A 68,991-nucleotide genomic window follows, 5' to 3' on the forward strand; every position below is an offset into this window, starting at 1 on the left:
GGACTTTGTTAAGCCTGCTTGGTGCCCTCACTCCCATGCTGTTATTTTTAGGGCATAAACCGTTAGATTTTCGTCAAGAAAAAAGACCAGACTGGAAAAGGCTCTGAAGCCTTTCCTGACGGGGAACAGCCAGTTACAGTGTGTGCCCAGCCTCCCTTCAAAGTGCAAGTGGCTAATCTTGTCTCAATAAAACCAGCATCATGTCAGGGTAATCAGCAGATGTCAACACTTTAATGACACTGGCAGAGTCCCAGCAAGGTCCGGGGGTTATCTCAGTTGCATCGTATTCCCACGGGAAAGGTAGATAGCAAGCTCCCTCCCTCAGGTACCCACCCGATGGCTCTCAGACGCCCTGGGGCAGGCACAGCACTGCCGGCACTTCTGCTGCTGCTCCCACTGGGCTGTTCATGGGCTCTCTGCTGCCTGCAGCCAGCCCTCCTGGGCAACCTGCCTGTCTGCACTGGGAGGGGACAGGGTGAGACGGCATGGGATGGGGTGGGGTGGGGTTGGATGCCTCGCTCGGCATGGGATGGGATGGGATGGGATGGGGTAGGGTGGGGTGGGATGCCTCGCTCGCCAGTGGACAGCATAAATCTCAGCTTCCCAGGTGGAGCAGCTCTGTAAACCACAGCAGCTTCAGCACCAGGTTTATGGGCTTACTTTTACAACAGGCAAATTGACAGATTAGGCTGTGTACACAGATTGTGTAAACTGCTGTCGGATGCTGCCCTGTGCCCCTTGGCAGGCGCCAGCGGGTGCCCAGTCCTCCCCGTGGGAACAAGAGGCAAACAGGGGGGACCTGCCAGCAGCACAGCCCAGGGCAAGCCTGGTGTGCTCCCATGTACCCCGTTCCCTCAGCCTCCAGAGCAGGCCTGGAGGAAAGCAAGGGAGGGGGAGCCCATTGATTTAAGATGTGAGAAGGTCAAAAGTTTTCTCAAGCAGACTTGCTATCACAACACCGAACACTTCATCCCCCTTTTTTTTATCTGCCCCAGTATTTATTGTCCATGAGCAAATACTTGTGTTTTTATAAATTCCTTTAGAGTGAATCACCCTTCTCCTGTTTAAACCAGCAAAGACCACATCAAACAGTATCACTCCATCTAGAATTAATCATTAATTTGAAGTATTTGACAATATTTTGCCAGCATTATTTCTTCCTCTCCCCAATTAATAAAGGTTAAGCCTCAATACTGGCACTTTTGCAGGACACTTGCTACAGAGCGATGTAACTGGGAGCTCACAGTCCCAAACCCACTGTGGGCAGCAAGGGCAGAGAGATGAAGGTCTGCACCAGGTTCTCAGGCTGGTGGAAGTGTCCTCACTGCTGCCTGCACATAGTGTGGAGCAAGCAGCTGAGCAGCCCTGGGATGCTCCATCCCACACCTGGGGAGCCTACATACATAGGGTTGGTGTCAGAAACCTTTTTCACTTGGAAAATGCAGAAAGATCTTGTCTTCAGGATTGTAGGAGGAGATGAAGACTTCCTCTGCCTGCTCTCACTGCAGCCTCCATGAGCACAACTTCAGATCACGCCAAAATGTTCTCAGATGAAAGCATGTGGCTTCTATTCACTTGAGATGGAACTCAGCCTTTAAACACCACATTTTGTACTTTGGTTTTGGTTTAAGTCTCAGGCATGTGTTTTGCTAGGACACTGCATTTCATTTAAAAATTAGTCTTGACAAGGCTTTATGGTTCGTGAATTCCTGCACGCCAAGTCCTGCAACATGCATCCCACTTCTGCTGGCCTCTTCAGAGGCACCAAATTGGGGTGGGTTTCCTTCCTGCTCACAAACGAGCCATGAAATGACCTTGATTTTCCAATGCCTTTGTAGCAGGGCATTTTCCTGAGACTTTTCTGCTTCTGTTGTAGTCTTTGGATGGTTTGCAATGCAGTTTGCTTGGATGCTCTGCTAGAGAGCATGGCTGGTTGGTAAGTCCTGTGGCACTGGTTCTTGCTTTCAAATGGATGGGTAAAATGTAATGTGTAAAAAACACAATGGCACATAATGAAGGCAGAATACAGCCTGCTAAACACAGATAATACAGAGGATAAGGAAAGATCAGGCATTATAAACTCGCCACACTGACACCACTCAGGCAGGCTGAAAGAGCTCTGGGTCTCTGGTATTTCACGAGAACATTTGGCTCTTAATCTGGTACTCAAGGAAGCTAAACAGGAGCAGGCTTGGGACCTTTTGGCATAGTTTTCACATTGTAACACTTCACAAACTGTTCTCCAGGTGCCTACAGAAGACCCTTCTAATTCACAGGTGTTTTCAGCTCTGAGAAAGCAGGGACAAGCTCCTGGGCATGCAGCACAAGCAGTCTGTCTTAGTTCTTTCCTTGTCCTTTCCTGTCTGTGGCATCCAGCGTGTTTATATCACAGGGGACAGGGAAGCCAGCACCATGTACTGCACTCCTGGCTGCAGCTTGTGCTGCTCAGGAGTGTGATGACGATAGTGCTGGGCAAGGCAGGAGAGCTGTTTTTTTACCTCTCCAGCAGCAAGATTGCAGAGGCTGGATGACCTGTTGTAAAGCCAGGGGCAAGGGTTGCTTGTCTTGGAGCCAGTCACCCGCCAAACACTCCCCAGATTTACACCAGAAGAACCCTCTTTTATTGTGGTGCAGCAAAAGAGAGAGCAGGGCAAAGCAGTCTGTAACAAGGGGCTGGCCCACCGTAGCATCCCTGCAGGGAGCATCCCTGCCCACTCTGGCTGCTGGCATTTCTCCACCAGGTTTATCACTGTATCAGCCATGTGAATACACCTTTTTTTATGGCATGAGCCTTTCAGTGGACTTTTTGAAAGACAATGATGGGCCTTTGAAGGTTTGGCCGATCCTGTTTCCTGTATGCTCCTGAGCCTTGTATACATTTAAATTTGACTTGTTAACTTTATAAGGTACTTCAGACTTGTATTGTACTGAAATTGGCTGGGATCTCAGTATCTCCCTTATTCCCACGTACTTTATTCTTAGAAATGCTTTGTAGTCATGTTATTGCTGTTGTGAGGTTTGGCTTTAACAGCCTCCAATAAAGATATGGGCCTGCAAAAGGGCACCAGTAGCCCAAGATTATTCAATATCAGCAACTGAAGTGCAGGTGCCTTCTGTTTGCAGGGCCTCTTACTCTAGGCAGCAGCAGCCAGCCCTGGCTCCAGCAGCAGGCAGGGCTCCTCACTCCCTGGAGAACAGGACACAGTCCGGCACAGATTCCTGCAGCCTCCCGTGGTGCAAGCAACAGCTACTGAGCACACGTGGCCAGCAGCAGGCTGCAAAACCCCCCTTTGCTGGGTTTATTTGCTTCTACTTCTGCTTGCATCCTCACACTGAGACAAGCCCTCACCAGTGCCCAGGCAGGAGCACTAATGCCTCCCTTTCATCACCAATACTCCCAGCTCACCTCTTCTGGTACTCTCTATGCTTTTCACAGCCCCACAGCCATGCTCCCATCAGTTGGCACTGATGTGAAGCTCCCCAGTCTACTGCAGACATCCCCCATTTTTGGCTCTATATTCTCTCTTTATATTTTGTAATATTAAAAACTTGCAACTGCATAAACCTAGCTTTGCTACTGTGCTCTCTGTGTTGCTCCTGGGGGATTCCTGCCTTCCCCTGTGTCCCCAGGCAGCCTGGACACATTTCTGAGGCAGCCGATGACAACACTGCCCTTCATTGCAGGGAAGGAAGGACAAGGACCTTGAAATCTCATTTCAGGATATTTCATCATGTGAAAATAAATGTCATTTCATACGACATTCCAGATTACTTATCAAATAATGATCTGCCTCTTAATGTCTAGACTTCTGGAATCTGTGCAAATTAAATGTTGTACTTGCAAATGTATTTATTCATTACACTTAGCAATTAACGCATGATTTAAGCAATTGAACTTTGCTAAATTATCCCCTTGTTATATAAAACAGCAACATCCTCTAAAGGATAATATTTTCTATTACAGCAATTAGTAACACATCAATTCTTCACTAGCTCACAAGAGATCTCATATTAGCCCATATGAGGATTATTCTACAGCATGATCTCTGGCACCAGGGCATGCACACAGCTCTGGACCAGCACATGTGCAGCCGTGCACCAGGCAAAGCTAATGGAAAATGAACAGGAGTTTTCCAAAAATCCCACCCCATGCTGACACCTGTCAACGGCCAAAGGGCTAATGGAGAGCTTTGGCTGCACATCAAGTGGGAAAGCAAAAATAAGGGAGAAACCACTCCATTCTAGCACACACCTTGCACTGCTGTCAAAGTGTGCTAATTGAGGATTTCAAATCCCCTCCTCCCACTGCCTGCCCTGAGCAGAAAAACAAACAAAAATCCACCGTCCCTGTGTCCCCCTGGCACGCTGTCCCGGATCACCTCACCTGCCGCCACGGCTGAACTCTGGCGCAATTCAGGTGGCTGCACAAGACTGCCCCAGGCAGGAGGCAGGGTGGGATCCAGCTCCCCGGATCCTCCTGGCCATGCACCTTAGCACCGTGCCCTGGCGCCCCACCCACGTGTGTGAAGCCATGTGTCTGCATGAGGTGGCTAATCCAAATAACATGTGATCATCCTGATACTCTTGATATAGCTAAAGGACTAATTTGAGCTCTGTTGTCACCTTGAATAATGAATATTGATGTTAGGAATACAGGATTCAGATTATGTACACATTTCAATATTAGCAAGATAGGCTAATTCTCTCCATAATGCTGCCAAACTAAAACAAAACTGAAGACAGCAGGGAGATCAGGCACCAAGTACAAATGATTCATTGCACCCTGGATTTATCAGAGTCCATCTACTTACACATCAAGAAAGACGCTGGCTCTGCAAAGGCTCCGTTCTGCAGTACGAAAGCACTGCACCATGAAGTATCCTGTGTTTTCTTGAATAAAAGGATACAGGAATAATGGAAATGGAAGAGCTGGCAAGTTATGACCAATCCCATCTGTTAAGGGGAAATGCCTGGTGTCCCAAGGACTCCAGGACCTGGTCAGACCAAGGAGGCTGAGACCTCTGCCCCCACCCTTGGCGGGGCACACGGCCCCTGGCCTGGCTGTCCTGCCCACACTGCTCTCAGCAGAGCTTCCCAGCGCCAGGCAGGGCTGCCTATTGCAGCACCTCCCAAAGGTTCCAAATATTTTCTTGCTGCATCATCACGGTTGCCAGGGTTCTAAGGATAACATGAAGTTTACGCAACACACTCCCTGCTGCAAATTCATGGCATGAAGAGAAGAGATGGTGATCAGCTGGTAAATTTAGCAGAAAGCTCAATGGCAGTGATCAGTCCAGGCTGCTCGCTTGGACTGATTAATATCAAGGAGAAGGAACTGTGTTGGAAAATATGATTGATCACTCTGCAGAAGAGCACAGACACTATGGCCAAGGGCTGGCCCTGTGGGATTCACGAGTCTGCAGTTGGTGAAGGTTGAGTCCCCAGGGAGCCACAATCTAAGGCTCCCACCTGCCCTTAGCTGCAAGTGCCAGCAGGGCCAGGGGAAGAGGGCAGAGAGGGCACAGAAAAGGGCTTGTGTGCTGGGAATTTGAGGGCAGGCTGATGCACCCAGCCACAGGCTCCCTGCGCAGAGGACGGCTGGCAAGACTCCCACCTCGCCACGCTCCCGCCCACGTCTTCCCAGCCCCTGGCTGCGCCAACCCAGCTGCGCACAGCTGGGCTGCAAACCGCACTGCTGGGCTGATCTGACTTAAAAGCCGTGTTCTGGAAAAGCCTGCGGGGTTTCCTGCAGCCACAGCATGTCAGGGATCACAGACAGCTCAGCACACTAGTGCTGCAGCAAGACAGCTGGACACTGGACTCAGGATGTGGAGCTGATGCACACCCACACCTTCATTGGCTCTCTTGAGGGTTCCTTCTGCTCAGTGTTTGGGACAGGGACATCTGTGCCAGTGAGCCCTCATGCCCTCTCCAGCCCCAACACTGCCAAACTCACAGTATTTTCGTATATGTACTCCTGCTTCATAGCTTGCAGTCTTTCCATTGCCTGCAAGCACGCAAGCGACCACAGCTCCATCACAGAGACCAGCAGCCTCAGGCAGCAACACAAGTGGGATCCTAATAAATAAATAACTCTGCTCTCACTGCCAACACCTCCCACCACAGAGGGAGAGAATGAGAGCCGAGATGCTCCTTCTCCCCTCTGGAGTGTGGCAGTGACTGCGCATTTATTTCTGGTTCTCAGAGGGATGCAGGCTCAGCTATCTGTCCCTCTACCTAGAGGTCCTGTATCTTGCCAAGGATACTGACTCTTGTATCTGGAGTGGGACTGCCCTGTCATGGTCAGTGGACTGCAAACCAGTGGTCTGGTGAACTCTGGGATGTTGCATGAAAAGAGCATCTCTCAGAGAAGTGTAAAAGGCAGCTCACAGCCTCTGGCTGGTAGCAGCAGTGCCAGATACCAGTCCAAGCCCCACAGGAAATTTAGGGATGTTCCCAGAGCTTGTTCCCAGCTGCAATGCCTGCCAACACCCAGCCTTGGTTGCCAGCAGAGGACCAGGCTGGAACTGGGGCTGTGGAAAAGCACAAAGGGGAAAGCTGGGGCTGCACCATCTCATGCCCATTAGCACATTGTGGCTGCTCTAGCCAAACCAGCAACCTCTGAAGTAACGCCATGGGTATCAGGAAGGGAATTCCCATCCACATGGGTGGCATTTCACAGCTGCCAAAATGCCCTCCCCGCCAGCTCCCCGGCAGCGTTTCCTTGGTTCAGCAGGATAGGAGCCTGCCAAGAGGAATCAGCTTAGCGAGAGATCCAGGTATCCTGGCTCTTGTCCCAGAGCCTTTCTCAGCACAGAGCCATGCTCCAGCCTGGGCTGAAATGGGCTGGGGAGATGAAAATGGTTCTTCATTGTTTGTCCTGACTCACTCTGGAGTTTCTCAGACTGGCACTTTGCTACTCAAGCAAAGCTTTGGCCTCTTCATCCCACAGTTTCCTGCACCATTCCCAGGGATGCCTCCCTGGTTGTGTGGGCAACAGAATGAAGGGCACGAGTTCCTGGAGGCCGGGATGCTCCCTCCACACTAGGGAGTGTCACTGCAGAATGGCCAGAGCTGCCCCAAACACACCCGGCCTGACTCACACAGTGAGGAGTAAAATGGATAAATACTTCAGCCTCTCTTCTGCAGTAGCAGCCAGGAAACAGCTGAAAGAGCTGGGCTTCTGGGGAGCAGCTGCCACACAAGCACCCACCCTGAGGCTTGTCTGACAGAGCTGGGACCCTGGGTCTCAGCAGGTCTTTGGGAAATGGGTTCCCAGTGGAATGACGGGGCAGGACCTGCCATAAAACCAAGCCGCTGCCTTAAAATGAGCTGCTCCTGCCATCGAGGGGGCCAGGCAGTGACACTGCTGCACAAAAGCTGCCCTCTTTACCACAAAGACCTGGTGTGTAGGGGAGAAACGTCCATGAAAGCTTTGCTTCATCTAGGGAGCTTTGTCAGGAAGTCAGTTTGAAAGTGACCTTGTTCAAAAGACCTGGCAAACGTTTATAGAGGGAAAATAAATCCTGAAACCTGCGCCCAAAGCTTCTGAGATCACCCCTCCCGGGGGAGCCGGTTGGGTATGGATTGCACAACAGCTTCTGGGACGGGAACTGTGAGCAGAGGCATGTGTGCAGGGCTGTCCAGGAGACACCTGTGCCAGGGACATATCCCTGAGATCCAGCACTTGTTTTCCAACCTTCAGGGTGGTGACAAATTTGAGCTGTGGCCAGGCTAGGTTTTCAGCCTGTGACCCAGAGACGAAAGGCTTGCTGCGTCATTCCTGGGATCCAGCTTGCAACACAGTTCTTACAAGCAACTTGGTTTCTATTTTCTGTATTTCCTAGGATCCTTCAAGCTTTGGAGATTAAAACACTTGGATCTCTAGAAGCACATTTTGCTCATCTTGGCTGCTTCCTAAAGGACCAGAGAGCAGGCACGGCCAACCCTGGCACTTTCTCACCTCCTGCGTGCTGCACCAGCAGCAGCATCCTATTTTATTCCTTCTCACCCCTGGGCCCATGCCCAGGACTAGTCTAAATTTTCTTGCCAACACATTTTTCCTCCAAGACGTTCTGCCAGTCAGTAAAGCCCTAATGTATTGTCTAAAGGTTCTTCCCAAATCTGTTTTGGACAATTCCCAATTTGTAATCCAAGATGACTGCTGGAGCAAAGCAAAAAACATTTTGGGAGGACGGTGGGAAAAGGGACATCCCAGTCCCTGGGGCAGTCCCTTGTGTCAGGGTTTCACCTCCCCCTTGACACCTCTTTCACAAGAGAAGGCGGGGCGAGAGATGCCCAGAGGTTCTGTTCCAGATCCCCTCGGTGGCTAAAAACCTCTTCACCGCCGCCTTCCAGCCTAAACTTGGCCTCAGCCATTTCATTTCCAGAGACATCCTTCCATGCAAATCCTCCCCTTCCTCTCCTGATCCCCGGGGAATTCACAAGTATACGTGCTTCCGCTTGGAGACCGCAGCCCTCGCACACGAAGGCATTTCACAGCAGCAGCAGCAGCAGCAGCAGCGGGCGGAGGGGACACAGGGCAGGGACACGCCAGGGCTGCTCCCACTGCCCCGCACAGCACTGGCTGATAAATCTAAGCAGCCTCCACCGAAGCAGACGCTTTCAGAGGCCCAGTCCCCCCAGCCCAGACGCGACAGGCCCCGGCAGGCTCTGCAGTGGGCAGGCACAGCAAGGGGAGCTGCACCAGGCGGTTCCCAGGTCCCGGTGTGGGCGAGGGCTGGCAGCCCCTAATGACAGGCTGTGCCTGCTGCCTGCCCCGCTCCCGTCCCGCAGAGACACCGACCTGCTGCCGGCAATTACAGGCGGTTTGCAGCTCCTCGGCTGCCACAAACACAGACATAATTGTAGCCTGTTCTCACCCCGGCCGGGAGGGACCGGGCTGCCCAGCGCCGCATTTCCTCAGCCCTTTGCAAACCCCCGCGGGAGGGACGGAGAACACCAGCTCAGTAATTGTCAGAACTTTTTTCCCCACCAATATATGCAAATGTCAGCACGAGAAGAAATATTGATCCAGCGGAGGACTTTTTAAGCCCTCCAAAAACATACTGCAGTTTTCACGCTAATTTGTCGTGTCCAATATCCCCACCAAGATAACTCTGAAAGTGCTTTTCAGCACTGACTTCCCAGTGCAGTCTCGTTCTTTTCCTCACTCGAGTTTGCCTAAACGAAACTTACATCAAATATTGTTCATCTGAAGTTAAAACTTACACGCTGAAGATTGCCTTTTTTTTTTTTTTTTTTTTTTTTTTTTAATCAAAAGGCTTGTGGCTCCATCAAGGAGCTAAAAGAAAGCCTGGATTTGTACTTTTCCGCAGTTTTTAACATGACACTCTCCCTTTTATTTATTTTTCTTTTTTTAAACTCTGAAGGCTCAGCAGGCAAGCCTCTGCAGGGACGAGGGCTTTGCACCGGTGAGATCTGCAAACATGTCTCTTCTTTCTTGAACTTTATTTTTCTCACGGTCTCTGAAAAGGCAAGATCGGGTGATACGTGTGGGATTGGCCCTGTACAGGTGCAGATCAGGTACAAGAGGAGGTGGAAAAACATTACTGTGTATACTCAAAAAAAAAAAAAAAAAAAAAAAAAAAAAAAAAAAAAAAAAAAAAAAAGAGAGAGAGAGAGAGAGACAGAGAGAAAGAGCGAGTGAGCACATTTTTGAATAGGCCAGGTCTAGTTCTTGGCAGGATGACTCAGGCCTAGCTGGCAGACTATGGGAATAGGAGTGTGAGAAAATCAGTCAAGCGGAGGGGAGAAAAAAAAAGGATTCAAGTCCCCAGGCAATTTTTTTTTTTTTTTTTTAAAGTAACCCACAAACTGTCCAAACCAGCCGGAGGTGGCAGCAGGGCGGCTGGGCCAGGGCCGAGGCACCTCCCTCCCTGCGGTCTGGCCTGTGCCCCGCGATGTCAGAGCAGCACAGCCCGGCCTGGCGTGAGGGCCGGGCACAGAACCACGGGGGGACCGCCCCGGCCCCGAGTGTGCCCTGCCACGGGCACCGGCCCGGCCCAGCCCCGGGCACCGGCCCAGCCCCGGGTACCAGCCTTGCCCAGCCCCGCGCCCCTCAGGGCACCGGCCCATCCCCGGGCACCGGCCCGGCCCAGCCCCGCGCCCCTCAGGGCACCGGCCCATCCCCGGGCACCGGCCCTGCCCAGCCCCGGCACCGGCCCGGCCCCGGGCACACCTGCGGGGGCAGGGGCAGCACCACGTGGCAGTGCCCGGGCGGGCTGGGGACACCGGGGCGGCCGGGGGGAGCCCCGCTCTGCTGTGGGGAGACCTGGGTTGCCCTGGGGAGATGTGGGCAATGCTGCGGGCACGGCGGGAGGAGGCGGTGACCGCGGCGCGCCCCGCGGTTGGCCGCAGCCCCCGCTCACAGTAGCTGCGCTCCGGCCACCGCAGCTGAGCCCGGCCCGCCGCGTCCCGGCCATCACCCCGGAGGGCCGCGGCCCCCCACGGCGCAGCCCGCCCCGGGGCCGGCGGTCCCCGAGGGGAGCGGGCGGGGCCGCGCCTGCCACGGGCGCCAATTAACCCGGTAATTAGCGCGGCGCTCCCCGCGGCCACCCTCCCCCCCCCCCCCCCCTCCCCGCCGCCACGGGCGGTGCCCAAGGGGTTAAACCGCGGCCGCCCGCCCCGCGCCATTGGCCGGCGGCCGCCGCGCGGCGCGCAGCCAATGGGCGGGCGCCGTCCACGAGCGGGGCCGCGTGCGGGCGGCGCCCATTGGCTGGGCGCGAGTGTGGGAACGGCGGCGGGGGACGTTTCACACGAGCCGCGCGCGTGCGGCGCGCGCTATATAAGTAGGGGCGGCCAAGGGCGCGCGGCACCCGCGCCCCACCGGCCCCGCCGCCGCCGCCCCGAGCGCTCCCTCACGGCCCGGCCCGGCCCCCACACCACACTGCCGCCGCCGCCGCGCCTCTCCCCGGCGGCGAACCATGCCGGCCGACCTGATGGAGAAGAGCAGCGCCTCGCCGGTGGCCGCCACCCCCGCCAGCGTCAATGCGACGCCCGACAAGCCGAAGACGGCGGCGGAGCACCGCAAGGTAAGGGCGGCCGGGCCGGGCCGGGATGGGGCGGAACGGGCAGCGCCGTGCGGAGCCGCGGCAGACGCTGACTGTCGCCTCTCTTGCAGTCCTCCAAGCCGATCATGGAGAAGCGGCGGCGAGCGCGCATTAACGAGAGCCTAGGGCAGCTGAAGACGCTTATCCTGGACGCGCTGAAGAAGGATGTAAGCGCCGGGGGGTCGGGGCGGGGGGCGCGGGGGCACACGGGGCTGCCGGGCCGGTCTGAGCCCCGCCTGTTCCCGCAGAGCTCCCGGCATTCCAAGCTGGAGAAGGCCGACATTCTGGAGATGACCGTCAAGCACCTGCGGAGCCTCCAGCGAGCCCAGATGACCGGTGAGTCCCGAGGGGGAACGGAGAGAAGGAGCTGGGGTGGCTCTGCCTGCAGACTGGGGGCATCACACACTGCCTGCCTGCTCGGTGCAGAGGGGTAGCAGGAGCACCAGGCTCTGCACCTGCATCCCCGGGGAGTGATGGAGGGAGGGTGCTGTTCTGAACCTGTATTCCTGCTGCCTGTGGCTCTGCACCTGAGTCCTGTGTGTGGGAGAGTCATGGAGTGCTCCATCTCTACTGCTGGGGGGTGGTGAGGGGCATCATGCTGTCTGCTAGTAGTATCCCCAATAAGGAGATGCTGGGAAGGTCATTTTGTTGTTTGTGCATTTCTGGTACTGGAGGGCACTGGGAGGACTTCGGTCCTAGGTTGAGTCCCCTGTGCTAGCAGAGCTGTGCTCTGCACATGGATCTGTTTTGGGGGTGTGAGAGGCACAAGAGCTACTGGAGAGACTGTGTCTCCAACCTGGGTCCCTGGTATATAGGGACATAAGGAAATTCTTGGGACTTGCCCATTCCCCACCTGGGTCCCTGGTGCTGGTGGACTTGGTAGCAGAGAGGCTGTGCTCTCCATCCAAATTCTTAGTACATGGGAACACAAGACATACTGCTAGAGGGGCTGCTTTCCCCATGTGGATTCCTAGCTCAGAAGGGCTGTGGGATGCAATGCTGGTGGGCCGCGCAGCCTGCTGACTGCTGTGTGCCTCTCTCCTCCCACAGCTGCCCTGAGCACAGACCCCACAGTACTGGGCAAGTACCGGGCCGGCTTCAGCGAGTGCATGAACGAGGTGACGCGGTTCCTCTCCACCTGCGAGGGCGTCAACACCGAGGTCCGCACCCGGCTCCTGGGCCACCTGGCCAGCTGCATGACTCAGATCAACACCATGAACTACCCTGCGCCCCCCCCGCCGCCCCCGTTGCCACCGGCCGCGGCCTTTGGGCCACCCCTGGTTCCTCCAGGCAGTGGCGTGGGGCCGCTCCCGGGCATGCCCTGCAAGCCAGGTGCCGATGCAGCCAAGGTGTACGGCGGCTTCCAGCTGCTGCCGGCCTCTGATGGGCAGTTTGCCTTCCTCATTCCCAGCACTGCCTTTGCTCCTGGTGGAGCTGTGCTGCCTCTGTATGGTGGCCCACCCACAGCTGCCACTGCTGCCTCGCCGCCAGGCCCGCCACCCGGCACAGCCGACTCGGTCTGGAGACCCTGGTGAGGGTGGCGGGCACCGGACTGGACTTGGCACCGCACCCCGTGCTGCTGGCACGGCTGTATATAGTTTATATGTTCATATTGGATTGTGCCTTTGTACCATAGCACTCCCTTGACAGTGTTTCGTGTTTTACACGAGATCTTTCTTCTTCCTTTCCTCCCTTTCCTTATGTGACACCAAAGATTGGGGGTTTGTTTTTTGGTTGGGAATTTTTTTTTTTTTTTTGAATGCTTAAAATAAAAGTTTCCCTTCCATTTTGGAAGGCCTTTGGAGAAAATTTGAGCTGTGGCATGTGTACATAGGAGGGAGCCCAGTTCCTGGCTGCCTGTGGATCTTGCTGCTCCAGGGCTGCCTTGTCCTGCTTGCCAGGCTGGAGCTGTCACTCAGACCCTGTGTCCCCTCTGTCTTGTGAAATCACCTGGCCCCTCTCCCTGCCCTGGGGCAGATGTAATTATTGCTTCTTTGGGAGCAGCTCAATTAATCAGAGTTGTTAAAAGGAGCTTGTATTTGCAGAGCTGGTGAATGTGCTGTGGGAGGCACCTCTGCTCTGTTCTGGCACCTCGGGCTGAAGGAGTTGGTGTAGCCGTGGTAAAGCAAGACACTGAGCTGCCCGGGTGAGCCTCCTGCCCTGGACCCAGAGGAGCGTGCTTCCCAGGCTGTAGTGTAAATTGCAAGTGACTCCAGTCAGTTGATTGAGAGAGCGGTGCCTGCCAGCTTCTCGTGTTACAAAAGCAGTGGCTCCACAGGACAAGCCTGACGCGAGTGCTCCTGTCTCCTGGCTGACGCGCTGCAGCAGGCGCTGGGCACCACCTCCACCTGGACTTAAAAGCATAGAGCTGTTCCCGACCCTGAGAACCAGCCAAGCTCTGCTTGATGATTAATGCTTTGCATGTGGTTTTGATAGAGTTGGGCATTTCCTCTGCTGTTACATGGAAAACACGTGGTCGAGGGAGTGATGTGGGGCTGCAAGGACTCTAATCATGAGCTGCAGCTGACCCCTGTGACTTGGGGATGCCCCGTTTCCAGGCAAGATGCAAGCCATAGATAGTGGCGAGCAGCAGTCTCAGGTTACAGCTTGCATGGCCCTTCTTAACAAGTCCTAACTCAGAGCGGAAAGCTTTAAGATGTGCCAGGATCCACTGGGGTTTCCGTCCAAATCCTGCTGCAAAAGCTTGTTGGATTTTGTCTGGATCAGCCAGGTGCTTGACTATATCCAGGTGCTGGGGAGAGTGACACCAGATGGATTAAACCTGCTGGGGTTTGACTCCCCAGCTTTGCTCCTGGTGAAGAAACATATTCACCTGATCTGAAAATATATCCTGGGAAGGGAGTAGTGGTATGTGCCTGGGATATCTCTCTGCAGGGTGTACTGATAAAGCTGGGGGCAATGGGACTTTTTTTTTTTTTTTTTTTAAGGAGCTGATCACCCTAAAATGAGCTTTCCCTTCTCTCTCCTTCTTGCTGGCCTGCCTGTATTGCCACCCTCATAGAGGCATCTCACAGCCAAGTTTTGTATGCAAAACTTTTTGTATGCTTGGGAATATCAGATTTGCTGTCCCAGGGCAGGTGTGTGGCTGTACAGGTTAAGCTTTCCTTCCCTTCCAATAGCCAGAGTGTCACCTTTCTGCACTGGAGGTACTGAGGGTAGGACTGAGCCCACCTTGTGTTCAGAGAAGTGCTCACAGGACCTGTCTCAGAATTGCATCAGACCAGCTCCTGTTGCTGGATGGCTTGTGTGGAGCTGATTTAGACCAGTAATGCATCCACCAGTAAGAGTGAATGCTGTTCCATCTGAGCAGAGTCTTCCTTTTCTGCTGAAGCAGTTGGTTTGGAAAGCACATTAGAAAAAAGAGACTTTGCTGAAGGCTAATGGAGAACATACAGCAGATCCCAGAGTGAAAGACAAGATGAACCTATTTGCTAATGGAGTTTAAATAGCCTAGTATAAAGCAGATATGGCATGCTTGGACCGGTTTCTCCAAAGCTTTCTCTGTTTACTCTATCCCACAGCCTGTTGACATGAGAGATCTGCTTGAGTTTGTGAGCTTTAAGGGGATCAGAGCAATTCCCAAGAGCTGTGCTCTTGGTGCCAGTTCACTGAGCCCGTGACAAATTGGGATGACAAATGCAGGCTGTGGGTCTGTGGATCATTGTGTGTGGGAATTCTCCTTCAGGTGCAGCAAATGCCTTTAAACTGATGCTGTGGGATGAGCAGGCGGGGGTAAGGGAGGGGTGGGGAGGGCCAGGGAAGGTACAGTGCTGAGCTATGACCCTGCATGGGGACTGTGCAGGAAAAGGGACTGGACTTAGTGCTGCCAGATGGGATGCAGCTCCAGTCGGCTTCCCTGGGCACCTTGCTGAGCCCTGTCTGCCAGCTGAGAGGATCCTGGGAAGGGCTGGGGGCAGCTCTGTCTCTCTCATGACCACTCTTGGGTTGGTCAGCACTTTACCACAATCCTGTGGGTGCATTTGCAGACCGGAGGGTGCTGAGCTGGAAGGAGCAGTACTCCAATCCCTGCCTGCAGTGCACCTGCACGGGGGTCCGTGGGCAGGGGGCATTTCCCGCCTTCCCAGCGCCCTGCCTTGCCCCCCGCCCACCACGGCGCTTACAGCCCCGGCTGCCCCTCGCATCTCCGCAGCTCCCTCCCATCTGCTGCTGCTGCCGTCCCGGGAAACCTGTCATTAAAGTCAATTAACTTTTCCCACACTCCTCGTGAGCGGTGCAAAAGCCCCTCCTTGCTTCCTCCTTGGCTCTTAAGTGCTACCATATGGCACAGGCCCCCGCGCCCCCCCACGCCCGCCCTGCCTTTGATTCCAGCCAGACAGCCGGAGCTTTATGATTTAAGCCGGGAGAGCCCTCGTACCAAGCCCTGGGCCGCTCTGCGGCCAAGGTGGTTTTTTTAGCAGGCAAGGCTGTTTTCTGGCAGGAAATGAATAGCTCCCAGATGAGCTCAGGAACCTGAGAGGTCGTGAGAAAGGAGCGAACCCCCGGCGCGGTGGCGGGCTGCCAGCGGTGTGGGGAGCGCGGGCGGGAGCGCGCCGCTGCCGCCGCACACGAGCGCGCCCGGCCCCCGCTGGCAGGCGGCGGGGCCGGAGGCCGGCAGCCCGCACGCCGCCCGCACGCCGCGGCCGAGACCCGGCCCCGGGGCGGCGCAGCCCCCGCCCGCCTGTCCCCCATCCCCGGCCACCGCCCGCGCTCCTGCCAAGGGCCCGCGGCCGGCGGCTGACCTTGGGCTGGCAGCCAGGCGTCCGGCCCGCGGGAGAGAGGGGTGGTAAAAACAGCAGCCTGGCAGCCGGGCTGGGGTTTGGGGGAGCCGGGACCAGAGTCCCCCGGGAGCAGCACTGCAAACCCGCCCGGGGGCTGCGTGCAGTGGGGCGTGTGAGCTGGCTGGGATGGCTGTGTGCGGCGGGTCCAGCCCCGTGGCTTCCAGCGGGGACACACAGCCCCGATGGTGGGGCCAGCCCTGCCAGCCCCTGGCTCTGGCTTGCACCGGCACCTCTAGGCCAGCAGCCCCCTTTGCTCTGCCGCTGCCCCTGGGGCAGGGAAGGGGACTTGTGATTTACAGGGGTGACGTGTTTTACTTAAAACAAGTCAAACAAAAGCCCGGTTTGTTTTGCGGAGCACAGGCTTCCTGGGGGGATCAGCCCAGACAAATGACTCCACTCCCATTTATTAAACATTTGTGGCCAGGCGATCAGCTGGTGCTGGGAACGGGCTGGGACAATCTTCTCCCCTTCACAGCCTCTGCAACAGGAGTGATTTCTGACGTCTCTGCCCGAGCAGAGCTGTGCCCCGGGGGTACCAGCTCCCCATTCCAGTGCCTTTCAGATATCCAAGGACAGTGATATGATCCACACAAGCCATAGCCCCTGGATCGTTTTCCTGCTCAGCCCTGCACCAGCATCCACACTGAGAACTGGGAGCAGGCTGGGGGCAGCACCATAGTCAGGGTTGTGAGGGGGCTGTGTGGCACTGAAGGGGTGCTCCCGGGGGTTGGAGGGGGCCTGTTCCTGCTGTGTTTGCCAAGGGGAGTGCAGGGGCAGCAGGGCAGGGCAGAGGTGCTGTTGCTGAAGGACAGCCTTGGAGTTAGGGCTACCTGCAATCTGTAATGATTAGGAAGCTGCTCCCAGAAGGGGTTTATTGCCAATAAAGCCAGCTCAGCACAACTGCTGGGGCATTAACCCTTATCTGCCTGGCGCGATAAGAGCCCTGGGCTTTGCCTTCTGGCCCCAAGAGAGCAAACACCCGCCACAGGGCATGGTACAGCCTGCACCATGCCCTGTCACCCTGGGGACACAGCCAACATCCTGTGTGGGTGGGACGCACCGCCCCAGCACGTGTTCCCAAAGCCCCCAGCCCCGGCCTCCCCCTCCTGCTGCCCTGCACACAGGGGTGAAGGCTCTGTACCCAAACTCCCGAGGGGTTCAGCTGTACAAAAGCAGCATCCTGCTTAATTAAAAGCAGACCTGCTGTAATGAGCCTGCCAGCACAACAGTGTGGCTCGGCCAGTGCTGCTAGAACAGAGGTTGGAACTCAGCCTCACTGCAGGACTGAGACATGAGGGGGCTCAGGGGCTTGGAGCCAGGGCTGGGTCACCCTGTGACTGCCATGTCTCTCTCCGTGTCCTCCCAGCCCTGCCAAGGAAACACAGCCTGTCTGATTCAGCCTGCTGTTGCACAGCACCTCAACAAAACTCATCCCTAAAATTGGTCCTGAAGTTGAGCCTCTGCTGGGTTCTTCCCCCCAGGTGGGGTCACACACCATGCCTGGGCTGTTGGCTCCCATCACACTGGAGCCCAGCCATGCTGATAACCAGGACCAACAGGGATCCTGCCTGCCCTGCAAGGGGGACATATCCCAGGCTGTGCCAGGAGGAGGCTGCTCCCTGCTTGGGGCTGGAATGGCACACACCCTCTGGATATGGGTGCACTGGGGTGCCTCACAAGAGCCTTTCCACTGGTGACCTTTTTTTTCTGTTGTTTTGTCAGCTTTTTTTTTTTTTGCTGCTGAGGTGGTCAGAAGTGTTGAGGAATATACTTAGTGCAAGTACCTTGGTGTGCAAACTGCAGGTAGTTCCCTGAATAGGGGGAAATGGCTGGAACTGTTGAACAGGAGCTGTGGACTGGCACCAATTGTTTGCCTAAGGACATAGAGACCTGTGGCACAGCCCAGCAGGGAGGTGGCTGGTCACCCAGAGACCCTGCAGGACCCAGTGAAGAGTGAGGAGACCCCAGACTAAATATCACCATTGGAACAAGAGGCAAATACAGAACAGACTGTGAGGGTAAAAAACCACAGGGATTGCTGTGATCAGGTCCCTCCCTGGGAACACACAGCTTGACCTGTTGTCATGTTAGTGCACCACAATTAAATTAGGAACCAGAGGTCCGGTCTGTTAGGGACCGGTCTGTTTGTTCCCTGAGTCAGGGAACAAAACTTGTCTGACTGTGTGAGTGTGGGATATATAGGGAGTCAAAGGGGATACCCATTGGCTCACTGGAGCCACCCACTGCAAAGGGGCTTTGGTCCCAGCAGTGAAAGTGCAGGGTAGTGTGAGTGTGACCCCCAGAGTGGCTCCTCAATGCTCAGACGTGAATATCCCTTTAAAAAGGGTCCTGTCAGCAATCACTGGAGGCTCCCACAACTTGTCCCACTGCAGAAGATGGGCTGTAGCTCTGTTCTCTGGAAAACATTATGAGTTCTCAAAACCATAAAACAATCTGGCTGATGTTTCTCCCTCTGACGCTGGAAATCTGGACAGTGTTTGTAGCAGGAGAGGGAGCAGGATATAGGCACATGCTGAACCTCAGTTACGTATCTTGCCTGGCTCTGGCCCTCACAGCCCTGCTGCAGCCCAGATAAACCCCCATCTCATGTGGCAGTGCTCACACACATGGGGCATCTGCTAAACAGAGGAAGTGGTACTGGACCCCAGCCCCCCTGCCCAGCAGCATCCTCACTGATACTGTGACTGATATAAAGCAAGACCAACACAGGCTGATCCTGCCAGGCTTGGGAATCATTTGGCTTTTTTCCACCTCCAGTATCAGTCTGAGCCTCAGCCCTGCCTCCTTCAGCAATAGGCTCGTGTCTGGACCTGGAAGACAACCTGCCTTTGGTCCAGCAGTGAAATGACTCCTGTTTATGGCAGGGGAGAGCAAATGGTCCATTGCACTCAAGCGTTCGACAGCAACATGTAAATGCAAAGCAATCCTGGAGACCTGCATGGCTGTGGAAGAGGGGTCAGGGCATCTGTCAGGGCTGCATTACAGTGGGTGCTGGAGGAGATGATGAGCCTGGAAGGGAAGGGGGAGCTTTGGGATGATGATGCATCAGGACAGATCCTTCCAGTATGCAGTGTTTCCAACCAAACCAGTCCCCTGCATGGTGAATGGATGCAAAAATCAGAGCACTTATCCCTGTCTCTCCATCTGCGAGGGCTCTGGTTGGTCATCAGCTGCACAAGGGTCCCACAGCAAAGACTCTGACAGGCCTGATGGATGCTTCCTTTCTCCCTGCAGCCAAGCCTCACTCCTCACTGCTGGATCAGTGCTGGAATGTCCCACAGTACAGAGCTCTGCACTTCCCTTCCCACGGGGCATTTGCTTTCAGCCATCCTTCAGCTTTTATTGTGCTTCGAAACAGAGAGGCTGGCAGCTGGACAGCCTGGGCTGGTGTTTCTGAGCAGGCTCCAAGCAGATGTTTGTGCTCACAGACAGGGCTGGTGCTCCCTGCCTTCCCCGCTGGGCTCAGCTGCTTGCGGGCAGGCTGCAGGCAGAGCCTGTGGGCTTGCAGTGCTGCCTGTTTGGGGCAGCTGCCCCCAGAGGTTTGAGAGTGGGTCTGGTGCTGGGCTCAGGCCGAGTGGGGTCATGTCTCCTCAAAGGGATGAGGCGCTGGACCACCATGGCCACCCACGGCTGAAGTAATGGATGAAGGCTGTGGGATGAGAGCCCAAAAACAGGCAAAGAGAAGAGAGGCATGGCTGAGAGCTGCATTGTACTTGCTCAGCCAGTGTCATGGGAAGCACGAGGGTCACAGAGAACCTTCTTGGGAAGCTCCTCCCAGGCTGGGTCAGCCCACAGCACAGTCACCACTCCCTCTTCTCTCATCCTTGCCCCCACTGCAGATCTTGCATGGGGTGAGGGCTCTCTTATCACTCAGTGTTTGCCAGTCTGGAGGAGCACGCTGTAGCTGGTTAACCATCACCCACGTGAAAAAGGACAGGAAAAGGTCTGACAGGATGGACTGTCCATGGCCTCCCATCCTTCACAGGGGAGGCTCAGAGCCAGCTGGCCCCGTGTGCTGGTGGTTGTGGGTTGCTCCAGCCATGGCTCTGGTGTCAGACACATTTCACAGCTCAGAGCTGTCCCTCTTGTGTTAAAGCCCGATGAGACACCTCTCTCAAAGTAAACACGACCCAGTTTATTGCTTGCTGGAGTCATTTCCCAGGAAGGTCAGGAGGGCTTTCCTTGTGGCTTGAGACAGCCTGCTAAGCTCCACTGAGCAAAGGTGTTACGAGAGCACTGTGGGTTGGGAAGAACAGCACTGGGCCCTAGAGATGCCTGCAGCCTGCTCTAAACCTTGGGACATAGTCCTGTTTGTCTTCTCTTGCTCTTCAGGGTGTTATGCTCTGGGTTCCCCCTCCCACTTGTTTATGGCACTGATGCAGGAAATTGTGATGGCTGTAATTGCCAGCAGTTTGTTGATTGCACATTTACCTGGTTTACTGGGCTGGAGACAAAAGAGCTAAATCCCCTTCCAAAGTCTGAAACTGTGTCATCCCAATGGGCAAGAAGGAAAAGGGGCTTACTTATGCATTTGCTTTTAAAGAGCATCTGGATGTAAAATAAGACAGATGCACCTCGGGGCAAGAGCAAAGCCTGCATCCCTGTGACACCAGCTCACTGCCCCCATGTGTCTGTCTGCACCAGGGAGGCAGCTGGGTACTCTCTCATCCCCTCCAGGCTTCATGTGCTGGAGGCCAACCCCAACAGGCTTCCAGATCTTCTGTCACCAATCCCTCTGCAGCCTGAGCAAGGTGACAGAAAGCTTTTCCCAAGGGCTCAGGCACCACAGACCCAGTTTCTGTGCCGGAGCCAGCCCAGCATCCCAGCGGACTGCTCCTGACAGTGTCCCTGCCTCCAGCCGGATGCTGCCAGGAGGCTTTTGAGAAGGGAGAACCCCACCCTGAGTGTGAGATCCCAGCAGGAGCTCGGCTGCAGCTGCAGCAGGGTTGAGCAAAGTGATGCAAGATGTTTGGAGACGGCCAGCTACCGGCAGGAGCGTGTGGGAGAGGAGCTGCCCTCCATGGGGCTCTGCCTGCGTGGGAGGGACCACACAGACACTTTGCTGTCCAGCCCTTCACAGCCTCAGGATGCCTGGAAAGAGAAGCACAGATTTTCCATCCACCCCCAACTGCGTACGCCCTCCAGAGCTGCTCCATCCCTGCCAAAAAATATGTGAAGGGGGCAACCTAGCCCCTGTCAGAGGTCTGGGGGAGCTGTGTGTGTGCTGCTGAGTGCTGGGGTGGGTCAGGTATTGGTCTCTGGGGTCACTGTGGCTGAGGAAGTTTTGCATGGGATGACTGAATGAATATTTGGCCAGGCAGAGCCCATGGGGGCAGCCTGGGGAAGAGGACAGCAGAGCTGAGAACACAGTGATGGGGACACCCTGACACCTCACTGTGTAAGCTGGGAAGTTCCAACAGCTGCAGCCCTGCCAAGCCTGCAAGGAAGGACCCTGCGCACAGCCACATCAGAGCACGTTCACACAGAAAGAGTAAAACTTCAGATGCCGGGTGTTGTTTCAACCCCAGAGCCTCCTCAGTAGTGGGTTGCCCTCTGGAGACCTCCCCTCTGGACACAGAATGGAAGTAGCAGCCTCAGCACTTTGTCAGAAGCAGCGAGCTTTCTGCCTCCCGGCCCTGTTGAATAGCTGCAGAATTCATTACAGCCCCGTTTCACTTCTCCCTCCAATTATCCCTCTGGACAATGGGCCGGGGCTGCAGCGGAAGGTCCCTTTCAGGAGGTGCCGGTGGCAGGACATGCTGCTGGGGCTTGGCCGAAAGCTCCTTTGCTGGGGGGCAGTGACCTGAGTCCTGCAAATGCCACTTTTTGGCCAGGGCAGTAAGCATGCACAGGGCAGCAGTGCCAGCTCAGCGCCAGGGACTGGGAGATGCTCCCTAGAGGGCAGGAAGTGCTTGAAAACAAGAGCTGGCCTCAATCGGCATAACACCTGCAATATGTATTGCAGGGTATTTCAGTCAAAAGTAAGATACTGAAGATTACTTTAATTAATTACCAGACTGTCATTTTGTCTGTACAGACACAGTGGTGATTTGGCCCTTTGGCACTGCACAGTGACTGTGAAGCTGACAAAGACCACAGGTGCTCCTTGCACTGTGGCTCAGGGGACTGGGCTACAGGTGACACCTTGTACCCGAGGTCCCAGATGTCATCTTTGCTGCACTGACCACCCAAGTCACCACTCTGCAGCCACCACGTGTAGGCCCATCAGCTTCTGAGGTGAAGAAACAGGCAGCAATCAGCACCAGAGTCGTTGGGGTTCTCTGAGAGCCTGGAGCTGGTGTTGAGGATCATGAGATGGATACCTGGGTAAGGACGGGCCTTCCCTGGTCCCTCCCTGACAGTTGGAGAGGCCCCTCGCTCCCTGAGATGCTTTGCCCCAAACATGCTCATTGCAGCACAGCTCCCCAGAGCCTTCCTTCCTCCTGCCCGGCAGAGCAGAACTCACTGAAGGGAGACTTGAGGGGGGGATTATGCTCAGAGTAAACTTTGGTGTGGGGAAGAGGAGAAGGGGCAGATGCCCAAAGTCTTCAGGCTTCGGGGGCGGGGGGTGGGGGTGGGGTGGGGTGGGATTTGCAGCTGTGCAGGCAGGGAGGTTCGTGCAGCCTTTTTTGTTGTTGTTGTTTGTTCCTTCCACCGTTGGCTTTGCAAGACTTGAGGGCTGTTTTGGAGGAGCTGACACAGGAGAGTGACTTTGCACCAACAGGTCCAATCCTGACACACTCGAAGCCATCGCCAAAGCAGTCTGTGCCCAAGCTGGAGAGCCTGCAGAGAAACCCCGGGAGATCGAGACAAGGACTGAGGACGTTTCCGATGGAGGCAGACAGGACACTCAGCCTACTTAGTTTATCAGGAAGAAGATCAAGAGGTGGCTTGATTACAGTCACAAGGACCTTGGCGCACAAGTATCCTGGCAGAAATAACAAACCAGGTACTTAAGAGCTCTTTAATCTAGCAGGGAAAGGCAAAACAAGGGCCAATTGCTCCACATTTCCAGCAGTCCAGGTGATTAACCCCAGAAGGAGAGGCAGGAATACAGGCTGCCCTCCCCAGGCTGCTGCGGGGCTGGCTGGAAACTCATACCTCAGTATCACCTGGAGCAACATATTTTACCTTAACATAAGCTACAGGAAAGTTTTGGGGATGGCAGAAAGGCTCAGAGCTGGGACAGCACTGGGTCCCCTCTGCTTGGGCTGCAGAGGGCATATCTTTTCATCTGGTGAAGTGAACACCACTTGTCCTTGGGACAAGGCAGAGAACATGTTGCACTGTTCAGGAGCAGTGGATAGGGTGACCAGGGATGCATGGATCTGGCCGGGAAACCTGCAAAATGTCTCTTCCATTGAGATTGCAGCTCTTGGTGCCCAGGGGATTTCCAGGTGCTGATCTTCCAACTCCTGAGCAAAGGGACAATTGATCCCCTCTCTGCAAGCTCAAAAACCTGACCAAAAGCTCCTGAGGCCACAGAGGAGCTGGATCACCCAGCAAGTAGCAGCACCCAGAGCAGATCCTGATAATATGCCCCTGGGATCTCCCAGTGGACCCAGATAACAAGCAGCCCCATCTCCATCATGCCAAAAGCATGGTAAAGCCGGAGGAACAGAGCCCTCCCCTTATCTCATGGAGTGTCCTAGGGTGACTTTATGATGCTTGTATCCCCAGTTGTCTCTTCTGTTTATGCTGGATATTAAGTTCTGCACCTTTAAGACTGGTTCCAAGAGCAAATGGAGAAAAGAAGTGTGCAGTTTGTTTTCAGAAACTGCACTCACTCCTCCACATTCCCGCTCCTAGGCTGTGTTGTCTGCAGCACAGACAGCAGGAGAGAGCTCTTTTTTTCTTTTTAGTTAGTTTTTAGATAGCTGAGACAGAGAAGTTCTCCGGATTGTGGCTTTTCTTTTTCTTGGAGCTGTTCAGCTCTGCTCTGGACTGAAAACCCAGAAAAACACCAGGAGCTCATACCTGTGGCTCACCAGAACCTGGGCCATGGCATTTTCCAGTGCAGGAGGGGCTGATAAGAGACTGAGTGAGCTGAAATACATCCCATGACAAGGACTTTCTGAATTTCCCATCTCTTCAGAACAGCAAGAGGTTTTATTGTTTAATATTATTAATTTTTAATGTTTGTCAATACTTTGCTTGTTAAATAAAAAAGTTTTTTCCACTTTTCTCCAGGGAAATCTTTTCCCGTATCAGTATGGTGGAGGTTGCTTGAACCTGCCTTCTAGAGGGACTCCTTCAGAGGTTTCCTCCCGAATTGGCTCTAAACCAGGACATGGAGCCATTCATATTTCTATTTAAGTCCTGTTATCCTCTCACTTTTGCAGTTTTTCTGCTTAAAAATCAACATCCTGGCCAAGGCCTTGTCACAAAGCATTGGGAAGATCCCTGGCCCGAGGCGGTGCTGTGGGGACCCTGCCTGCAGCCCTGATGCCCGGCGTGCTGCCAGTGGGGCTAAAAAAAGGCCAGCAGCAGGGCCAGCCCATGCTGGGAACGCAGCGGTGCCGCTGTTGAATAGCTCTTCCCGCACAGAGGAAGGCATGAAGAGGCGTAATCAAATAAGGGTATCAGCGTGGCGCTCCTTGAACGCCGCTCCCAGCGTGAGCCGGCGGCGGGGCCGGGTGGAGGTGACAGGTATCTTTATCCCACCACGCAGGAGAGCTCCAACGTCCCGCTGGCAGGAATTTGTCTGCAAATTTTCCCCCATTGAAAGAAGAGAGGGGGCCAGCGAGGCACGGGCTGAGATGATCGCTTGATTAAGGCCAGGGCAGGCGAGGTGGAGAGACGGGGCAGCTCCCAGGGAGCCGTGCTCCCAGCCCTTAACCTCTCCTCGGGAGACCGCAAATTATATCTGTTAATGTACCAGCCCCCTGGTATCCTACAAATGAGTCGTCTGGCTAAGTGTGTGTCAGACGTTCACAGGAGGAGTTGTTACCTTTTCATCACTTAATCATTTTCATCATCATCTTTTAATTTATCTTGCAATAAGCTTTAACCCGGTGAGTCCCGGGGAAGTGGGTGAAGAGGCTCACCAGCCCAGCTGGACTAAACACGAGCAGGAGGCACTGGATTGCAAAGAGAGTTTGAAGAACAGAGGGAAACAGTTTTATCAGCCCTCCCGTGAAAATGGGAAACCCTCTGCCATGGAGAGAGAAGTATTCCCAACCCATTTTCCCATCCCACTTCCCTGCCAGCTTGTGACGTGGATGCACAGGGCTGGGGTCCACTCTGCCGGGGAGCAGGAGCAGCCAGAGGGAGGAGGATGCTCCCCGGGTGTGCTGGGGCTGGGGAGGGAGGGAGGCACGTCACGCACTCCCCTGGGTGCCAGAAGTGATTTACACAGTGCACCCGAGAGCAGAGTCAATTAAGGTCACATTTCTGTGTTGCTAAACAACAGGCGGCTCTGGGTTCAGGCCCGCTGAAAAGGAAACAAAAGCCACCCCTTGAAACGGGGGCTTTGAGCGGGTTCAAAGGAGCACGGAACAAAAGGCGGGCTTTGTGGCTGCCCTCGCCCGCGCCTTCCCGGGCCCTTCCGCCACCAGAGACACCGTTCATGTGGCAAGGGGGAGCTTTTAATTGTCCAGCACAAACAATGCTGGCATATTTAGGCCGGCCTCATTACAGAGCCATCCGAAATGCTTGAGAAGCATTCCCACCGCTTAGCATAAATAGCAGAAACGCTCTTTCACCAGCAGAGCAGGTCCCATCTGCTCCCAGCCCGGCCTCACCTTGACTTGCAGTGGTGAGCCCATAGGGTCTGCCCCTCTGCCCTGCTGCTCCCAAACTCTGGTGCAGAAACTCAGAACTCTGCCCTGCCTCCTTGCCCTCAGCCCCCTGCTGCAGGGTGCTCCCTGCACCCACAGGAGCAGAGAGCAGGATCTTCAGGGATTTACAGAAACAGGTACTCAACTGATTTGGCTGCTGTGGCATTCCTGTCTGGAGTTTGCTCTGCTCACCTGTCCCCAGCAGCTTGGCTGTGGTTGCTGGGAACTTGAGGGGCATCATTCACACCACCTGACTGGACAAGGCAGTTTGCATGTGGCCCCACTGGGTGCTGGCTGATGTCCCCCGTGGGGAATGAGACAGGGAAAATCTTGGAGACCTTCCCCAGCTGGGCTGAAAATAACAGAGATGTTTCCCAGAGAGACCCAGACCTGACTGAACAAGGGTCTGGGCTCTTCATGGCTATGATTGTTTCAGGTTTACACCCCATTGCACTTATCAAAGCTCCCTACCAGTTCCCAGCTGGTGCGTGGGTGCCCTGGAGTGAGGCGCCCCGGCAGTGGCGGCTCCTGGCGCAGGACAGGCAGGGCAGGCAGCCTGTTTCCACAGCGTGGGTCCTGGCACAGAGCCTGGTCAGCCCACAGAGATCAAAGCCAGCAGCCTTTCCCGACCGATACCTGATCCTGGTGCTGGAAGGGAGCTGGGAGACTGCCGAGTGCCTCCTTCACTGTTCCCACCACCACGCAGCACCGAGTGCACCGTGGGCTCTGCACCTCTGGGCTGCATTTTATGGTACCGTGGTTTCTGCCAGCTCCCTCTTCCTCCTCTTTTGCCTCCCCTTTTTTGTAGGCAACCAGCTCTCCACACCCCACAGTTTATTAAAAATCCTGGGTACCTTGGAAGAGACAACACAATAGTGTACTTGTTACAGCTGCCCAGTATTAATGGACTCCCCCTTTTGATTTTAGAGTGGAACTTTTGGCAGAAAACCAGCTTCCAAAAGGGAAAATTGCTGTAAAGCTCAGCAAAAAGGGGGTGGGGAGGGAGGAGAAACAGCCTGTAGCTTTGATCAGAAAAGCTTGAAGATGAATCATGGTGATGCCCAAAGCAGATTTGCTGAAGTTTGATTGCAAAGAGGGGAGCCAGGACTGGTGCAGAGAGGGGTGGCCAGAGTGGTGATGGGGCTGGGGTGGAAGACAGCCCCAGCAGCCAGAGGTTCAAAGGCCCCTGCAGCAAAGAGCAGAATTGGAGGATTATTCACTTTCTATATTTCCACTTCTGCAGCACACATGAGAATCTAATTGGCCAGGATGAGAAATACAGCTAGACAGCTTACAAGTGGACTTGAGAAGACAAAAATATTTGCAGCTGCAAGCCATTAAAGGCAAACCCAGCCTCGCTCTTACACTTTAATTACCCTGCTGTAAGCTTTCCTCCACGTACCAGAGCTAGTGTCAGCCCAAAAACCTTTCTGATCTTAAAAGGACAAGCACAATGCTTGGCCACATCAGGACAACAGCACTTCAGCACAGCAGCACTCCAGAGCACCAAGGGTTGAACACCTTGCAGGGCATCAGGCATCAACTCCTGCCTACTGCCCCAGTGCAAACCCTGACACTGCCCCTGCAAGGCTGATGGCAGCCCTGAGTCCCATCAAAGAGATTAGCTTGGCTTTTTGTGGAGGGAGAGCATCCAGCCTTGTAGAATTGGAGCTTCCCATGTACCCTGTGCTCTGCAAGGTCCACCCAAGTTCATCCCAGCATTGCCTTGCTGTGACAGCAAGTGGCAAAAGCCTTGGCAGTGATCACCCCTGTCCTCCTACAGCCTCCCCAGTCCTCCCTGCTGCTGCTGTATTTCAGCTGAGACGTTCATTTCCCAGGGTTCAAAATCACTGGCAGGGACATTTCCTCTTTATTGGCACCTGGACCCACCCTGATGGCTGGAGGCAAAGGGTGATGGAATGACCCCATCTCCTCATCTCCACCACAGCAGCCAGATGTTCAGGTGACTCTTGGCAGTGCTCTGGGCACTGCAGGCTGCCCAGAGGGCCATGCTGCCCCTGGCTGCAGTGCAGCCACCATGAGGCAGCACAGAACTGCATGCAGGGGGCTCTGAATTCGGTGAGGGGTGATGCAAGGAGTATCACAGCCCAGCCTGCCCGGCCACCACTGTGCTGCTCCCAGCTCTTTGACTGCTCATTTCCTTTTCCGCTCCTGCACCAACGCCAAAAATGTTATTCCAGGTGCTGGCCCCAGCACTGCTCACTCCCCCACATGCTTCACCCCACTTCTCCTGAAACCTGAGGAGAGCTGAACTCTTTATGCCATTTTATTTCAATGCTCTGAGGGTTAACCTTGTGCCAGGCATTTTTAATTCTGTGATAAACACAGGAGAGGAGAGGGCCCACAACTTTGCTTAATGAGCAGTTTTTTTACTGACTGTTTTGAAGTTTTGATGCAATCTTTCAAATGCATGAACTTGTGGGGAGAGGGTGTTTGAGTCCGGACTCATTTTAAATTGAGCTTAAAGTTGATTGGCAGCACTGAAGGGGCATTGCAGGACATAGGTAAGGACCCCAAAGGGACATTGCAGGACATAGGTAAGGACCCCAAAAGATAAGGAAGGACCCTCAGGGAGAAGATCTGAAGTGAATATATGTTGTTTGTACTAGTTTGAGATGTTAAACCCAGATACCTGCATGGGGCAAGGAGAAGACTTACCTGGAAACATGCACCAGAGTGTTAATTGGGATTTCCCTGGTCTTGAGTCCCTACAACACCTCTGCTGGGGGGCTGAGAGAGCTGCCCTGCTCCTGTGGGAGACACTTCTGGGGAAAACAAAGTCCAGCAAGGAACTGCAGGAGCAGGGGGGCTCAGGAGCCCATCGCTGCCCTGGGACATTTCTGCTGGAGCCATCATGAGAGGGGTGTAAGGGGTGACGCTGTGTCCCTGGCACTGCCAAGGACTGTTGGGCACAGCACAGCAAAGGCAGAATAGAGCAGGGACAGGGGGAAGCCCTGGCAGCAGCCAGCAGGACTCAGCTTATCTCTCTACTGCCCCAAGCCTTGCCCACCTGTGGCCAAGGACAGAGAAGGGGCAGCCACAGCCATGAACGACAGAACAACAGCTGGGGAGGGTGAAGTGAAGGCTAATTTAGGATGCTGGGCACTGCTGGCTGCCAGCCCAGTGCCGCCTGCCAAAAGCCCTTTGGCAGATGAAAATCAGATCCCGGTGGGAAGATGATGCCTGGGGCTGGGCTAACAGCAAAGGAGTGATGTTAGTCCCTCCACAGGGTGCAGGCAAGTGAGGACCATTCCAGACATTGTGTCCCCAGCAGGAATTTACTGTGAACTTCTCACACCCTGGTGGAGGTTCCCTGTGACTCCCAAGAGAGAACTGGCTAGGGGACACATCTTGGGGCCAGGGAGCCAAGGAGGCTGCTGTGTGCCCGGGCCAGCACTGGGCTGCTCCCGGCTCTGCCCTGTTTGGCTGCTCCCGGCCCCTGCCGAACCCTGGGGGGCAGCACGGGGGGAACAGGGGCTCCAGATTGGAACCACATGGAAGCACATTTGCAATGAATTAGGCTGGAAGCCAGCAGCTCTTGCTTGGCTGGGTGTGCAGCCAATCTTTAGGGATTGTCAGCTCCTCCCAGGTTTCCACAGCGGATGTTCCCTGGCCAGAGTGCAGCTGGGCTCTGCGCAGAGCTGCGGCCAAGGCAGCCCAGAAGGAGATGAGCACACGCGCAGGCAGGGACCCCCGCCCACACACACAGCCCTGCTGGCTCAAGTGGGCCCCCACATGCTCCTGGCCTGGGCCAGGCAAGGTTTCAGAGGCTGAGAATGCTCTGGAGCAAGGCGGTGGTGGTGCACAGGAGGCATTATTTGGCCACTTCCCAGCCTGGCAGCCCCAGGGTGAGCATCATGTCCCCCTGCCTGCCCTGGCTCACCAGCCCCTCAAGCTGCACCCAGAATTAAGCAGATGGGGACCTCTTGCTCAGGCGTTGGTTTGAAATCACATCTCAGAATACCTGAGAAAAGGCAAGATCCAAAAGGCGGGGAAGAAAAGCTCCACCTGGCAGCCTCCTCGAGGGGTGAGAGGGTTAAGGCACTGGTGCAGAAAGGCTTTGAGTGTGCATGTCAAAGAATGACACTAACAACTCATGTGACAACCTGCCAGGAAAACTTTTCAGATCATAATTCGCATAGCGTTTGTATCATGTTCCCTTCCTGTTTAAAAAGGCAATATGGAAACCGTGCAAGGGGTTATTTGCTGGTCAGGCCGATCTGCTGGTTATGCTCCCTGTCACGCGCGTCCCTTCAGGAAGGGATGCCACCACGACAGACATGATTTCTAAAAATAACACCATCCCACACATTAGTCTCTAGTACTATTTGCTCTAATTATTCATTCCCAACTAAAGAATAATGTCTAACCATTAGCATTGAGTGCATACTAAGCCCCTGCCAGAGCAGGAAGTTGGGCTACACACCCGATGCCACCTGAGCATCTTCCTTGGTGGCATGTCCCACTGATGGCAGAAAACACAGAGGGGACACTGTCTTCATGGGCCCAGCCCAACCATTTCAGCCCTCACAAATCAGTCAGGAGTATTCCACCAACCCTGCTCCACCTCTACAGGAGAAATCCACCCAGAGTCCCTGTGCAGCCGCAAAGCCACAGCACGGTGCTCAGCTGGGTGTGTGTGGGCCCCAGCAGCACTGTGGCTCTCTGATAAGGCCATGTCTGTCTCTTGTTTCATGGGAGAGGGTATTTATGAAATGACAGGCTGCAGTGTTAATCTCTGGTTGGCAAGGGAGCATGCCAGCAGCGTGGCAGCTGGGCACAGCCGGCAAAAGCCTTCTGCTGCAGTTGGGGCAGGGAGGTGTTTGGGGAGGTTCTGGAGATCAGCCCATCTTCCAGTTGCTTTCACCTCCTGCACTTTGCACAGCCCCTGCTCCCTGACACCCATGTTACTTGTGTCCAGCTCCCAGTTCAGAGGGGCTGGGGCAGGAACTGCCTGTGTGTGGGCATCCCCACTGGGTTAGCTGACCTGCAAGCCCCCCGCGTGCTCCTAGAATGGCCCTGGAACAACATTGGCCAAAATGCAACTCCCCACTGGATTTTTTTATCAGCCACATAACAGTGGTGAAGGAAGGGAGGCCACCGCCAGGGAACATCTGGGCTCCATTGCTCATTGTCTGAGCAATGAGCGCTCAGACACTCATTAATTGATGTCAGCACTGAAGACAGAAGGGACGTCAGATATTAAATAAACACGACCGCACTCTGCAGACCGAGCCAGTCCCCCAGGGAAGGCGCACATGCACCCGCACCCACACGCTCCCCCGGCACGGCCCCAGGCAGGCTGGGACACAGGCAGCTCACCACACACACGTGTGAGCACAGCCACACGCTCGCCCGCTCCCACACAGCTCCGGTTTCATGTCAGCGAAGGCAGAGCAGGGTAAAAAATAGTCCTGCTTTTCCTTTCTGGTTTTCCAGCAGGCAGATTATCTGCAAGTGCAGAAACCACCAGAAACTCTACCCCATGAAAGAGGGGGATGTGTGGAAGGTGGTGAGAGCCCTCCAGGGTCTGGGCTGGCTGATATCCCCCACCCAAAGTTGCTGCTTGGGGTTCCACCTTTGGCCTGGACCTCTGGCAAAGAGCAGCTGCATTCTAGTCCCTATGGGTGTGCACACACTACACGTGGGGCTGTGCAGCTGTGTCCAGCCTTCACTGGAGCACCCAGCCCCTCCTGTTGCCCCCAGAGTCCTGGCACAGCCCAGCATCCCACTGGTCTCTGTGCATCCTGTCGGTCCAGCCAGCAGGAATGGACAGTCCCACCCCTGCATCCACTGGGCTGTGAAAGGCTGTGTTTCCCTCACTCCAACTTCTTTGGGCACCTAAATTGTTTTCTCCTGCCCTTCCCTTGCCTATGCTCTGAGGAACACCAAGCATGGGAGCAGTCTGACCCTCAGAGAGCAGGGAGGCTGCCTGGCCACTGCACTGTGACAGACACGTGCTGCGGTGCTGCTCCTGTGACTGCCAGCCCAGGGGCTGAGCAAGCCTGTGCACTGTTTGGTTCACAGGCCAGGGCAGCTCTGCCCCACAGCCTGCCTGGTGCCAGGCACAAGGTGCACAGTTGGGCCACTGGTCCAGCCCCAGCTCGCAGGGTTGGGTCTGGAGCAGGACTTGGGTGCAGCATCACCCTGGGGGCAGCATTATCCCTGGGGGCAGCAATATCCCTGGGGGCAGGCTGTGGCACTAAGCTGCTTTGATGTGTGTTTTAGATTCACACCACAGCACCCAGATAAGGCACGGACCAGCGGACCAGCGCACGCAGTGCAGGTGTACAGGATTCTCCTGACCTATGTCCACTGCTGCTGCTTTTGCTGCATTGCTGGAGCCAAGTTTCCTCCATCCATGGGATCTTCCACTGAACAGGAAACATTTCAGCAAGACACAGTCACCCTGCACAAGGGCAGGGGGAAAAGCAGCCCCAGCAGGGGTAGGTGCCCAGGCTCAGCCAAGGCGGTCTCCCATCCCTCATGACATTAAACTTGCGGGTCCTGTAAAGGGCAGTGAGGAGAGAGATGGTCAGTGAAACATGTCTTGTCACACAGGAGCACGGCACCAGCCAAGGGCAGCACACAGGGCTTCCTGCTCCTGCCTGCAGCGAGGACTCATTAGCTCAGGGCTGGCCGTGCCTACTTTATTCTCTGGCAGCTTTTGTTCCCGTACAGAAATGTAGTCTCTCTCTCCCTCGCCCTTAGCCTCTTTTAATATTAAGGTCAATAGGTTGACGATTAAGCAGGAAAAGGGCATGAAGAATCAACCAAATTAAATCTTGTGTGCAAACAGGTGGGTGTGAAATTTCAATCAATGGCTGGTGTTAGCAGGGACCCCTGGGATCACGATTTCCCAGGGGAAGACTGGGAAGCTCCAGAGGGATTTGGGTACAAAAACTCCAGACATGGGAGAATAGAAAAAAAGTCTTTCTCAAAAACCAATATTGACAAGGTTCCTGTGTTTGCACCCCGGCTTTCCCCGGCAGCACAAAGGGAGATGATTATCCCGGGTCCACTGGGAGGGGATGACGGGAGCTCAAAGGTGAGCCAGCCCCCACCCCCCGGCTCCCCTGGCCCCAGCTCCTCCACTTAATCCCCCTCTCGCCCAGGCTTTGAAGTCGCCAGAGGTCGAATATGGGATGTAAATCACGTTAGACGCAGTGTGTGATCACAACGCCGCTGCGAGACAATGCCGCGCTTCCCCCGTGCCCGGGCATCCCGCCGAGCCGCGGCCGCTCCCGGCCATAAACATCCCAATATCCCGGAGCTGCGGGCACCGAGGGTGGGCTGCGGCCGGGGACACCCTCTCCGGGCGGGACAGAGCCGTGCCGGGGCCCGGGAGCCGCAATGGCCACTGGCGCCCAGCGGCCTCGGGGCTGCCGAGAGCAGGAGGCTCGTCCCTGGGATTAATTAGCGAGGGCTGCGGCTGTGGAGCGATGTAAAACACGAGCCGCTCGCTGGGCGTTGGTTCCCGGGGCTGTCCCGCAGCGCCGCACATCTTGTAAGCATTAGCATCACGTAAGGGGAGCCTGCACAGAAGGACCTGGGGTTTATTGGGCTGTAAACTGCCTTGTTCCCGTTACAGTAACGACGTTGCTGGTGAAGAGATGTGCCTTTAGCATGTGAGGCTCGGGAACCAGGTGTGCCGGAAGGAAACAGAGCAGGGTTTGGAGGCTCTGCTGTCACCAGTGGGATAATAGAGAGAGAAACAAAGCAGACGTGGGAGGAAGCAGGGGGCGGCACCAAGGAAAGGCTACCCCTGCCCCCAGGGCTGCTGTGCTTTTCAGCCCTTTGCATTTATTTGCCCCAGACCCGACTGGCTGGTGCTCGGCCCCCCTGCTCCCTGACGTGAGGCTGCACACCCTGCCCTCCACCTGCGAAGTTCAGATCCAGAGGGTGCAAGGGGTCACAGGGAAACACCAAGTGACTGCTGACTCCTTGGCTCTGTTGTGATGGACTTTGCTCTGCCTTGCTCCAGCACTTCCTCTGCCTGCTGTGACCCCCGGGAAGATGTGACACATGGGGTTTGCTGCCCAGAGCAGAACAAGGGCACTGTTTCCTGAAGGAGCAGCCCTGAGCACCAAGAGCTTCCTTGCCCTGTGGAAAAGCCACCCATGTTTAGTTTTCCCTTAGTCACAGAAGCAGCCTCCAAAAGAAAAGTGATAGGGGACCATAACAGTTAACACATTTCCTATTTTCCCATTATCAAAAATATATCATGCTCTGCAGGCAGCAGGTTGGCTGGTTTAAGTCTTTTTCACTGGTTCACACCTAAACCAGGACTGATTTTTCAAGACCAGCACCAGAGCTTACCAGCTATCACCATCTGGCTGCACAGACCTGGATGAACTGCATTATAGGCATGTTCCCACTAGTCTGGCTCCCAATGCTCCTGTTTTCTTCCTGGAGCTGCCACCTGTCTTGGTGGTCCTGGGAGATCTTCCCAAGCAGGTGCCTGGTGGGAAACATAGAATGTGTCACAGAACTCCCCACCTGGTGACAAGTGACAGGGTGATAGTTGATGCCAAGGACCTGAACCACATGGCATCAAACTTCTGCACATACCCATTAACAGGAGCCAGGCCAGGTACCAACCCACCTCACCCTCCCACAGGCTCCACTGCTGTGCTCCATCCCTGCTCACTGCTGCAGTGCTCAAGCACAGGACCCTGGCAGTCAGAAACTATCTGCTTTCAAAGCCTTTTTTTCTTTCTTCTTAATTGGGAGAACGGATGATTTTTTTTTTTTTTTTTTTTTTTTTTTTTTAACAAAAGTATGTTGTTATTGTGGAAAATATCTGCTCTCCACAGAAAATGCCTTGCGTTTGCTGTACACATTGTGGACCATACCAGAAAACATCTGATGTGCTTCCAAAACTGCCAGGGAATTTCTTTTCTTATTAGAATGGAAATTTTCTTCAGGAAACAAGTTTTACCTAGTTTGCACTGACATTTGCTGCAGCTGAAAGCAAGCAGCCCTGTCCCCATCTTACCCCTTCATCTCCAGGAGGTGGCATCATAGAGGCATCGTGGCATGACTGAAACCTGCAGCACAAACCCTGGCATTGATTCAAGATTTGATCCAAGTCCTGGAAGCCACCAAGCACCAGCACTCACCCAGGCTGCCTCAAGGGAGAACCATAGCTTCCTGGGGCAAGATGGCATCTGTGTGAGAAACACTGAGGAAAACACATTATTTTACTGGTTTCTGGCTTGCAATTAGTGTTGATGCTGTACAGTCATACTGGCTAATGTTAAATAGATGTTTATCAAGCAAAGTCAAACCCAAATATTGCCATTTCAGTTTAGTATTTTCTATGATTACTCTACAGAACAGAAAAAAAGAGAGAGAGAGATAAAAAGCATGCAACATTTTGTTCATGTCTTTTAAATTCATCTGTTATTAATGTAGATGTTAGGATGGTGATTACAACAACTCCATCCATCATCAGTTTTCCTGCTGAATCCATAGCACAAGGTGGGATGCACCTGAGGATGACTGTTACGGTCCCTCCACAACAGTTCTGGCTGGGTCTGAGTCTGACTCTGTCTGCAACATTTCCAGTTGGAGACTATTTCTTAGCTCTGTTTCCCCCAACAAAGCTTCTGGACACAGCAAAGAAAATTGCCTGTGCCCCCTCACCTGAAACCTGCCTTACCAAGCGCTTCCCCACCAAGTGTTTTTAGGTTCAACCACCAGTGGTTCCCCTTGCACTCTGGAGAGCCTGGGGGTCCCTTAGGCAAGGGCTGACTTCTCCAGAGACTAACCCAGGAAGCTGCTGAGGTGCCGTGTGACACAGCCAGCCAGGACACAGCCATATTCTCTATTTCTTTGCCTTTTTTTTTTCAAACAGATTTCTGAGAAAACATCTGCTGTGCCCCAAGCCCACACCGTAACTGAAGATCAAAATAAAGGACTTTTGTCTTTTTATTAACCATTTTAGCAAACGTGACTATTACATTCATATTATATTTCCCTGTTTTGTACAAACACGTTTAAGTCAGCCTTAAGAGGATTACGTTTATGGTGCACCAATCTCTGCTCAAATGGGTTGACTAAGGAAACTCTTGTTAAACAGTATTTTCTCTAATGCCTGTTGCTTTTCTTCCTTGCTTTAGTGCTCAGACGTCTATCCAGGCTCCCTAAATCCACCCTCCCCATAAGCTTTCAGATCAAGACTCTTCCCCCCTCTGCCCCCCTCCACACTCTTTAATACAGCTGAAGATGAACATTAGTGCTTGGTTCAACTGCACTGGAAAGGGAAAGGGCAGATTCATCAAAATCTTTATACCTCCATAGAAAAATGTAGCCTTTTGCCTTTCCTCGACTGAATGTCTTTTCTAGAGGGCATTCATTAGGGGTTTGGTCTGTTTTTGCAGACAGCTCCACAGATGTTGACATTTTTTTTCTTCACTGGGTTAAGACGCCTTCTATAGGCTTTCAGTCTTCATTTGTTACTTCTTTATTATCCAAGAGGGGTTTTTCTTTTTTTTTTTTCCTGCTGCTTTTTTTTTTTTTTTTCCCCTTTCTTCCCAAGGAGTTGACTCAGTTCTCTGAAGAGAGCAGTGGTAGTCAGGCTCATTATTATCTCGGGCCCTTTTTCATGGCCCCGGCGGGCCGGCCGGGGCCGCGGGGCCATTGTGGCAGAGCAGCAGGTAGCTGTGGCACAGCGGGGTCAGCGCTCCGGCCGGCGCAGCGCCTTTGTGTGCCCGCCTCGTGCTGCTGCCTCCGTTTGTCCAGCGGTGGGAAAGGTCAGGAGCGTGCTGCTGCTCCGTACCTGAGGTTTTGTCTCCAGCCGCTGCTGAGAACTTATGTAAATAATTCATTGGAAAGCAATCGCCGGACCTGGGGGTGCGACAGAGGGAAAGGGTGGATCTGTGCTGGCAGGGTGGTACCAGGGGTACCTGGTCCATCAAATGCGCTTGCCAGAGTCTTGGGCAGAGCTGCGGTGTGCTCAGGAAGCCACATTCCATAAAGCTCCATATTGTCACTTCTATAGACCAAGACAGCTGGTTTCCCACTGCAAACTTTGCCAAGAGAGCCATTTGTGTGTAGAGGCTTAAAGCATGGTGAGGGCAGCAACCTGCACTGAAATCCCCATCTCTGAGATCAAGCACACTGCAGTTTGTCCAGGACCCATTACCCTTGCCTGCAGACACACACCATCCAAATACTCATCTCTCTGGTACTCAGTGCCAGTACCTCTATCTAGGCTCCCACAGGAAATTCACTGTGTATCTTGAGATTTTTCCACAAAAAAGATTGGCAGTACAGACATGGGGACTGGCAGAGGCATCATAATTCAAGTGGTGCTTCAGGCCCTGCCGTGACTGAAACCCGAGGTAAGGACTCCAGCTAATTCACAGCAGGGCTCATTGCATCACCCCGTCACTGCGGGCCATGCATCGTCTCAGGGAAAACTAAAACCCTTCTGCTCTTCCTGAGAGCCCTTGCAGCCCATTCCCACACTGCCTGGAGTCACCAGCACTGTGGAGAGCATGGAACTCCCCAGCCGTGCTCCCAGCATGAGCTGGTGTTGGGGACAGGGCAGAGGTGACAGGTATCTTTATTCCACCATGCAGGAGAGCTCGAAAGTCCTGCTGGCAGGAATTTGTTTGCAAATTTTCCCCCATTGAAAGGAGTGAAGGGATTGATATGACTGCTTGATTATGGCAAGGACAGGCAAGGCAGAGGGATGGGGCAACTCCTGGGGAGCCATGCTTCTAGTCCTTAACCTTTCCTCCACAGCTGGATGATTTAGTACCTTAGTGGGGTGTGTTGGCTCCAGCCATGGGGCAGGGGGTGGGCATTAAGGGTGATATGCTCCCAGTTAGCAGTCACTATCTGAAAGACACTGCCTGTGGATGGGAGGGAAGGTGCCTGGCCAGCAGAGCTGGAGGACTGTGCCAATGCTGCATGCCCATACTGAATGCCCAAGCACTCCCCAGCTGCCTTTGCCCAGCCAAAAGAGGAGCAGGAGGGGAGCTGCTCCCCCCTGCCTGCTGCAGCCCTGTGCTCAGCCCAGGACACTGAGCTTGACTGGAGTCCACATGAGAATATTGATGGGGAGGCCAAAATCCATCACATTCAGCCCCCACCAGTATGCTAAAAGCTCTTGCCATTTTCTCTTTTTATCACAGCTTTAGCAGAAGAGCTCCCATTAGCTTTACACATCATCCCTGGGGAAACAGTGCTGATAGATGTGTGAGATCAGGCAGGTGGATTTTCTTTTCATCACATACGCTGGAAAAGCCTTCCACTGCTAAAAGCAAGAGGAGACTGAGCCAGCTCTTGCAGACTGCTCATGATTCACCTGAAGAGTCATGGCTGGATTTCAGGCTCCTTGCTCTGCACTGGTGCCTGGGTTCTGCCTGGTCCAGCAGGCAGGGCAGGATCTGGCCTAGAACAGCACTAGCTCAGCAGGACTTTCCTTTGGGCTGGATCCCCCATTTTTCCCTGAATGAAGACTGCTCCTCTCCCAGCACAGCATTTCACCCCAGCAAATTCCCAGCACAGTCACGGGCAGAAAGTAGCTTTTCTGTAACAGTGGAGTGATGGCATCTCTGGCTGTGCCTGTCCTTTGTCACTCTACTCTGTTTGTGCTGGCCATTGCTCCCCCTGAGCACACCAATCTCAGTGGTGCTCACACACACTGACCAGCATCAGGGATATGAAGGAGCCCTGGGCACAGGATCCACGGCAGCTTCTGCATGAACGTTACAAGTGCTGAGGTTTATAACCCAGAAAATCTGGGCTCTGAAGGGCTCTATCTGGCGGGGCAGGAGGCGTGCCGCCCTGCCCAGAGCCACTTTTATGCCATTGTGCCTTTTCAGCATTGCATTAAGGCAGCCAAAGAAGGGGGATTTTTAATGGTTCCAGGGGAACAAAGCAGAAACATTCGACCCAACTTCATTACAGAATCATCTGAAACGCTTGAGGAACGTTTCCCACTAATTATCATAAATAGCCGAAAAAAATCTTTCCCTCCCAAAGCAGGTTCCAGCTGCCCCTCTGTGTTTTCTCACCTCCACTTCCAATAGCCTGACCCTGCCCCCGCACAAAGGGGAGACCCCATCTCCGCTCCCCCCACACTCACGGGCTCTAAAGAAATACAAACAGGCAGCAGATTAACAGCACTTGTTTGCACCTTAAACAAACAGGAACTTCCGCCCCTCCGGGCTCTCTCACTGCCCAAGGGAGGATGCACCAGCTTGTTTTTCTTGCCCTTGCTCTCATGCCCTGCCCAAACCCTGGATAAAAGCCTGGACAGCCCAAGGCATGAGGCAGACAGGATGAGAATGCCAGGGGTGTCAGCCCCCAATCTGCTTGAGCCTCATCCCTCATGCTGTGTGTTCCCTCTTGCATGCCCTGGGGAAATCAGGCTCTCGCTGCAGTAGGGTTGTGAGATGCCAGTGGAAAAGCAAATGAAGGAATGTCCCAGTTCAGCTCTTGCCCCTGGCTCTGGCTCTGTGTCTCACAGGGCTTCTTGGAAGAGGCAGCCTGATGTGGCTGGATGGGTACTGTGAGTGGGTGTGGACAGAGGGATGTTGAATGTAAAGGATGGAGAGGAGGAGACAAACCAGCTGGAGGACACGCAGAGGAGTGGTGCTGGTGTTCAAAACCATCACCAGCATCAAGGAGGCACAGCAGCACAGTGAGCAATGACTGCCAGCCCACAAGCCATCTCTGCTGACTGCAGTAGGGGATGGATGAGTGCTGCACATGAATGTGCAGCTGGAACTGAGGCTGATCCCAGCAGCTGCCTCCTCTGCCAGGGAGCTGTCCCAGCTCGTGTCCTCAACCTGCAGGTCCTGTGCTGCCCATCCCACCTCTCCAGTGGCATTGCCAGCATCTCCCTGCTCCTACAGGAACAGGTGTCAAACCAGCTCCTTCTAGCTCTGCCCACAGCACACAGAGAAGTCAATCCCCAGCTCCCCAGGCCTCTCAAATCACACCAGCAGCTTTTGAGACACTGCTCCCAGCACAGCTCGGCACATCTGGGACTGGCATACGAGGTAGTGCACACAGGGAGGAAGCTGTGGCAGTGTGGCCACAAGCTGGGACTGGTTCCCATCACAAGCCAGCAGTGAGACACCAAAGGCCCAGGCTTGCTCCTCATGCGGGTTATTGTGCAAATCCCCTCATGCAGGTGTTAATTGCCCCCCTTCTCACAAGCCACAAAAGAGTTTTGTTTGTGAGCCTGTCCCCTGGGGTGCCCCAGGGACAGGAAAGGGAACTGAGGCAGGCGGCAGGGACAGGCCACCACACCCGCAGCATAGGTGGCTCCTGGCAGGGCTGACATGCAGAGGGTTACAGATCAGTACTGCAGCATGAGTGACAGTGCTGTGGGAACCACTCCCCACCTGCACAGGGCAGGAAGAGAGCCAGCAGTGGCTACAGCACTCCCAGACCATGCTGGAGATCCCTGGTCCCAGCACTGCTCAAGGACACACATGTATGGTCTCCTGTCTCTGCTTCTATCAGCTGGTCACCTGAGGCTGTGAGGACCTCAGGCAGTCACAGCAACTGGAAAGAGGTGTAGAGTGTCATGAGGAGATGCCACATGGGGATGCTCAACTTTTTTTTTTTTTTTTTTTTTTTTTTTTTTTTTTTTTTTTTTTTTTTTACCAAAGCAAGAACGAGGGGCGTCCTGTGCAAGGAGCAGCAAGCAGAGGAAGAGCAAAGTGAAGTGATGTCTCGTTCAGTGCATGAGCAATCCTGGGCACTTCTCACCACATGGTGCTGTGAATCTTACCTGAGTTCAGAGAAACCAGAGGAATTCACAGATTAAAAATTATCAGCCACTACCCAGTGCAGTGTCATGCTGCAAAGGGATGCCTGGCCTCCCCACAGCAGAGTGGAGGACTCTGCACTCCACAGCACCTGCCCCAGCTACACAACTTCATTGCAGCAAGCTGTAGCCCTGAAGCAGCAAACACTGATCTCCCTGGTGCAGATCCCCATGCTCTGCCCATCTCCTTGTGCTTTCTGGCTGCTCCTGCTCAGCAAGCAGGAAACCCCAGGGTGCTGCTCCATAGGCTGCTCAGGCACATCACCCCCAGGACACCCTGCATCCCTCTAAGCTCCTTCCCTCCTGGAGTACACTGGGGCCAACAGGGGCAAATGGGAACAGCTGCTAATTCCTCCCAGCCCAGCCATAACCCTCCAAGGACTGGCCCTAAAGTGGTGGAGGGAGCTGACTCTTGCCTGTGAGCCAGCTGCACCAGGCTGGTCCTGGGAACACGCACACTGTATTTTCATTGCAAATTACAAATCGATCATAGCAGGAAATTCCCGTGCTGAGAACACTCTCGGCTGTTATTATTTTACAGCACTCTGAAGCACTTAGAGGTGTTCTGGGCACTTAGAAAGATGTGGCCCTTTTGGGGTATTATGGGGCAAATTAGTTTTAAAAGCAGCTGTAGGAATGTTGGCCATTTGGCCTCCAGAGCCGGATGGGCACAGGTGGAGGCTGCAGGGCTTTGCGCTGCTTTCAGATACAGCACCACCCTGCAAAGAGGGAACCAGCATGCTCCGGAGTGAACACCTAGTGCCTGACCCCAGCTTTATTAATAATCAGTAATTAATATGAGAGCGGACGTGCCTTGTGTCTCTGAAGACCTTTTAAGATGTGATTATGTTGTGCTAATCTCACCCCGAAGTACTTCCCTGTTTAGACTGTGCTGGGCCATTAAATATCTGAAAAGCCAGCAGAGACCCCCCCTCATCACCTCGGGAAGTGCTCGGGGTCTGTTCCCCAGCAGCCAGGCCCCGCTTTCAAACCCTCTAAATCAAGTATTAAGCCGAGTCCATCTGGATTGCCAGAAAAAACACTCTCTCCCCCTCATCTGTATCTCATTACCTGCTGTGCCAGCCCCGGCCCCGGAGCCGCTCGCTCCATCCCGCCCAGATGTGCTGCCCCACACTCCCTCCCGTATTTCACAGCCGTCAGCAGGACTTCAAGGAGTAGCTGAAGGGCCTGTAACACTGCACAGGTTCTCAGCAAGGATGTATATCCAGGTCCCTAATGCATAGCTGCAGGCACACACTCTAGCACAAAGCCCCTTCCCCCTCTCCCGGTCTTGCACCAGGCAAGGGGACTGGGGTCCTCAGGGCTCACTGGCCAGGAGGTTTCTGAGTTGCTTTCCCACTTTTCCTTGTGAAATACATGTCCAGACTATTGCTTTTCAGGGACTCTTTCCCTGGGACACCTTCAAGCCAGGCAGCCCCTATCCCACACAACTGGGGAAGGCCACCCAAAGGCAGGACAAGACAGAGCAGGCACCAGCAGCAATGGCAAGGAGTTGAAGACAGACACCTGCAACTCTGTAGAAACTGTGATCAAATTTGGGAGCAGCTTACCTTGCACAGGGCAAAATCAACTCTGAACCTAGGGCTAAAAAAAGGTACCTAGAGACCCAAATCAAGGGAACAACCCCTGTGTTCATCAGCTTAAATTCTTCTGGAATAAAGCTTCCCAGGAAAGGTTTCAACACTTTCTGGCAGGAAAAGGATGTGATGGCAGAAACCACAGAGGAACAGCCACTTTTGTTTAAGTTTGGCACTTCCCTGGGCCTGGCAGGAGCCCAGAACTGTGGAGGTGAAGGCTCTCATCAATCCTTCCTCCCAAGTTTCCCAAGAGACCTGTTCCCATCCTGCAGCCAGGACCCAGCACCAGGTGAGGTTATAGTAAAGAGTATGTCATCATTCTTCCAGAGGGGCTGGGCAGGCAGCACCACAAAGAGATTTTGGGAGACATGGGATTTAGGAGTGGGAAGAAAAGCTTATCTATTGTGTCTCAGTGCCACTGCCTGTGGAGGGTCAGCCCTGGTCCTACCCCAGCACTGACTGGGGACCCCACACTCCAGCAAGCAACAGGAGTCCCCCATAGTGGGTCAATAGCAAGAAAAGCCCCAGGATGAAAACAGTCTTCTCACCAGCCCATCAGACATGCAGGGGAGGCTTTAATATCAGGGGGAGGAAAGGGAGAGGGAGAGGGGAAGAGTTCTGTGTATGGTGGCTGTACAGACACTGACATCTGTAACGTGGCACAGGAAAGAAGACGATGCAGGGCAGGAAGCCCTGTGATATCTTTCCCCAAGGACTGCAAGCACTTTCCAGGGATGGGAGGACACTCAGGTGGGGGCTCCTGTCCCTACGAGCGCAGATCGGACATGTCCGTGGCGGCGGGGTCCCGGCGGCTGCGGGGGCTCGGGCGTTCCGGTGGCCGCAGTCAGGCACTGCCTGTGTCGGGATGCCATCTAGTGTCCCTTGGCAGAAGGGCCGTCAGGCAGGGACTCCGCTCATAGGCTTGCAGGCTCCCAGCATCGCCAGGAGTCATCCTAGAACAGCCTGGCTGCTGGGACCCCCTACCCTGGGATCAGGCTGGGTGCCGGGACCCCCAACCCAGGGACAGCCCACCCTGCGGCCAGCACGGCTGCAGACCCCAAAGGAGGACAAGTGGCACAGCCCAGGTCATACAGGGGTAGCAAAGATCAAGGTGGTGCCCGGGCTGGCTCAGGGGTCCCCGGAGCAGCCAAGGTCTGAAGGCTCAGCAGCCTCACAGGTGGCTCGGGGTGGCGGTGAGTGTCCTGGTGAAGAAGGAGGGCGACCACCACCCCCAGCAGTGTGCAGGCTGCCTGCAGTGCCAGCACAGCCAGCCCCAAGGCCAGGGACACCTGGCACTGCCATGGACTGGTCCACAGGGACGAGCCCCAGGCACGATGACTGCTGGGGGCCAGGGATGGGGGGGCTGGACGGGGGCTCATACTGTCTGACAGTGTGGGGACAGGGGGTGTTGGGAGCAGGACAGTGCCTGCCAGGGCAGGAGCAGGTTGGGGGGCAGTGGGGGTGGGCTGGGCACCAGCTGTGGACAAGTCACACGTGGTGGAATAGTCCCATTCCCTGCCTGGGGCAGGAGCACGGTGTGATGGTGAATGTGAGGCCAGTGGGTCTGTGCCCAGAGCAGCAGTCCTGGGGAATGGCCAGAGTGCCATGGAGGAAGCTGAGACAAGGGGAGTTATGGCTGTTCCCTGAGGGATGGGGTCTGGCCTCTCCCTGGGCACTGAGAGAGCAGGAGGCTCTTGTCTGGCCATGGCTGCCAGGGGACTTGTTTGCACCGGTGTGGTGGCTGAAGCTAGAGTGGGTGGGACAGGTTTTGGGTGGGTGGCCCCAGGAGACTGTAGCCTTACAATGACTGAAGCTGAAACTGTTGATGATGGGGTGGTGATGGAAGCCTTGGGCATCTCAGCTGATGATGATGGTATGGCAGTGGAGGCCTTTGGCAGCAGAGTTGATGATAAGGAGGTAATGGAGGTCTCTGACATCACAGCTGGTGATGAGGTGCTGATGAAGGCTTTTGGTAGCACAGATGGAGATGATGTGGTGATGAAGGACTGGGGCACACTGGTTGTTGATGGTGTGGTGATGAAGGACTGGGACACACTGGTTGTTGATGATGTGGTGATGGAGGTTTTGGGCTTGTTGGTTGTTGATGGGCTGGCACTGAAGGTCTTCTGCAGCACAGCTGGTGGTGGGATGGTGACAAAGGCCTTAGACAGCTTGGTTGGTGACAGAGTGGTGAAGGCAGCCTCCACTGGCATGGTTGGCAACACAGCAGAGGTGACCACAGGTGAAAGAGTGGTTGGCAGTGTCCTGATGGGAGAGGATGCCAAGGACAGCATGGTTGGTGCTGCTGTGGACATGGCTCCATGTGACAGGAATGCTGATGTCCTTTGTGATGGTGTGGAGTTAAATGGGGGAGTACCTGGGCAAATGAGGTGTTCGTCCCTCAGCAAGGTTACTGTTTGCCCTGCCAGGTGGGGTGGGCTTTTGCAGGACACTTGGGTGGACAATTTGACCTTCTCCTTGTTGCCCAGGATCCAGCGGTGCAGGTAGCAGAGGTTGCAGTCACATCTCCATGGGTTACCACTCAGATACACTGAGCTGAGCTTCTTCAGGGGGTCTAGGAGCCCTTGGGGAACATTCTCCAGCTGGTTCTTTCGAAGGTTGAGGGTTTTCAGATTTGGGACAGAAGCAAAGACCCCTTCATCCAGAGCAGAGAGTTGATTTGTGTCCAGCTGGAGGTCCAAGAGCTTGTTGAGCCCAGTGAAGACTCCTCTTGGCAGGGCTGATAGTTGGTTGTGGGACAAGATGAGTTTGCCAAGGGATGTGAGGTTGACAAAGATGCCATCTGGAAGTGTGACCAAACTGTTCCTGCTCAGATCCAGCTCCCGTAAGTGTGGCATGGTGTCAAAAAGGCAGCAGGGGAGCTCCATAATATGGTTTGAGCCCAGAGTCAGCAATTTCAGTTTGTTTAAACCAAAAAAGCCCTGAGGTGGGAGAACACTGATGAGGTTGTTGTCCAAGAGGAGTTTCTCCAGGTGAGGCAGGCTCCTCAGAAGCATAGGTGGCAGTGCCCTGAGCCTGTTGCTCTGGAGGCTGAGCTCCAGCAGCTCCAGCTGACTGTCCAGCAGTCCCTCTGGGAGGTCCTGCAACTCATTCTCATACAGCCGGAGGACTTGCAGCTGGGTGAGTTTGCTAAAGACATTCACAGGAAGAGTTGTGATCCTGTTTCTAGACAGGTCCAAAAAAGTTAGATTGACAAGAGAATCAAAAATGCCTTCTGGAAGAGAAGGGATTGCATTGATGTGCAGGGAGAGCTCTCCCAAACTTTCCAGCCCATCAAACAGGCCTTTAGGGATAGATCTGAGTTGGCTTTCTCTCAGCTCCAGCCTCTGTAAACTTGGGAGGTTTTGGAAAGTGCCCACAGATAGTTCTTCTAATAAAGCACCAGAGATGTCCAAATCCCTCAACTTGTCCAAATTATCAAAGGCTCCAGGTTCCACAGTCTTGATCTTGTTGCCAATGAACAAAATCTTGATCAGATTGGGCATGTACCTGAAGGCGCCTTTCCTTATAGTTGTGATGCTGGTTTGAACAAAGATCATCTCAGAAACAAAGGGCTTTGCAATCTTTGGGATCTCTTTGACATCATTTTTTGTCCCTCTGTAGACCTCCTGGTAGTCTTTGGGCATTTCATAGGGATCTTCACCTAGGATTTTATCTTGACATTTATGGGGATTGAAGGAGAGGAGGAAAAGCAAAAGGAAAAGCTGGTACATTGTCCTGAAAAGAAAGGCTTCAAAAATCAGTTATGAAGAACAAGAAATCTCTGTCCACAGCTCATGAACTGTTGTTCAGCTCTCAGGACTCTTCACTTACCATGACCCATTTAATGAGAAAGAGAGAGACTGGACAAGCAAACATGCTGCATTTACAGGAGTTCACTGCTGTTGGTACCAAGGGATGGAGAGGGAAAGACAGCCAGCTAGGGTTAGGGTTTAGGGTTACAGTTAGGGTTAGGGTTATGGGCTAGGGGGTAGGGCTGGGTTAGGGTTATGGAGTTAGAGTTAGAGGGTTAGGGGTTTACGGTTAGGGGTTAGGGTTAGGGGTGTTAGGGTTACAGTTAGGGTTTAGAGTTAGGGTTACAGTTAGGGTTTAGGGTTAGAGGGTTAGGGTTATGGGGTTAGGGTAAGAGCATTAGGGTTATGGTTAAGGTTAGGGGGTTAGGGTTGGAGTTAGGGAGTTAGGGTTAGGGTCAGGGTTAGGGTTAGTGTTAGTTGTTAGGGTTAGGTTTAGGGTTAGGGTTAAGGTTAGGGTTGGAGTTAGGGTAAGGCTTAGAGGCTATGGGTTAGGGCTGTATTAGGGTTTAAGTTTGGGGTTAGGGTTAGGGTTGGGTTATAGTTAGGGTTAGGAGTAGGGTTAGGAGTTACGTTTGGGGTTAGGGGTAAGGTTAGGGTTAGCATTAGGGATAGGGTTAGGGTTTAGGGTGAGGGTGGGGTTATGGTTAGGTTTAGGATTCAGTTAGTGTTTCAGTTAGCATTAGGGTTAGGGTTGGGTTAGGGTTTGGGGTTAGGTTTGGGGTTATGGTTAGGGATAGCATTCTGTTAGGGTTAGGGTGAGGGCGTTAGGGTGTAGAGTTAGCATTAGGGTTAGGGTTACAGTGAGGGGTTAGTGTTGGGGCGTTATGGTTTAGGCTTAGGGTCAGGGTGTAGGGTTTGCATTAGTGTTAGTGTTAGGGTTAGGTTTAGGGTTTAGGGTTTGGAGTTAGGGTTATGGTTAGGGCTGGGTTAGGGATAGTGCTGGGTTAAGGTTAGGGTTAGAGTTTAGGGTTCAGTTTAGCATTAGTGTTAGTGTTAGGGTTAATTTTATTGTTAGGGTTACGGCTGGCTTAGGGTCAGGGTTAGAGTTAGGGTTATGGTTAGGCATGAACTGGGAGATGCTCCAGAAGGGACAAGGCCTGGACAGTCTGTTCTCTGGCTGTTCTCATATGTTTGGAATATAGGCTGTGTCTGCCTGGGTGAAGAAGACAAAGTGCTGCTGCCCATTAGTGCTGCCTCAGCGGGTCCAGTTAGTCAGCAGGGCAACAGCCCATTCATACAACAACAGAAGCAGTCAGCCCTGCACTTGCTAATGAGGGATCAGCAAGGCTCCCAGGAGCCAGCCAAGAGCAGAGGACCCTGTGTGCTTAGAATTTCCACACTGTGCTGGGTAGGTTTGCTGTTTCATTGCTGTGTCTCTCAGTTCAGGAGGTTGATTTAAAACATGGTTTCTAAGCATCTTTTTTTCAGGATTCTTGCTAATTGCACCATATTTTGGCCTTGGTTGTGCAGCTCTGGCAGACAGAAATAGTTAACCTGTGAACAGCAACCAAGCTTTACAGCAAGACTCATTAAAACCTTGGAATGTCCACAGACGAACTCTCTAACGCCAAACATTTGGGTCTCTGACCTTGCAGGTAGGAGGTGAAATCACTGATGCGCACCTACTAGTAGAGCCCACTTCTTCCATTGAAACATTTGGAAACACTCAGCGAACACATTAACCGGGGTTTAACTGCCATGAGCACCTCACTGGGACCATATTTCCAGTTTTTAATTCACAGCCCTGGGTGGGAGCAGAGAAAAGAGGTACAGCCTTCTTCTTGGGTGACCATCAAAGATGATCATGCAAAAATACTTATTCTGGGAGGGTAAATCTGCTATGAAAAGTTATTTTTTAAAAGAATGCTCAGACATCAGCAAATGCAGGAGATTGAAAGCCATTTGGTTTGAAGAGAAATGAGTGAGAGGTGACATGGGTTGTGCAGGCTGCCCCCCAGGGCTCCTAGGGTAGAAGCCACTGCTGATCCCTGCCCATCCTCTCCCCAGGGAGACTCAGGTAGAGGAGCTGGGGCTGTGGCTGTAGAAGTGCCTGCTTCACTCCTGCTGCAGGGGCAGTGCAGTGGGTGAAATGTGTAAACGTCTGACTGTGGGGGGATGAAAATAGAAAGTTTTGAACCACAAAGACCTTTTAAAACCCTCACTGCGCTCCCATGCTTGCCCTCCCCCCGCCCCCTTCAGCCAGGCAGAGTCATGGAGAGATGGTCCCAGCTCATGGCACTGAAGCCTCCCCTGCTCCTTGCTGCAAGGAAACGACCAGCAGCCTTTCCCACTGCCCCTCCCAGCACATTTTAAAGAGAGAAAAAAAGCATTTCGCATCACTTACATGGCTGAGCACCCGAAAACAAGTTCAGTCACTGGGCAGCCATGCCATGAGAGGAGTGAGGACACCAGAGGGGGGTCTCATCACCTGGCCAGCTCTTTATCCATGTCCCAGGCATGGGACTGGGTTTCACATGTGAGGTCAGGACATGTCTGTGTGGGATGATAAGGGACGGCCGGGGAGCCAGAAGAGGAGCTGTGCCCCCAGTGCAGGAGGCCACAGCAGAGAGAAACCCCTTAGAGGGGACACAGTCACGTACTCCCCAGGCATTATCTGCTGGCACCACTTGACTCAGCACATGCAGGGAAAGCTGAAGATCTCCAGGCCAGCCTGTTTGCAGGCAATGGTCTCTGGGGTCCCATTTCTCCACCAGGGTAATTCACCAGTTTCAGAAACACCACCACCTTTGACACAACAGACAGCTGTTTCATTCCTCAGGATTTGCCTTATGTAGCTAGAAGTGTAGTTCTGAAGCCATTTTTTTAATGCTTATAAACAGTGAAACGTCTGTGGTTCAACAGATACAACAACACCCAGGCTCTGTGCTCAGCCCCACAGCTCCACACCTTGCTTGCCCTAGTGTTGTGTGCTGCAGTGCAAGCCAAAGACCCTCCCATGGTGACACACAGAGCCCCTGGCTAGTGCAGGACATCCTGTGGAATGCTCATTTTGAGGCAAAGACAAACTGACTGGCTGTCCTTTACTTCCCAATGGGTAATTGCACTGATTGCATTTAAACTTCTTCCATTTTCACCTGCTCCTACAAAAGCTCAGCTTCTGCTTGCTGGGTTTCATTGCACTTTTCCTGGCAAATTTAAAAACAAACCACTGCACGTTTTCAACAGCCTTACCCCTTTCCAATGTCAGTGCCGTAGGCACCCATGTCCCCAGTGGCCCGGTCCCGATGGCCACGAGGTGGTGCCGCAGCACCGCCGCACCGACATGCCTGGACAGACAGACACCCACAGACACCCACAGACACTCCCGGGCACGGACAGGCCCAGCTGACACGCACAGACACGAGGACACTCTCGCACGGACACTTGTGTGCTTACACCCCCTGTGTGCACCCCCCCCCAGGGGAGCACATCCCTTACCTGTCACCCCTGGGTGGGCAGCACTGCTTTGTGTCTCGTCTCCACAGGTCACAGAATCAGAATCCCAGGATGGGAGAGGTTGGAAGGGACCAGTGGAAGTCATCTAGTCCAACCTCCCCGCTGAAGTAGGGTTCCCCAGGTATCCATGGCTCTGTTCAGATGGCTTTTGAGTATATTTGGAGAAGGAGACTCTACAGCCTCTCTGGGCAACCTGTTCCACTCACCCTCACAGCAAAGTTCCTCCTCTTGTTTACATGAAATTTGCCACATTCCATCTTCAGGCTGCAAGGCTGCAAAGCAAGCCCTGACAGGGTGGTGGGGGGCTTGTGCACACCTGGGCCCACCCTGCAGCCAGGCAGCTCATGCCCCTTGCTGAGCAATCAGCAGCACTCACCCACAGCTCCCTTGGACAACACAAATCTGTGTCGGGATGTTTTGCCAGGCTGCAGCTGGGCCTCTCTTCCCTCTGCAGTGCCAAGGGAAGGTGGCTGCATTGGGCAGACATGAGCACACCATGAGAATGCCAGAGTGGCACCTACTGACCACCAGGCACCTGCACCTGTGCCACAGCATGCACAGCTCCTGACAAGATCCCAGTGTACCACATCAACCTTCACTGCCTCTCCCAGACACACAGACAGTGGTGGGGGAACAGAATGACTCCTCTCTCTGCCATGGGAACTACTAGCACAGAAATAACAGATAAATTTTAATTATATTTGAAACACACAGGAAACACATAGCTGAGAGGATAAATACCACCGGGCCAGCTGCTGCAGAGAGCTGGGTGACAGCTGGTGACCATGGCAGCGGTAACAGAGCGAGACGGAGAGCTGCTTGTTTCCCAGGCTGGTTCAGAGGTTGCCAGAGCAGAAGCAAACGCCTGTCCAAGTTCTAGGGCACCGTGGGGAGAGCGGGTGGTGTGGGCTCATTCCCCCTCTGCGCTGTGACGAGGACACTGAGCTGCAGCGTGCCGCAGCGGGAGCGCAGCTGCCAGGCACCCCGGTAGGCTGGTCCCACACCCCGCTCCTGCCCGGGGGGAGAGAGGCGAAGGCTGAGCTGCTGACAGGCCGTGGCATTGCAGGCCACGCTGACAGTGCCCTCGGGGTTGGTGTAGGTGCACTGCCCCGGAGCATCTGTGTCCCAGCCTTCCTCTGGAGGGACGCCGTGTGCTCCTGGGCACTCCAGCTGCCCGCGGGGGACCTCCAGCAGGGCCTGGCCCTGGAGAGCAGCTGGACTGGCACAGAAGGCTTGGCCGTGGATGAGGGGCTCAGCAAAGCTCTGGAGCCAGTGCAGGAGGTAGGAGAGGTGGCAGTCACAGACCCAGGGGTTGTCAGACAGCCCCACACGCACCAGGTCATCGTTGGCATCGAAGAGCCCCGTGGGCAGGCGGGGCAGGCGGTTGTGGTCCAGCACCAGGGCGGTGAGGAGGGGCAGCCCAGTCAGCAGCCTTGCCGGCAGGCTGGAGAGGTTGTTGTGGCTCAGCTGTAGCTCTGTCAGCCCTGCCAGCCCCTGGAAAACCCCAGTGGGCAGGTGATCCATGGCGTTGTGTGAGAGCACCAGGGTTTCCAGCACTGACAGGTTAGCAAAGAGCTCCTGGGGCAGTGTCTCCAGCTGGTTGCGAGCCAGCGAGAGGTGGAGGAGGCCAGGGGTGCCCGTGAACAGGATGGCAGGCACGGTGGCCAGGTTGTTGCCCTCCAGGCTGAGGACAGTGAGGTTGAGGAGCCCAGTGAAGATGTCAGGGGCCAGGCTGCTCAGGGCATTGTGCTGCAGCTGCAGCCGCCGCAGCGCCCCCAGCCTGGAGAAGATGCCAGGGGGCAGCTCCTCCAGCCGGTTGCCATCCAGGTGGAGCTCAGTCAGCTGGCCAAGTGCCCTGAAAGCACCAGGAGGCACCCGTGCCAGCAGGTTGTCACTGAGCTTGAGGACACGAAGGGTGACAAGTGGGGCCAGCAGCCTATCCGGCAGCTCAGCCAGAACGTTCTGTGAGAGGTCCAGGGCCTGGAGCCGCCGGAGTGGGTGGAAGATGCCAGGGGGCAGGGCCTCGATCCTGTTCCCTGACAAGCTCAGGTCCTGCAGGCGGCAAGAGGGGGTGAAGAGCCCTGGCTGCAAGGTGCGGATGGTGTTGGCACTGAGGGAGAGCTTGCTGAGGCTGGTCAGCCCTGCCAGCACCCCAAGGCTGACAGCTGGCAAGGGGTTGCCTGACACCTCCAGCTCAGTAAGGCTGGGCAGCCCCTGAAAGGCACCAGCCTCCAGCTCCTGGATGTTGTTATTGATGAAGACCAGCTTGGTGAGGGTGGTGCTGGAGCCCAAATCCCCGCTGTGGATGCTGCTCAGGGCTGTCTCCACGAAGAAGAGGTGGGTGGCACTTCCTGGCAGGCCCTCGGGGATCTCCCGCATTCTTTCGTTTGAGCAGAAGACTTTGGAGATGTCATAGCACTGGCAGGTAGGGGGGCAGGATGGGGACAGTGCCCCCACCAGCAGGGACCCCAGCCCCAGCAACACGTAGATCACCAGCCTGCACTGGAGAAGGAACCAAGCCTCACCACATGTACCCACAGACAGACACTGCTGGGGAAAGGGATTCTGCAGCCAAAAATGCAGCAGGATCAACCTCTGAGACACCACCAGCATAGGCAACTGCCCTAGCCATGGGGGCATCCCTCCAGCCCCTGCTGCCAACACCTCCCCAGCACTCCCCTTGCAGGAACTGGAGCACTTCCCTCCCAGATGTCTGCCCAGAGTTTTTACTCTGTACCCCAGCCCAGTCTGACAACTGGAGTGATGCCACCCTCACCAAAGGTGGTGAGCAGCCACACCCTGCAGAGCAGCAGCTGAGGTGGGACCTGCATGGATTCATGGAAGTCAGGGTGGGACCTGTACCCTCATCGGATGTCTCCACAGGCTCAAAGCCAGGTTCTGTGACAGGAGAATATGTGAAACACAGGGCTGTGCTGCACACACTGGGTGTTGGGGACAGCCCTGCAGGGCTGCTCTGAACTTGGTGGGAATAGAAGTGGGCTCCACCACTTGTATTTCTAATTCCCTGTTGGGTACTTCTTTTTCCACAAGGAATCAGAGCAGCGTCAAACCTTCTGGAGGGATTTTCATCCTGACCAAACACTTATTCACTGCCCACAGAAGCACTTTTTGAGGCTGTGGTCTCCAGACCTCTGCCAATCTCTCCCTAGCTGGGATATATGCCAGTGCTGCCTCATGGTGGGGGATGTTGCCCACCCCACAGCAATGCCCACCTACAGACACCCCAGGAGTGGAGCTCTCCAGGACTTACACTGGCACTTGAGAGCAGCACTGGCTTGACATTTCCTTTCCTCCATCTCATTAGAGCCAACAGTAGCTCCCACCCGTCCCAAGGCCCCAAACTACTCAAGCAGTGTGGGCACCACTTACCAAGTGAGGCATGACGGGCATGGTCACTGAATCTGCGGCAGATTTGCTTGCTGAGATGGGACAATGTTTTCTGGGGCGGATGGGAAGGCAGCCGAAGCCAGGGACAAGCTTTTCCTGCTGGGGCGGAGCTGCCCCTCGCTGCTTATCAGCAACAACAACCCGTGTCCTTGGAGCACTTTGAAAAATAACCGGCCTCAGAGGGACTGGAGATGAGGCCAGAGGCAGCTGCCTGTGAGCATCCTGGCAAGGAAGTGGGGTTCTGGCCCTGGACAGCCACTCGTGCAGGGATGGTGGCAGGGTGCTGCTGTCACAGGTGGCTCCAGTCCCACACCAAGGTCAGCATGCTTACTCCTAGAAGCCCCCTAAGAGAACCCCAGGACTTTATTAAATCTCTCTGGGAAATGGAGCTCAAAATATCTCTGCCATGAGAGAAGAGACCAGGTGCAGCTTAGCAAGGCAGATAAAAGTTGTTAGAGGTCTTTTCGAACCTTATTCTATGGAGAGGCAACCACTATGGGCCCCTCATGATCATCACCAGGGGTTTTGCATCCCAGCCAGCAGTGGGATGGCAAGGGACCCATGGCTCAGCTGAACTCCCTGGGAGTTTCAACCTGCCCAGAGGAGCAGGACACACTACCATAAAAGCTGCAGTGCAAGGGCCTGTGTTGGCACAGGCTGGGCTGGCAGCAGCTATGGAGGCACCCCCAGGGACAGGAGGAGGGATACTTTACTGCACCCAGTCAGTCTCATGGAGCAGATGGTGACACAAGGAAAAACACAGCTGACACAATCCAGTGGCAGCCAGCTCTGAAGGGAGCCAAGCAAGCTCCCCACCACCCCAGCAGTGGACTGTACAGGAGACAGTGTCTCCATTGAGAAGCTCTCTTGAGGTCCCAGCTTATTCTCCAAAAGCCCACCCACTGCTGTTGTATGGCTTAGCCCTCCTTGGTCCATCATCCCAGGCTGGAGTCCAGGGACCAGCAAGGGCTCTGCAAACAGAGCCCTGTAAATCTCACCCAGCCTTACAACCCATACAGGCTTTCCCTCAGCGCTGCAAAAATCTCTGAGGAGTGGAAATCAAGTGCAGCCCCAGTCCCTGCTGGGCCATTCCCCTGCTGCCCACCACGAAGGAATGAATAAAGAGCTCTTGGCACTTGGAGTGGACAAAGGCACTTTAATGGGAAGGTCACACATCAGCACCCAACAGCCCCGTGACACAACCCTGTGTCTCCTGCTACCATGCAGGACTGGGCCCAGAGGAGTGACCCATCATGTGCACCAGTGTGGAGCTGCTTGTTGCCAGCACTGGCTACTGAGGTGCTGTGAGCAGCCAGCACTGCAGGGTGGGTACCAAACACACACCTTGTCCCACAGCAGCACTCCTCAGGCAGCCTGGGGCCACTGCAGCACACATGGAGGTGAGCTGACCCCCCATGGTCGGGCTGCAGCTGGAGAAAGCAGCTGGATACAGATGTTGTGGGGGGATGGCACCCATTTGCAAACTGCAGAGCAGCCAGCAATTGCTGACCCTGCACTCTGTGCTGCCAGCATCCCCCCTGGCTGAGGCCTGCCACCAAGCAGGGGCACTGGGCACACACAGGAGGGCACTCAAGGGAGTAAGAAGAGGATGAAGAAGCTTTGTCAAGCAGAGCACAACCAGGTTGCTCACTAGCTGGTAGAGGGTGTTAAGGAAATGAGGACCAGGAATGGGGTGCAGTAGTAGAAGCATGCTCCAGCAGCACAGGAGCTTCTCCCAGCCCCTGCAGGCACTTCACACCCATTGTCCCACTCCTCTACCCTCACAGTGGGGCCAGTGCAAGCCCCTGGCACCCTGTAGGGCTAAGGCAGAGCACTGCAGGCAAGGGCACAGCCACAGCAGGGTCAGCACCAGTGTGCAGTGAGGGCTGGGGGGCTGCTCCTGCCCATCCCTGATGCCATCGCACTGTCCCGTGGCTCTCCTGGCTGGAGGTGCATGAGGGAAGCAGGCAGCCAGGAGAAGGAGAGGGTGCTGGCTGTGCTCTGGCCTGCCCTGCCTGCAGGCAGGGAGGGCAGCTGGGACGCAGCTGAGACACTCAGGGTGTGCCAGCCTGGCAGCAGCCCAGCCCCACGGGGAGCCCTGCCCAGGCACTGGTGAGTGATGGAGCAGCAGAGGACAGGCAGCTCTCCTGGGGCGAAGGTGCTCACTCGGCTCCTGGCCCAGCATGATGGCTCACACTGCCTGCCCAGGCAGGGCAAGGGCGGAGGCATGGTGGGGGCAGAAGCTGGGGAAGAGGGGCTGGGCAGGGGTGAGGGCAGCAGGCAGCATGAGGGCAGCAGCTCTGCAGGGAATGATGCAAAGGTGAAGGATGGAGAAGTCCTGTTCTTTGGGGTAAAGCACCATCATGGCCAGGCTGTGGCTCCTGGCTTGAGGGGTCCCTCTCTCCATCCCACACCTCAGCTGCTGGACCCAGGCAAGGAATGAGTACAGAGGCTGCACTGGAGGCAGGAATGGCTGGGGATAGTGGGCAGCTGTGAGAGGTCACTCAGTGGGGAGGCTCTGCTGCAGAGCAAGGCAGGGCAAAGCAGAGCAGGACAGAGGTACCTACAGCACACACAGTGATGTTGTCCCATCCCAGTCAGCAAGGGCAGCTGATGCAGAGCCACTGTCATGTCCTTTGACCCCATGAGCACCTCTGCCCTCAGGGTCTGCCAGATACTCAGGCTTCATTCGGAGCCTTCATCCTCATGAGCACAACATGGCTCTTCTTCCTGCAGCCATAAACCACCAGTGCCACCAGAGCAGCCAGCAGGGCCACACACACCAGCACGATGACTGCTACCACCACCCCACTCTGCAGGCGTGTCAGCCCCCACTGCCCCCTCTCTTCCTCCTCCTTCTTCTCCTCCTCCTCCTCCTGTGGGGAGGCTGGCAGCCCCGTGGGGGGCTCCATTGAGGCATCTTCTGGTGATGCTGCCTTAGAGGTGTCAGCAGGGAGCAGGGTGCTGGGATGGGGGGCAGCAGTGGGGGGCTGCGGCTCGCGGAACTGGTCCCGTGGCAGCTCAGTGATGCGGATGCCCTGCAGGGCGGGAGGCTGGGCACACAGCGGGGGTATCTCACCCACCTTGTGAGGGTTCTCCTCCAGCCAGCCCTGCAGGGGCAGGATGCCCTTGTCACAGCGCCAGGAGTTGTTGTGCAGCCTCACCTCTCGCAGGGCAGTCAGCGGGGAGAAGATGCCGGCAGGCAGGTACTCCAGGGCATTGGAGTGCAGCTGCAGGTGCCGCAGCCCAGGCGTGGCCCCGAAGATGCCCCGTGGCAGCGCCTGCAGCTGATTATGGTGCAGAGAGATGTTCTGCAGCTTGGGCAGCCCCTCCAGTGCCCGGGCATCCAGGCGGCGCAGGGCATTGGAGTGCAGCGACAGCTCCAGCAGCTCTCCCAAGCCCTGGAAAGCCCCCGGTGCCACTGACCGCAGCCGGTTCTTGCTGAGGACCAGGAGCTGCAGCTCGGTGAGGTTGCTGAAGACGGCAGTGGGGAGGGTGGAAAGCTCATTGTCATAAAGCCAGAGCTCCTGCAGGTTGGGCATGGGCCCAAAGGCACTGGGGGAGATGTCCCGCAGGCGGTTGACGTGCAGGGTGATCTTGGCGAGAGCGTGCAGGGGCAAGAAGACGCCGCTCGGCAGAGTGGTGAGGAGGTTGTTGGACAGGTAGAGCTTCTGCAGGTTGGTGTTGTGCATAAAGAGCTCCGGGGACAGCGTCTCCAGCTGGTTCTGGTGCAGTCCCAGCTCCTGCAGCTCCGGCAGCCCATCAAAGGTGCCCACGGGGATGTGCCGGAGCCGGTTCTCGTAGAGCCGCAGCACCTGCAGCCGTGCCAGCCGCTCGAAGGCCCGGGGCGGCAGGCGGTCAATGTTGTTCCTGGCCAGGTTGAGCTTGGTGAGGCTGGTCAGCTGGTCAAACACCCCCTCCTGCAGCTCCTTCAGGTTGTTCCCGTGCAGCTGCAGCTCCCTGAGGTTGCTCAGATGGGCGAAGTGGGAAGGCTCGACCTGGAGGATCTGGTTGCTGGAGAGGAGCAGAGACTCCAGCTTGTCCAGAGGCTCGAAGACCTGCACAGGGAGCTCCTGCAGCTTGTTGCTGGCCAGGCTGAGGTAGCGCAGGTCGGGCAGGTTCTGGAAGGCCCCGGGGCTGATGCGCGACAGGGCGTTCTTCTCCACGCGCAGCCCGATCAGCAGGGAGGCGTTGCCAAAGGCGGCGTCGCCCAGCTCGGCGATGTTGGTGTTGATGATCTGCAGGGTCATGGCATTGGTAGGGATGGGGCTGGGCACCGTGGTGATGTCGGCACCAAAGCACTCCACCTGGGCAGTACGGACACACTGGCACTGCTCTGGGCACTGGCTGCTGGCCAGCTGGATGCCCACCAGCAGCAGCAGCCACCGCTGCCAGCCTCCCTGCTCCATTGGGCCTGCAGAAAAAACAGAGGGGGGTTCAACCCCTGTAATTTCCCAGCTCCCAGAGCCACTGCCAGGGATGGGTGCTGCTTTCTGCCTGGAAAAAGCCACCGAGGCTGTGGCCATCTTGCCCCCAGCATGGCAACGAGGCAGAGAAGGGCAGGCAAGGAAGGCTTGGCCCAGGAAAGGCTTGACTCAGCCCAGGCAGGAGCTCAGAGCAAGACAGAGCTGGAGGCCACAGTGCCTGGCTGCCATACCACAGCTATTAGTGGCATCCCTGGCATCCCAGCTCTCTTGGCTCCTCTGGCAGCCAGGAGTGTGGTTTCCTGTTTTACAGAGTGTGGCGAGTTGCTATCAACAGCATTGGCCTCCCAGCACCACCAAAGAGCCCAGACCTTCACCAGAGCTGGCTCATGGCACCTGCAGCGGGTCCCAGCATTGCCCCAGCACCCCAAGCACCCTCCTAGCTCTGAGATGCTGTTGCAAAACCAAGAGCAGTGACCATGGATGCTTTAGCTCCAGGCCTGCAGGAGCCTTGGTAAACAGAACCCTTGCCAGCTCCCCAGCACAGGCTGGGTACAGGCTGGCCCTGTGTTCCCCCATCCCCAGCAGGAGGACTCAGCCTGGCCTATTTTACCATGAGTGGGGTGTCTGATGTGGGCATGTGTATGCAGGCTGGTCCCAGGGGTGGTGCCCAGTAAAATTCTCTGTTACCCCATGGGCACAGATACCATGGACACCCTTTCCTCTCTCCTCTGACCTGAGAGCTTCCTCACTCCTTCCCTCCATCCATAGATGAAAGCAGCAGCCTTGTGCCAGGCTGGCATGGAGCAGCCCCCCCATTAACAGCTTCATGTGGCACAAGGGACAGAGAAAACCTGACACTCCTGCTCTGAGCCCAGCTCAGCCAGACAGGCGACCCAGGCAGCACAGGGGTGTGGCCACAGTGTCCCAGCTGGCACCCAGGAGGGTGTTGGGGCACAGCCCCTGCCCTCCTCCCTGCCCTCCCCCCAGGGAACACTCTTGCTCTCAGGCAGGGAGGGAGGAACCATCCACAAGCCAGCAAAGTTTGTGTTTTCCATATGGAAACAATCTGCATCCAAGAACAGCTTTGTTTATAGCAAGACATTTATAAACTTCCCCAAAAGCTCAGCACATCAAAAGCCCTGCTCATGTCACTCCCTGGTAAGGCAGCACTTAGAGCACCCACACTGGAGCAACCTTCAGGAAAGGCAGCTGGAAACAATTGATCTCTCTTTTTCTTCTAGGGATAAAAAACTTACAAACCAAGAGGCTGAACATTCTCTGCTGCTCAGCCCCTCAGCCCCCCAAAAATATTACTTTGCCCCTGTTGATCTGTTGATCATTGTCTGGGATACATTGCCTCTGTAACTCTTTCAGCTCCCACAGTATCTAAGTGGTCTCACTTTTTCAGAGAACCCTTGCAAGATAAACATCTCCATCGAATAAAAAGGTGCTGAACGTGCAGATCCCACCACTCCACCACCACCCCCAGAGCTGCCCTGGGAGTCCCCAGAATCCATGTCCACCCACAGGGGCAGTAGGAGAAGGAGACTTACCCGAGTGTCCTGCAGCCACGAGCGCCGAGCGAGCACAGCTCCGTGCTGGCAAGAGAGCAGAGTGTGGTTCATTCTTCCCCTCCCAGTATATAACCCGTCCAAATCAATGAATCAGCACAGGGGCAGTGGCGGGGTTAGGGAAAGCGCTGGAGCAGAGCTGCTTCCAACTCCTATTTCCTCAGCAGAGCAAGCATCTCAAGGATGGAGTTTTGGGTTTCCCCCTCCTAAACCCCAGTGCTCTTGTAAGAAGACAAGCAGAGGGCCCTGTGAACGTGCTGCTCATGTCAGCCAGTGCCCTGGCAGCAGCTTGGCCCTGGGACTCCCCCTGGTCCCCTGTGGGACACAGCCACTGACCCATGGGGGCAGACAGGACAAAGCCAGACCCTGGGCATGAGTTCACACCAGGGCTGCTCCATGGGACTTCCTTGGCACAGGCACAGGTCTTGTTTCCCTGTCTATGGCTCCTGTAAGCATCAGGACCTCCAGCTGTGCCCCAGGCCAGGGCCTCCAGTGCAGGCAGACCCCTGGGACACTGACCCTGCCCAGGTCACAGCTCTCATTCCCCCCACAGCCACAGACACCAACAGGACACAAACCCACAAGCAGCTGCTGCAGGCTCTGTCCTGTGGGCACCACAACCAGTGCTGCCAAGAAATGAGCACAGTGCCAGGGTCAGCAGCTGTGTGGGTGCCATTCATGGGTCAGGCTGCTTCGAGAGCCCTCAGGAAGCCACAGTGTTGCCCACGAGCCATGAGGAACACCCTGGCACTGAGGAACCCCCACTGCAGGATCCCTGCAACCCCAGAGCAGCACAACTGCTGTCTCCCAGTGGCTGCCCCTGCTCTGCCCCCTCAGCAGTCCTGACACACAGGTGGTGGAGCCTGGTACCCAGGGGTGTTTGGAAAGCATCCATCGACTCGTTCAGGGGCACCTGCTGCCACCCCTCCCCTGCCCCCTCCAGCACACAGGGTGCACTGGGTGCCCTTGGGTCCCTCACCCCGCCCAGGTCTCCCCACCTCGCCCACCTCCTCCAGCAGTCCCAGTCCAGCAGCTATCGGGAACGGATATTCGGGAGGAAGCAGCTAAGGAGAGTCACTGCACGTGGTCCCTTTGGGCTGCCTGGAGAGCCGCTGCAGCCCCTTGCTGAGCCCGGGGCAGCTGCAACTTCCCTGGCTGCCTCTGATCGCGTCTGAGCCCACCCGTGTTTCCGCCGCTTGCAGCAACCTCTGCTCAGGTTCCGGGCGGCCTTGAGGAGCTGCTCGGCATGGGAACAGCGGGGGCTGCTGTGCTGGAAAACGGGAGCGGAGGAAATGTGTCACGCTGTGAGGGGTGGGAGCGTGCAGGGCAGGGGAAGGGACAGCTGCCCTCTTCAAAGAGGGGACCAGACCAGGACAAACAGCACACTGCAGGGAGGGAGGACAGAGTCCCCAGACAGTCTCTAAAGAAGGAGACAGGGATCGTGGGAACATGGTGGGTAGGGGGACCTCAGCTGGAGGCCAGGGCAGCGCTATTTCAGATCGCATGGGAGGCCCATCTGCCGTAGGACAGGCTGGATGGCCACGGACCGCTCCCTCTCTGGTTGGAGAGTGCAGAGGCTGAAACTACCCCTGGCCATACTTCCTGCCTGCTCTGGGGCAACACCCAGGCATTAGGGAACAGAGAATGGGCATTTTGAAAACACCACCCACCCAAGAAGTGCTCTTGTTCACGCTGTAGTGACACAGCAGTTTCCCAGGGCCACACTTCCCAAAATAATCTCCCCACTTGTGTGACAGCTCTGCAGCTGGAGGTCAGGCACTGGGCTTGGGAGCTGCCTGCTCCCTGCAGCCCTGGCACGAGAGCAGGGCTCTCACAGCCTTATCACAGCCTTATCAGGCTCTGTCTGCCCACTGACAGTACTTCTGGGCTTCTGCCCGCTCTGACTCATCCAAAAGCTCACAGCTTTTCAGCGAGGCAACACATAAACTAAACTTCAGCACTTCTGATAAACCACTGCCCCAAGCCCAGCTCATCAGAGGAATGTGGGACTCGCCTCCTTCCAAGCAGTGCTGCCCCAGGGCAGAGAGGGATGTAGTGGTGGGTACCACTACAAACATCCTGCCTCAACAGGGCAGGTCATCAGATTATGGTCCCTACCATGATGGCAAAGTTTCAGAGCCATCCAGGTAACAACCCTGACAAAAACCTGCCTGCCTCTACCCAGGCCTCAGGAAACTGACTCTGGCTTCTGGCCAGAAAAGATAGTTATTTTCAAGACATCGCTAGAAATAAAGCAGGGCTGAATTAGCAAATGGCACACGCCCGTGAGCCACTTCCTCAGCCACTCCCTGAGGTGAGCACATGGGAGGTTGCTCCAGGCTACTTACAAGGGAGAGAATCAGAGGACGAGAGCTTGGGACAGCACCATGTACCCACCCCACACATCTGGAGGGGAGAGGCAGCTCCTGAGACAGCAAGCGGATATGATTGAGGGTGAGATTAGCATTTTGCAGGGAGAGGCTGTTCCACATAGCCAGGAACTCACACGGCGCTGGATTGAGTGGGTTTCATGCTGCAGGGAAGCCCCAGGTTCAGCATTGCCTGGTGGACCTTTCCTACCTCCAGCTGCACCAGCCAGAGGCTGAAGCCCCTCTGACCAAGCTCTGGATGGTGTGGAATCACTGTTGTGTCCCTGCACCTTGAAGGAGATGATGTAACCCCGGAACAGCAGTGTCCCTTATTGCTGGAGCTGTCTGCCTTGCTACAGGACACAGGACACTCCTGTCTGTCTGTCCATGCTGGCACAGCTCCAGCACATCCCCACAGCCAGGGTGGTGGATGCAGCAAAGCTGAGTGGCTCTGAATCACCAAGGGACTCGAGACTGCTTGGAAAAATTCATGTAATCGCTAAAATTAGCAGCTTGTGGGCTTGGCTGGGAGAGCACATTGTTCATCTGCCAAGCAGCTGAGTGTGCTCACCCACGCCATGCAGACCCAGCTCCCCCCTCAGCCCCTGCTCCCTGCACACCTCCAGCTCCTGCCTGAATTGGCACCCTGGGCAGGATGGGACCTCCCCACGGCCTGGCACTCCCTGCAGTGCAGAGCTGGGACCCCCCAGTTACTTTACAGTGCTGAAAAGTGCCCACCCTGCTATGAACTGGCCCCCCGGTGGTCCCTGGTGTGCAGAGACCAGCTGGTCCCAGGCAGCAGGCCAAACACTGCTGAAGCAGAGGAGGAGGGTGGAGGGCTGGACTAGGGGCCACAGGGGGAGTCCTCCCTGTGTTCCAGCACAGGGAACACCTCAGGGCCTGAGCCCTGCAGCAGGACCCACAGGTTCAAGCCACAGCTGAGGGGTGAAGGAAGGGGCATTAGTCCCTCAGGGACTGGTGCTAGGGCCACCTCCACCCTTAGAGAAGCACCAGCAGCCCCTGCCTCACCACGGGCCCACCTAAATCCTTTGAGGAGCCCCAGTGAGAGAGCTCCTCCATAGGGCCAGTGATCCAGCCATAGTGACATTTCCCCTGCTTGTGGAATACAGGGCCAGGGTTGCCCCTCTGCTCATGACTAGATGATGCCATCATCTGCCCCAAGGGATGGGGACATTCCCTGCCTGCCCTGGGAAAGTGCTTATGCAAAATAGGAGCTTTGAAAGGGAGCAGCAGCAGCTTTGGTCCAATCAAGGACAGTTAGCAGGGATGGCCATCAGGCTGACCTCCATCCAAACACCAGCACCAGGCCCACCACAACCCTCCTGGAGCTCAAGGGAAGTGGCATTTAGGCTCTCAGGCTCCAGTGGGGCTCACCCCAGCAGCAGAACCGTCTCCTCCAGGCTCAGCCCTGGCCCAGCAATAGCAGCAGCACGCAGGGTTTGGCGCAGGCTCAGGGCAGTGCTAGGCTGGAAGGAATGCGGGGCCGCAGCCAAGTCCGCCTGCAGAGATAATCCGAAGCGGAAAGAGCTCGTCCGATGTGTGCCGTGAAAGGGGGAAGGAGCAACTGGAGCGGGGGGTGAGGGCATGGGGCTCATACACTGAGAACTGTTTCCTGCATCAGCTTCATCTCTGTAAAGCCACCTCTGGCACCACAAAGTGCCCCAGGGGCCTCTTCCCAACACACAGAGAGGGAAGGGGCCTCATTTCTCCCCAGGAGAAGCCAGCAGAGGACTGAACAGCAGACTGCAGAGCTGCTGCCAGCCATCACTGGCTCTCTGCCTTGAGCTTTTTCCATGCAGAGAGACACAAAGGCACAGCTGGAAGTCTGGCATGCCAGTCCTACAGCAGCAATTGCACAAGGGCTGAGCCCAGTGGTGGATGGGTCCGGGTGCTGCTGGAACAGAAGCTCCCACCCTCTAGTGAAGTGGGACTCACCCCCCTTGGCCCAAGTAAGAGTATACCAGGATTTACCCACACACAAACACCCACAAGTGAGTACAAACCCAGATTTTGGCTACAAAAATGGAGACATAACACCTCCCTAGCTGGGACCAAGCAGGAGCTTCAGGTCTTCCACTCACTGTCAGTCTATAAATGCTTGTGCCTTGTCCAGCAGGAATGTGCCTTGGGCTGCACCCCCTCCCAGCTCTTCTGACATCCCTAGGGAATGCTCTGATATCAGGGTTGCCAAATCAGCAGCCCTGGGCAACCCCTGCTGGTTGGAGGCCTAGAGGAGACACAGACAATGTTCCATAATGTCAGGCAGAGGCTCCCAAGGCTCCTGCCCTGCAGCCAGCAGCTGCATACACTCCTGAACCACAGAGCACTGCTGAGGTCCTTCTCCAAGCACATCTGCCATCACCCTACTTCTCTTTGAGGTCTGAGGTGCAGGCTCTGATCTTGCTGCTGTGCACTGGAGGACTAAACTGCATTTCACAGGCAGCTGCCCAAGCTCACTGCCCTCTGCAAGCAGGGACAAGGGCCCTCCTGCAGTTCCTGGTCTCACAGGGTAGAGGTGATGGGATGGAAAGGACTAGGACACCAGGGACACAAGGAAAGGATGTGTGGGCTGGTGCCTTGGAAGTTGTTTCACAGCTGCAGTGGCTGTGAAACAGGCAGAGCTGCCAGTGTTTGTGGCAGCAGTTCATTCAGTTCCCCTCCTCAGCACCTTGTGCTTTAGGGACTCTCTGGATTCAAATCCCAACAAGCAAAGGAGAATGGCATTTGTAATGACATCAAGCTGGAAACAGAATGAACACTCCCTTGGCTTGGCAGGGTAGGTCAGAGCTCCCACTGCTCCAGGATTTCCTAAACAAAGACAACAGGAGCAACTGCTACAGCAACAAGCATTTGAAGGGACAGCACCATGTCCCAGTGAGCTATGGCTGGCTGGCACAGCTGGCCTGGTGCTGAGGTACCCAAGCACTCCCAGCAAGGATGCAGTCCTGGAAGCAGGTCCTTGACTTGGAGGTCTGGATTACATGCAGGGCTGTTAACCATAACTCTGCACCCTGATCAGGAGCCAAGAGATTGGATCAGGAACCACTGTATGCAGATGTGCTTTGCATTCACCTCTTCCCCAGTATCAGGGACCTGCTGGATCAGGGATTAGGTGTCTCCAGTTTCTTCCAGCCCACTGTGTTCCCACCCAGCCTGGTGGCAAAAGCTGAGCAGTAGATGATGCAAGCATGGGCTGCAGGGACTGAGAAAATCCTTGCACACAAGGGAACAGTGCTTTAAGGCAGCAGTGAGGCAGGGCTGCCCAGAGAGGGTCTGGGGACCAGCCTGCTGCCTTCCTGCCTGCCACAGCTGCAGCATGCTGACCTGGACAATTTTCCCTTCTCCAGGAAAAACAGGAATGGTGTATGCATAAGGATATCCTTGGATTTCTCAGGCCAGGGAATTTTTCAGGAAGGGCTGAGCTCCACTGGACAAGAAACAATGAATCAGAGGCAGTTCAAAACAGTACACCTCAGAGGAAAAGTTAGTAAACCACCCCAGGCACTCATTGCTCCAGCCTTTTGTTGTCTGATGACTTCACTTCCCCCGTCTGGCTCAAGCGTGGGGAAAGCCCGATGACAGCATGTGAAGAGGAATCATCCTGGGAAGAGGAATCATCCTCGTCTTAGCACATGACTGTGCACAGCCCTGTGCCAGAGCCCCCGCGTGCCAGAGCTGCAGCTCAGCGACTGCACCGGGAGCCAAGGAGCAGCCTGGGGGCCCAGCTGGCTCCACCGAGGGCTGGGGCAGCCAGAGGAGGGGTCAGAAGGGTGGCAGCTGCTGCTGCCCCGCTGCCCTCGGGTTGGACAGCAAGGGTTGTACCCGTGCCATGAGCAAACAGGTGCTTTTCCTTAGAAATCAGACACTGTGCGTCCAAGTGCCCGGAGCACACTTCCTTCACTGAGGTGACAATCACCAGCATGGTTTGTAGGACCATTTCCTCACTAGTCCTGATTACACTGACATCTGCCTGCTGCGAGCAGATGCCTGCGTGGCACCCTGTGACAGGGGTGGAGCTGGCACAGCACTAAGTGGTCATTACAGCTGCCCAACCAAGAACCTAAATTTGTAAAAACTCTCTCTTCTTAAACACTACATGCAACCACCCAGAACCACCACTGAGAAAGCTCACTGTTGGTTTTGTGCTTCTCTCAAATATATTGTGATAAATATTCTGGAGCCTCTGTTTATGGTTTCAGTCACAATTTGTTTTGCACCATTTGCAGACACTTGCATTTCTGCTCCTTTAGAGATGGCTCTAACTCCTATTTAGCCAGGTTTGCTAAATTTTGTTACACCTTGCCAGCAAGACAACACTCATTTAACCAACGATCATTTAACACTATAGAAGCAACTTCTCTCTTTTCACAGCCTGGAAGAGGAATTTAGGCCCAGCAGCAGAGCACCCTGAAACAAAGCAGTCACAGTTTATTCTCACTGCCTAGAGTAACACACAGCAGGGAAACAACCATAAACCTGCAGGAAATGCAAGTTTTCTTCACCTCAAGTCTGTCACATGCATTTAAAGGGCATCCAGGAGAGTCTCTCATAGTGAGAAAGCGCTAAGGTTACAAAATGACTCCAGGAGTAGAGGCTTTCTGGCCCAAGGAGCCAGGGAACCACACCCAGATGTTTTTAAGCACATCAGAGCTTTAAAGAACAAACTAAGTCCCATAATGTAGATAAAAGTTGATAGTTAAATCCAAGAGCTACTAAAGCACAGGCTGTCTGACAGCCACCATTCCACTTATGAACTAAAATAGTCATACAATTCAAAATATTAAGAAAATGTAAGTATGAAGACACTGTTGCCTAGTACTTGCCTTTGCACATCAAACTTGAAGGGACTGAAGTCAGGCAATAGCAGTATGTAATAAGGTAAAAAATAGTGAGACTGAAAATGTGACTGAACACTCCAAGTTGATGAAGTTGTGTATGTTCCCCAGCCAGCTTCAAAATAGAGGTGACACTTCGTGGCCCTCAGTTCAGCAGTTTCCCTGCCCCTCAGCTGCATGCTGCTGTTTTGCTATCCAAGCCCAGGAGAGGCCATTCTTTTCTCTCCCAGCTCAGTCAAGATCAGCTCTCAAACCAGTTCACCCCTGTGGAGCCCATCCTCAGTCCTGGGCATCCACCTGGTACTCTGGTTTCAAGATTCCCTGCACCATGCAGCCAGGAACAGTTTTTTTCAGACCACTAGCCAAAGATTAAGGAATAAAGTGTTTACTTAAAATTCAGAGTTGTAGGAACTTTGCAAAGTTTCCAGAAAACCTCCAAGCAAACAATAAAATACATCAAGATTATACTTCCTAGCTCAGCATCTTCCTCTGCTGTTAGCTTTAATTGGTACCCCATCCTGGAAAGGGGCTGAGGACGAAAAGCAAAAGTTAAAGACACTTGCACCACACCATTCTGCACACATACCAATTGTTTAAAGGTCCTTCCCAGAATCTCCTCCCAAAAACATCACTTGTTTTCTCAGTAAGGAGACAAATGATTGCAGGCATTGGTAGTATTGGAGTACTTAAAGCACAGTTGAAGGCATGTTCCTATGCAGGTTCCCACATTGATGGCATTCCATCTGAGCAGTGAGCACTCGCAGGCAGCAGCCTCTGGCAGGGACAGGGCTTCAATCCAAGGCAGGAAACCCACAGCACACATGTAGAGGTGACCACAGGTATTTTCATCTCACCCTCTGGGTTCATGCACCAAGTGCTGTAGCAATTTACAGTGATTACAGGCACTTGGCAAATGCTGCAAGGTGCCTAAAACTCATTTCCATTATGTTATAAAGACAAGGTTCTTATGGTCTTTGCTATGAAGATTTGTAATCCAGATTTGAATTGAGTATTAACTGCTCAAATATTCAAAAAGCATCCAAAGCAACACTTCCAGTTCTTTCTTGGGCCAGATTTCTCTATCTTCTTAATATTCTCCTCAGAACTACAGGCTGAGCAGGAATATTTCTGGAGTGCAAGAGTTGCCTGGTGTTACCCATCACATACAGACTGAGCACAATGACTGCAGCCTGGACTGTTAACATCAAACTGTGAATGTACAAGAATAGCTGGCAATAAGCAACTCTGGTATTAAAATAGGGTTTAGCACTGCTGTGGGCTGGAAATTCATCCCACCAGACAAGAGTAGTTAAATCTGTCCCTCTGATACTGTTGGTTTGTGCTATGATGCTGGGAGAAGTTTGGACTGGAACATCTGAGAAATGTAACCCAGGCTGCCCAACATCTTCAACACGGGAGGATGTAAAACCTGGAGCTGCAGGAGGAATTGATGTGGGTGTGCTGATGATTTCCATGTTGGACAGCACTGTTACAGCAGTCTCCTGAAATGATGTGAAGTGCTCCGTCACAGGAGATGTCAAAGTCTGGAAATAAGTTGAGCTGAATGTCTGATTTTTCATAGCTGTGGTTGGCAGGCACTCTGGGTCATCGATGCTTAGAGACACAAGAGAAATATTCTGCAGTGCCATTGGGCTGTGGCACATTAGAGATGGCACATTTTTAACTACTGTTGTGCTCTTTTGGAGCCATTCTCGGAAGCCAAGAATTTGGCAATCGCATTTCCAAGGGTTGTCATCAAGGACAACTTCTTCCAGCTCAGGTAAAGCAGTAAAGAAGTCTGCAGGAAGAGACTGCAGGTTAGTACTATTCAGATAAACTTTCTGGAGGTGCTTGAGATTATGAAAGAGGTTTCTAGGAAGAACCTCAAGCCTTGTACCAAAGAGAGAAATGTTCTGCAGTTTCTGAAGGCTCAGAAAGATTCCCTCTGGCAAACTGGAAATATTACTTGTATGGAGAGAAAGGCCCCGCAGTTCATTCAGGCCACTGAATGCATTCCTAGGCAGAACCGTAAGCTCTGGGTTAAAACTCAGCACAAGAAGCTCTAAATTTGTCAAGTTACTGAACACAAAATCTGGTATTGTTGAGAGCTTTGTGTGATACAGCCAGAGGCTACCAAGATGCCTCATCTCTCCAAACAATACTTCTGGAAGAGACTTCAGTGGGTTTCCGTACAAGGTCAGTTTAGACAGGTCATGCAAGTGCAAAAAAAGCCCAGAAGGCAAAACCTGGAGCCTGTTTCTGGAGAGTGTCAGGGTTCTTAGTTTACGAAGACAATGAAATGCATCAGGGGCAATGGAATTGATATTATTGGAATGCAGGAAAAGCTCCTGCAGCTCCTTCAGGCTATCAAATACACCAGACTCTACTGAAGACAGCCTATTAATATACAGCATCAGCCTCTCAAGTCTGGCTAATGCACTAAATATATCTCTAGGCAGTGCTGCTAAGTAATTTCTTGACAAGTTCAGTACTCTGAGTTTGGCGAGTTTCTTCATCACGCCACTGGGAAGTGCTGTTAGTTGGTTTTTGTTCAAGTAAAGCTCCTGCAAACTAGCCAGTTTGTCAAACAGATTTTCCTCGAGAGATTTCAACCTGTTACTTTCAATGATCAATTGCTGAAGCTGCACCATGTCATCAAATGCTTCTGGGGGAAGTTCAGCCAGCTTATTATCTAGTAGTTTGAGGACTTTTAGCCTTCCCAAGCCTTTAAAAGCCGTTGGTGAAACCAGAGCGATGTTGTTTGAAGACAGGATGAGATGCTGTAAGTCCACCATCCTAGCAAAAACATCTTGCAAGTATGATATGTTAGCGTTTGTTATGTGAATTTCTGTTATGTTGCCAGGCAGACTTAATGATTCCAGGTCTTTTATGTGGGGGCCAGAGCAATAAATTGCATTTTTTGAAGAGCAGTCACATTTCTCAGGACAAATAGATGCATCCAACTGGAAGAAAAGCTTGATCATCACTGACAAACGAAACAC

At 54.5% G+C, this 68,991-nt stretch overlaps 5 protein-coding genes across 7 annotated transcripts in view; 1 reads left to right on the top strand and 4 right to left on the bottom strand.

The window, feature by feature from the left end:
• Positions 1–10,946: 10,946 nt before the first annotated feature.
• HES1 (hes family bHLH transcription factor 1) lies at positions 10,947–12,966 on the top strand (the record flags this gene model as incomplete). Its single annotated transcript, XM_083868856.1, has 4 exons — positions 10,947–11,054; positions 11,144–11,239; positions 11,321–11,408; positions 12,123–12,966. The coding sequence occupies 4 exons, from the start codon at positions 10,947–10,949 to the stop codon at positions 12,605–12,607; spliced, it is 777 nt and encodes a 258-aa protein (XP_083724982.1). The 3' UTR covers positions 12,608–12,966.
• A 30,227-nt stretch (positions 12,967–43,193) lies between these two features.
• LOC310913126 (uncharacterized protein) lies at positions 43,194–45,904 on the bottom strand (the record flags this gene model as incomplete). Its single annotated transcript, XM_083868261.1, has 1 exon — positions 43,194–45,904. The coding sequence occupies exon 1, from the start codon at positions 45,819–45,821 to the stop codon at positions 43,194–43,196; it is 2,628 nt and encodes an 875-aa protein (XP_083724387.1). The 5' UTR covers positions 45,822–45,904.
• Positions 45,905–50,073: 4,169 nt separating this feature from the next.
• On the bottom strand, positions 50,074–52,870 carry CPN2 (carboxypeptidase N subunit 2). The gene is made up of 2 exons (XM_083868427.1): positions 52,749–52,870; positions 50,074–51,860 (listed from the first exon to the last, which is right to left on the bottom strand). Exons 1-2 carry the CDS (start codon positions 52,767–52,769, stop codon positions 50,235–50,237), a joined length of 1,647 nt encoding a protein of 548 aa, XP_083724553.1. The 5' UTR covers positions 52,770–52,870; the 3' UTR covers positions 50,074–50,234.
• A 1,063-nt stretch (positions 52,871–53,933) lies between these two features.
• Positions 53,934–59,931, bottom strand: LOC310913397 (uncharacterized protein). 2 transcript variants are annotated; one of them, XM_083868791.1, is made up of 3 exons: positions 59,772–59,931; positions 58,747–58,791; positions 53,934–57,180 (listed from the first exon to the last, which is right to left on the bottom strand). In XM_083868791.1, the coding sequence occupies exon 3, from the start codon at positions 57,173–57,175 to the stop codon at positions 55,445–55,447; it is 1,731 nt and encodes a 576-aa protein (XP_083724917.1). In that variant the 5' UTR covers positions 57,176–57,180; positions 58,747–58,791; positions 59,772–59,931; the 3' UTR covers positions 53,934–55,444. The 2 variants fall into 2 exon arrangements, with proteins under 2 accessions (XP_083724917.1, XP_083724918.1); XM_083868792.1 differs by lacking the exon at positions 59,772–59,931 and having other exon boundaries at positions 58,747–58,793.
• Positions 59,932–66,308: 6,377 nt separating this feature from the next.
• Positions 66,309–68,991, bottom strand: part of LOC310913568 (uncharacterized protein) — a 5,361-nt gene continuing 2,678 nt past the window's right edge. For both annotated transcript variants that reach the window (XM_083869089.1, XM_083869090.1), the window contains exon 2: positions 66,309–68,991. This exon is cut by the window's right edge and continues 32 nt beyond it. In XM_083869089.1, coding sequence (XP_083725215.1) covers positions 67,069–68,991 — 1,923 coding nt within the window. In that variant the 3' untranslated portion in view covers positions 66,309–67,068.

The sequence above is a fragment of the Zosterops lateralis genome (assembly GCF_965231275.1).
Source record: "Zosterops lateralis genome assembly, chromosome: 10".
Taxonomy (NCBI): Eukaryota; Metazoa; Chordata; class Aves; order Passeriformes; family Zosteropidae; genus Zosterops; species Zosterops lateralis.

Coding starts and splice junctions, on each gene's coding strand:
- CPN2 (XM_083868427.1), bottom strand. CDS start 52,769: ATGCCCGTCATGCCTCACTTG. Junction 51,861..52,748: donor TGCCCGTCATGCCTCACTTG/GTAAGTGGTGCC, acceptor TTCCTTCTCCAG/TGCAGGCTGGTGATCTACGT.
- LOC310913397 (XM_083868791.1), bottom strand. CDS start 57,175: ATGGAGCAGGGAGGCTGGCAGCGGTGGCTGCTGCTGCTGGTGGGCATC.